This window comes from Parus major, chromosome 1 (genome assembly GCF_001522545.3).
Source record: "Parus major isolate Abel chromosome 1, Parus_major1.1, whole genome shotgun sequence".
Taxonomy (NCBI): domain Eukaryota; kingdom Metazoa; phylum Chordata; class Aves; order Passeriformes; family Paridae; genus Parus; species Parus major.
In genome coordinates, this window is record NC_031768.1 from 90,085,664 (window position 1) to 90,154,977 (window position 69,314).

General features: G+C 44.4%; 3 protein-coding genes across 4 annotated transcripts; 1 reads left to right on the forward strand and 2 right to left on the reverse strand.

The window, feature by feature from the left end:
* Nucleotides 1-359: 359 nt before the first annotated feature.
* Nucleotides 360-25,714, reverse strand: CHD1L (chromodomain helicase DNA binding protein 1 like). Its single transcript, XM_015630414.3, has 23 exons — nucleotides 25,591-25,714; nucleotides 23,865-23,977; nucleotides 22,994-23,100; nucleotides 21,613-21,727; nucleotides 21,233-21,264; nucleotides 19,094-19,175; nucleotides 17,688-17,850; nucleotides 17,186-17,341; nucleotides 16,005-16,097; nucleotides 15,440-15,536; nucleotides 14,132-14,205; nucleotides 12,928-13,038; nucleotides 11,245-11,359; nucleotides 10,678-10,831; nucleotides 9,414-9,579; nucleotides 7,933-8,078; nucleotides 7,401-7,564; nucleotides 6,596-6,801; nucleotides 5,456-5,554; nucleotides 4,227-4,297; nucleotides 3,858-3,972; nucleotides 3,509-3,617; nucleotides 360-2,811 (listed from the first exon to the last, which is right to left on the reverse strand). Exons 1-23 carry the CDS (start codon nucleotides 25,685-25,687, stop codon nucleotides 2,733-2,735), a joined length of 2,664 nt encoding a protein of 887 aa, XP_015485900.1. The 5' UTR covers nucleotides 25,688-25,714; the 3' UTR covers nucleotides 360-2,732.
* Nucleotides 25,715-25,780: 66 nt separating this feature from the next.
* LOC107205706 (fatty acid amide hydrolase-like) lies at nucleotides 25,781-41,594 on the forward strand. The gene is made up of 20 exons (XM_015630447.3): nucleotides 25,781-25,960; nucleotides 26,043-26,099; nucleotides 27,589-27,626; nucleotides 28,891-29,031; nucleotides 29,999-30,061; nucleotides 31,244-31,364; nucleotides 31,768-31,860; nucleotides 32,855-33,015; nucleotides 34,019-34,104; nucleotides 34,317-34,400; nucleotides 35,222-35,284; nucleotides 35,423-35,500; nucleotides 35,594-35,682; nucleotides 36,375-36,411; nucleotides 37,592-37,740; nucleotides 37,962-38,024; nucleotides 38,337-38,412; nucleotides 38,774-38,858; nucleotides 39,021-39,108; nucleotides 39,617-41,594. The coding sequence occupies exons 1-20, from the start codon at nucleotides 25,808-25,810 to the stop codon at nucleotides 39,725-39,727; spliced, it is 1,836 nt and encodes a 611-aa protein (XP_015485933.1). The 5' UTR covers nucleotides 25,781-25,807; the 3' UTR covers nucleotides 39,728-41,594.
* A 162-nt stretch (nucleotides 41,595-41,756) lies between these two features.
* TMEM39A (transmembrane protein 39A) lies at nucleotides 41,757-60,467 on the reverse strand. Of its 2 annotated transcripts, XM_015630479.3 has the most exons (9): nucleotides 60,148-60,467; nucleotides 49,826-50,019; nucleotides 48,149-48,371; nucleotides 46,700-46,783; nucleotides 45,164-45,306; nucleotides 44,360-44,702; nucleotides 43,359-43,546; nucleotides 42,790-42,910; nucleotides 41,757-42,253 (listed from the first exon to the last, which is right to left on the reverse strand). In XM_015630479.3, the coding sequence occupies exons 2-9, from the start codon at nucleotides 49,936-49,938 to the stop codon at nucleotides 42,020-42,022; spliced, it is 1,449 nt and encodes a 482-aa protein (XP_015485965.1). In that variant the 5' UTR covers nucleotides 49,939-50,019; nucleotides 60,148-60,467; the 3' UTR covers nucleotides 41,757-42,019. The 2 variants fall into 2 exon arrangements, with proteins under 2 accessions (XP_015485965.1, XP_033373289.1); XM_033517398.1 differs by lacking the exon at nucleotides 46,700-46,783.
* Nucleotides 60,468-69,314: the final 8,847 nt, after the last annotated feature.

A 69,314-nucleotide genomic window follows, 5' to 3' on the forward strand; every position in this document is an offset into this window, starting at 1 on the left:
ACAGCCTGCTTTTATATAGCATCAGCTGGAGCCTCCAGCACAGGGTGCAAAGTAATTTCCTGAGACTGGATGTCACTTCATAGGTCCTATCTGATGAAACTCCTCATACAGCCAATCTGAGCCGTGCATGATCGTGCTCTCAGCCACTGACCTCACTCCAGCAGCTTACATCGAAAGTTTAAGTAAATGCACAATGACAGAAGAGCACAAGGTGCCACTTTTCAGCTCTTCTGCTGTAAAAAGTCTTATTTAGAAGAAGAGAGAGGGAGAGGCCAGAGGGACATGACTACAAAATAACTCCTTCCTTCCCTTTTGGGTGGTTGCTATTTAGAAAGGGAAAACGCACAGTACTGCGCAGCTGAAGAAACAGCATGATGCATTTATTTTGTATAGCAACTTGTATAAAAGCTGTTTAACCCTTTATGGAATTAATTATCTGAAATACATGATTTCTACCCAAATAAAGAAAAATGGTGGTGGGTAGCAACACTAGAAAAACTTTGCTTGGCTGAGATTCTGCAAAATCCAATTCAGGATTCAGTTGAAATCTCACCTCCATTTCAAAGCAGACAGACGTAGAGCTTTCCTTTGGGTTCAGCAGATTAAAATAATACTAAAGAATATTGTTAAAAAACAAAAGAAAGCAAAAAACCCGTAACAAAGTCCCCACACTCCAGAAGCACTTCCTAAGTATATTTAAAGGGAAAAAAATAAGGTAGATTTCACCTGTACAGTTGAAAAGGATGAGAGAAGAAGAGAACCTGATTTATTTACTTGCCTCAATTAGAGGGCTAGAATCTGTTACATACCATGACCTTTCCTGTGTTACAGGTACCTCTCAGCTCCTGGTAGACCTTAAGGGGTAGGGGACATTAACAGGCAGCCCTTCCCTCCCTTGTAACTCAGGTCAGTCATAGCAGGGTGGGGGGCACAGGACAGAGGCTGAAACAAAGGAAAGCATGAGGCCTCAAAAAGGAATAGCTGGCCATAGTGGGGACAGACACACTACTTCAGTCTGTTCTGGGGGGCCCAGCCACAGGACAAATCCTCTGCTCATGTGCAACTGGTGGCCAGAGAACCTGTAGGTGTGCATGAAGCTGAGGAACGCACTGGAATACTTGGGAACTAAAGCTTTTAACAAAAGGCAACAAACATGAAGAAAAAGAAGAGGTGGAGGAACAGAGCCTTGAGTCTGCAGAGTGAAATTATGTGTTCAGTCAAGCTGCCAAAGAAAAAAGCGTAATTGGTGTTTTAATTCTGGGAAAGAGGGAGCGTTTTTCCAGGCTGGAGGAGCACTGTGAGCTGCTGCAGCTGATTAACAGTGCCACCAGCCGGCCCGCTGGAAGAGGGCCAGTTTGAGAGAGTGAGGAAAACAAGGAAAACATCCACTCCCCACCTCTCACCTCTGCAAGCGCTCACAGTCGGACTCTGATCCTGCAGGCACTTTGCCAGATGCAGAGGGGGCTGTTCCTGGGAATAGCTGCAAGAAAGGTCTTACCCACAGAGGTGCTGTGCAGCACTGGCTGCTCTCAGCTCCAGCAGGGTCAAAGGAGGTAATGGATCCCATGGAGTTGTCTGCTACAACCAAGAGTGAACAACAGAGTACCCAGCTCAGGAGGGCTTCTCCTGGTGTGGAGCACAACAGACAGCATGATGAGCCACGGCAGGCCTGGAATTATTTATTACACTGCCACAGGGGCAGTGTAAATGCAGACAGTGAGATGTATGCTGGCAATGAGATATTTAGGGACATACTTTCCACTGCTTGTGGGGTGACTTCCTATTGGAAGATGAAATTTAAATTGAATTAAGTTTGGCACCTCACAGTCTCCCTGGTCACAGTGCTTATTAGGAGAGAGCTACTATTGCTCGGTTGTACAAAAACACCCAAAAATATGTTGGCTAAAAATAGTGTCAACAATGTCAAAAACAGGAAAGTTCTCTTGCAGCAGAGCAAAGCCAACATCAAAAACTCTGCCCTAAGAAGTGAATCAAAGGGTCATGGAACCTTTCACACAGTTTTTTAGACAGTAGGAAGGAACCGGTTTTGCCCCACAGCTGCAACAAAAAGCTGTGTAATGAAACAAGAGTTGTGGGAGAAAGAAAGGTATCATTTATAGTCAGTGTCAAATTTTGGCAGCCTTGCACACATTTGCCAAGGATATTGGTCAGCATTTTGCTAGTCTATAACCACATGATTAGGTAGGCAAATTTTACATTTGAACAAATGCAAGTCAAATGGATTTCTGAGAAATCAGAAGAGTATAAACAGTTTATCCTGTGTGGTTGTCATACAGTTGAGAGGTTCCTTTCTGCTGTGTTATATGTGGACATGTAGACTGAATGCCAGGTAACCACTAAAATGCTGATTGAAATGAGGTATAGTGAGATGAGGTATGAAATTTGAGAGGGAGGGAGGGGGCAGGGAAATACAGCTAAACAACACTGTATTCCAAGCCCTAACAATAACTTAATGTAAGGCATAACAGTGGACCATCAGTTAAAAGTTTAATTTTCCATCTCTAAAAGAAATCTGGGATTGAGCCAAGATCCTTCCTCTTGGGGCTCTGAAGCCAGAGCCACTGATACCATGCAAATCTTGGGCCCATTCACAGCAGAGAGGTACAGGTGTGAATAATGGCAGTGCAATTCATGCTTCTGACATGAACACACATGGACTGCCTGAGTGATGCTCACTTTTTGTGCATGCTCTTGGTGAAATTACTGCATCTTCATGGCTTTAAGACTGTTGTTGAAGATGAATATGGCTGTGAAGTAGAGGAAGAACCTTTATTCCTAGAGAAGTAATATCTAATAAAAAGTCAAGGAAATGCTGTCAAGTGTCAACAAATACTAGATAACATGTCCACTACCAGATTTACCAAGGAAGAGAGCCAGAATGCTCTGAATACTTTTGTCTTTGTTTCAGGTTTTCGGTTTCACAGAATTGCTGACAGTATAGCAAATGCAAGTCTTCCATGAGGAGGGACAAAACAGAGCCTCCTTGTAAACTGCTTCCTTTCCTGGAAGGTGAAAGCCTTCCTAAGCCTGTCCTAACATAGCAACTTTCATCACGTTCAGTCAAGAAAGCAGGCTATCACCTGTTCGGAACATTGTAATGTTTGTTTAAATTCTCACTTTTGCCGCTTTCTGAGTCACTTCCATTAATCTGAAATTCCAGTCATGTCCCCCACAGATGTGGCATATACAGGTAGTCCATGCTGTCAACAGAGGACTAGCACCTGGTTCTAACAAATTCTGACAGGCACACTGAATCACACTCATCTGTCATTATCACCTAAAATGCTAAGACTTCGGTGTGGAATGAGTACCTGGATGCTGTCAGAAATGCTGGATGCTGACAGCAAAGCGAGAGAAGCCACGTTTTCTAGCTGGACTGTGGCATCTGTGCCTTGCCTTACTTCATTGCTTTGCATTTACCAAGATATTTACAGGATCATTTCAGTACTGGATGGTGAACAGAACGAGACACACTCTGAAAGGATACATAAGAGTGGGCACACCCCGAGTTGCCAGGTGCTTTCGGATGAGCCGCTCGGTGCCGTACCAGTTGAAGCCTTTTGTTGCATACCCGATCCGTGGAAGATGCACTGTTGCTGAGAAGGAGAGAACAGAGAGTGCACACTCTTCAGGAGAAGAAACATGTACAGAAAGCAGTCTAGAAAAAGACTTCAAGCTACCCAACAAAGAACAGAAGATATACTTCTGAGCAAGCTATCTGTTATGGAGATCTCACTTCACTTCAGAAAAAAACAACAGAGAGGTGGAAATTGATCATCATCTTTAGGTGCAACTACGCATGTATGGATTTGCTATTCTACTGCACAAACACTTACCATTCCTTTTCTTGGCTGCTAAATAAATCTTTTTTAGGCCCTTTTCCAAAGCTGGCAGCTTAATGCCAGACAAGTTGTTGGACCGATCCCGGTGCTGAGCTATAATCAAGGCCAGCTAAGGAGAAAACACAAAAATTTGAAATGGATTCTATATACTGTACTAAGAGATACAGTGACAGTGCTGGAAAACTGCATTACTAACTTTTAGCTTTAAGAAATGAAGAAAAGAACTCATTGTCTCTAATATAATATTTAACTGCAACTTAGCCATGTTCAGTAATTCAGTGCCATTATTGTGAAAAGACATAAGGTTAATTTCACACAGCTTCAAAAACATATTGATAGAGCAAAACACCAAATTATTCTCACCAAATCTTGTCCTTTTTTCCTGGATTTTTTATCATCAATAGGGAATAGTAGGGTTCCTCCTAACTCCAGGTCTGTCCAGAAAAAAGAACAGGACAACAATAAAAAAACAGTCCTGAAGAGTAAACAAGCAGCCAATGAATTTCATTGTCACATTCTGTATTATTTTCTGAGACTGTATCTGCTCATGATGGTTTTAGCAGTGAGATCCTTTGCCCAGGGAAGCAAGACAAACATTGTCCTCCCTGAGCCACACAGTCACACACATACACCCAGCTAACAAATGGAAAGAGAGACACTGAAACGAGAAGAGAGCATCTCCCAGGAAATTAGAAAGATAACATGTCCATCTTATTGCAAGGTATTAATTCCTAACCAGCTGCAGGTATCTCAAGAATTGTTAATATAGGCTCAGGATAAGACTAGAGCTTGGAGGGAAGCAAAGGCTCAGCTGAATGGTGCCTGAGGTGGCTTTCATCCTTCTTGAAAGCACTTTGACAGAAGATGCAGTGGTCTGTCCTATTTAGTGAAAAACATTCTGTGAATAATGTACAAGCTTGGAGTTTTTTCCCTATTTTTATGACTTGCAGGATGGTTTGCAGTTTTTTCCCTTTTTTTTAATGACTTGTTATGGATGCCAACTCTGATGCAGGGAGCACAGTGCCTGTAGAAATTACAGGCCACATAACTTTCCCAGTCTTGCCTGAGAAAGTGGCCTTGGAAATCATGGGGAGGAATTAAAACAATCCTCAGAGACAGAAAGCAGCCTTGCAGGTGCTGTTTATCTGTTCCTTGTTTTCTGGCAGGAGAAGGTCGAGGGGTGGTGAACCCCACTGACCAATGATGGTGATGTGTTAGTTTACTAACCAATAAGAGTTTTCTTTTCTGTACTTTTCACGTATTGGTATATAAAAAAGACCTGAAGTAATAAACCAGAGAGAAAATTCTCCTGATCGACTCCCAAGAGAGTCTGTGTCGTTCTTCTCACTGTTCCCAATAGAGCAACAACTTGCAGGATGGATTGGAGTGATCAGCCTCTAGACAGAATTCTCACACTCCAAACAAGCCAAGTCAAAGCACCTGCTGAAGTACTACTTTCAGAGCTAGGGATGCACATATCCAGAGAAAAACATGAGTATTGACATATCCAGGCACTTCACTCCTGTGTCAGTGTCAGTGGGGTTTTACCTCTTCTGAGTATCTTGGCCTCAGGCCGTATTTTAATCTCTTACCTTTCATCTTTCCTGCCATCTCATATATTTTTCTTGGCTGATCAGAACGAGCCTCTAGAGCAGTGAATAAACCACCCCTTCCCCAGCGGCCGGAGTCATCTAGAATGAAACAAGTTAGATTTCTTTTAGAAGTGAAGTTGAGACCACCCCTGCAGGAAAGGCACCTGCTCCATACACAGGCAATGAATGATTATCAAAACCAGATATGGGAACTACATACAAACTTAAGTCAACCACTATTCAAGGGACTACCCTAAAGGATAAACCTCAGCCTTGGAGAAAAACAAACTTATCACAGTTTCCTGAAAAATTCAGCAGAAAAATTCCTTACTGTCCACTGAGAATACTGAAACAAGCACTAGCCCTAAGTACATAAACCAGACAGTATCCTCACATACATACATATAGGTACACAGAGCATGCATGTAGTATGTCCCCAGATTGGTGCCTTGGGCTTCCCACATCAGGTGTTTGGTATTTGCAGTCTTTCACTTCTACTTGGCATTTGCACTTCAAACATGAGTTTTTTTACAGAGTGTAACATAAGCCAAAGCAGATGATGATGTTCTGCTGTAGCCCTGGACAGAAAACAGCTCCAGCACTGCTTCAGGAGGAACTCTGTACTGTGACTTTATCTCCCTCAGCTTTAATGTCTTTAAAGAGGGCCTTAAATTAGGAGACTAGCTTAGAGCCTCTGTACTGTCAGTGCTGAGAGACAACCATCAAGAAACTCTGACCTCAGCCTCTGGAATTGTCTGTCTCTCTCTGCTGACCAGAAAAAGAAGATGAATTTGAGTATCTCAGTTTGATCCCTACAGCTTCCACAGGACAAACAAAAGGCCCTGCTCTCAGGAATTGTCATCATTTAGTCACAGATATAAAATTTCAAGCCCTACAGGCACCTTTGAAGAGGTTTCCCCATAAATCCAGAGTGGGCATACAAAGACCCTTGCACCTTGGTAGTACTTATGTGGGTTATACATGCTGGAGTATGGAGAGGCTGTATTGCCTCTGCACTATTTGAGATTAAACCAGACTCAAGTCCATATTATTTCAGAACTAGAAACTATTGAACCATTCGGGACAATTCAGCTGCCTTGTTCATCCCACCCAACAATACTGTTGTTCACCAAGTCCTACCTAGGCAATGGACAATGATGGCATCTTCCTCTTCTGCTTGGGGGTGGGTTACATCTCCCATGACATACTTGATATAGTTCTGGTCTCCGTCTTTGTAATCTAAATCCACATTCTGTACCAACTCATCCTCAAACTCTTCCTCAGAGCCACTTTCCTCTGAAGGAAGGCAGGTAGATGTGTAATGATTGGCCTCCCACCAGGCCATCCTGAAACCAAGAGAAGAGGATGTTCAATGAAGATCAAAGGTGGGGGCACACAGATTGGTTAAATCATTGCAGCGAAACACAGGAGACCTAGACCTGCATTTCCTCTGCTCTCTCCCCATTTTAGGTGAGAACAACAGTTATCAAAGTTCTTATTTATATTAGGAGCCACACACCAATGTGATATGCCAATTGCAGGCATGGAAAAAGTGAGCACACAACAAAGGACAAGAACTACTTGGGGTGGTGAAAAGGAAGAACACTTGGGAAACAAGAAAGAGAAAGTTAAGATGTGCCAGAGCCACATATGTCAGAGCAATTTATAGGGGCCAACTGTGACATTTCAGAAAGCTTCTCCCAAATGCTCATTGATTGCACAGTCAGACATGGGGCTCTTATTCAGGCCATGCTCTGTGAATTAAAGTCAAGTCAGGCAAGCTATTCAGGAGGAAAGAACCCTTGCTAGGGAGTTAAGCCATTTTCCACCTTCACATCCCCATGTTATGCAGTTTGAACATGTTATTTCCATCAATCACACACATTCCAAGAGTACAGTGCAACCGACATCAGTTTACAAGTAGTAGTTGCAACACAAACCGTACTTTTTCTTGTGCTCTGCCTCTGCTTTTGCTGCCTTCTTTTCCTCCATGAGCCTTGCTCTCTTTGCTGCTGCTTCTTGGCGCTTCTTCCTCCGAGCCTCCAGCTCCTCTTCACTCAGCAAGTGCTTCCTCCTGGCTGACTGCTCCCGGAGGCCTGTAAGAAGGGCCTGGAGAAAGACAGAGGTATCACAGAAACAAACTGCTCATCTTAAAGCCATGCCTGATGCCCAACTTCACCTACATTCCTTTCCCATTTGTTTACTTGTCCACAAGTCCTAATCATCAGATCTCAATTGTCAGATAATAGGTGGTTTTGTGACCTGAGTTTATAGAAGTGCCCTGTACAGAGTAACTCAGGTCTGTTAACAGAACTGCTGAATTGTCAAGCTCTGATTCCAGAGCCACCTTGAGTACACTGACATCCAAATCTTTTAACATGCCTTCTACAAGCTGTAGGTAAAGAGAGAAAACTGCCAAGTTTCATTTTCCACAAGCAAATGAAAGAGTATCATGTTCCTTGTCACATCTGCCTTACGTTTGCTTTGTTCCGGAGAGCTCTCCCTTCCTTACTGGTCTCTTCAATCAATGCTTTCTGAAGATCCAAAAGCTGATCAAATGCTTTTTTGTCTTCTCTGCTGGGCTCTTTTGAATAATCTTTGCCTTCATACACGTACATGTGATCTTTAAAAAATAATTTAAAAGCATGAAAAGGAACTGAAACCTACTAACACCTAAAATGTACAGTGAAATAAAGAAAAAATCTGGCTCTTCTGTTACATTGTTCTACCCTCAGCAGAGAAAGATCTTCACTCTCACAATTTTTTGGTATAGAGTTTGGTATACAGTCAGTATCCTGTAGAAACAAGAGAATCAAGAATTGCTTCCTCTGACAAAAGCTTTTAATTTAAGATAATTTAAGATGTTTAGACTGCAAGGAAGCTTTCTTCCTATTTCAGTTAATTAAATATTTTAAACTGTGGTTCCATTGCTGTTCTCTTTGGTCAGTCCATCTCTGCCAGTGGAGAATTCATTCAGCTCTACTACGTAGTTACAGGCAGCTCTTGAAAAGGGGTAGCAAATTTTTGCTTTTGACTTCCCAAATGAAATGAAAGCACAGAACTCTGGCAGTGCAGGGCTGCTGCTCACCACGTGAGTTATTTTCCCTATACCTATTCCACAGTGTGGTACCACTGCCCCTCTTTTAAGTCACCATCAGAAAATACCACTCTTTGCTAACTCTCAGCAAATAATTACTCATTGCTGGCAACTGCTGCTGGATGGACGATAACTGTCCTGCAGAGCCACATTTCAGCTTCAGTCACAAACCTGTATTTAATTGCTACTGTGTACCCAGAAAAAAAATCAGTCTTTCTCTGGGAAAGAAGACACTGGAAGAGGGAAGTATCCTTAGAATTTCTTTTCATATATTATGGAGCTATGAAAATCTAACCACAATTGGATGACATCTGGGCTGGAAAGCAGCATTTTGAAGACAGAGTAGGTTTCTATTAGTTCTACAGACACCATGACTCTGCATTTCTCATCTCACCTTTTGGATTTCCATAGCCAATAATCTTTTATTTGGAGATAAAAATGAAACACCTGCTACACTTAAGTTTCTATTTTCTTAAGTTTTTCTTAAGTTACTATTATATCTCCAAAACTGTAGATCTAAATAGTTCTCTGTGGCAAAAGCAGTAGCTACAATATGAATTATTTCCCCATTTCTCAGTAATTTCTATCTAAGGTATTTAAACAGGAATTCAACTCTCAGCCAACAAAACTGGGCAAGTATTGTTAACATTATCTTACAAGCAAGCAAATAAGGTCACAAAAAAAGAACAAAAATACCAACAAAGATTCAGGAATAAAGTTTGTGCATAGGCCACAAACAAAATCCAAGTAACTTAATTACAATTCTACTTTTCTTCTTCTCACCTGAAAAATGGCACCCCTGCCTGGGAAGCCTTTTCTACCAGCACTCAAGTGACACAGCTATTTAGAGTCTTAACTTACTCTCTGTATCCTCCTCTTCATTCTCTTCCTTTTGTGGCAGCACAGTGTCCATTATCCACTGCCCTCCTTTTGTCTCTCCAAGGATGTTTTCAAGCTCCACATCCTGTATAGTACTTCCCTCAGAGGAGAGCAATTTATCCAGGCCAAATTTCAAGATTTCACACAGCTTTAACAAAGAGAAGGGGAAGTTTGGTATTATTATCCTTTAATTCCATGTCAATCCCAGTGTCTCAAACTTCTCAGGCTTAAATGCAAAGGATGTATGAGTGGAGGAACCTTAGCTTTAAGGCTGCCTGTCAAAATACTTGTTCTTCAACATGGCCCATTCTCCCAACACCTGACAGGACAAGCCCCAACAACATATCTCCCTCAATCATAACTCATCCAGACTTGAACAGTCGTTTTTCTTCAGGGCTAAATGACAAAATAGCACTGTACTGACTGCATTCAAGCAGCCTTCTTCATAGCCAGAAAGGACAGGCTTGCTTTTGCCCTCAACCCCTTTAAAACAAAAGCCTAAATACCATAAAAATCCAGGGGGAGAAAAATATCAGCATGGAATTTCCTATGGGCTCAGTTCCACTTCTTCCACAGAAACAATAATTGCTGAGATACATACAAATGGGGCAGGGAGGGCAGCCAGAGGGGGAAAGGATACACAAAATCCAAACCTCTCCTAGGTTTAGCTGCACACAGGGGATACATTCCCCTTAAATGTCACTTCACTTGATGTTCTGAAGCCAAGTTCTCAACACAAACCTCAGCTTTTAGGTCAAAATTATAAATCATGCCCTGACTCCTGAGACACTGTATTTGCCAAGAGGCCAAAAGAAGGTTGACCGAGTTTCAGACTAACAACCAAAAGCTGACTGGGTTATCGCCTGACTTCTTATCAGCTCTGTTTGTGAGAGAAAAGCACCAGAGAAAGACCAGTTCAAGAAACAATGAGTCAGCTTCCACTTTTTATAATTTCCACTAATTATAATTAAAAAACAAGTAAGACAAAGAAAGGTCCTGTCTTCCCCTCTTCTCCAAGACAACACACCCTTTTTCCACAATGAACACACTTCAAAATTGCAAAAACTGTCTTCAAACACCAGATGTTGTCTGGACCTGGGATGTCATTTTGGTTCCTACATACAAAAGCTGGCATGTCAATGCACAACTGTTTGCAGAGGTTCAAATGTGATGTAAACACAGAAACATTCTGGGACATTTCTGAGGTGGTTACTGGAGTCAAATTGAGGATATAACCCTGGTTTACCTGTAACTCTGTTGTTCCCTGAGGCTTGGGTGCCCCCAGGGCAAACTGCCCCCCTTCTACGATGGCATTGGTGAGCCGGAGCTTCGAGGATGCCCTTCGGTAAATTATTTCTTCAACTGTATCTCGCCCAATCAAACGGATAATTTTTACAGGCCTTGAAAAGTTTAAGAAAATTCTCCTTACTTACTTTGTTTTGAGGTGCTAAGGTATTTACTATCCCCTCACCCACTCCTTTGGTAGGTAAAGAAGGCAAGAACAAAATGAGCAAAAACAATCTGCAGAAATGTGATGCTGATACAATTCTGCTTGACACAGGAGAAATGCTCACTGCAAAAGTGCAGGCAAACCTCCACCCTCTGTCTCCTACTCCAAATTTACAAAGTTCCCACCCTGGATACATGACAAGGACAAAACTGTATGAGGCTGCAGCTGGAAAATGAAGGCACAAAATCCTCTCTGCCCCCCTTTGATTTTGAATCTATCCTCATACTTTAACCTAATGAAGGGGAAAGTAATACTGAGAGGCCAAGAGTCAGCAACCAAACCACAAGTAGTGACATTTCTCACTTGTGCTGCCCAATCCGGTGAGCTCTTGCTATTGCTTGCAAGTCATTTTGTGGGTTAAAATCACTATCTGTAAAAATAACTGTATCTGCTGCCGTCAGATTCATGCCAACTCCACCTACAAACAAAAGAAAAAGGTCATAAAATATGTTGCCAATAGAAAATAAAGAAGCTGGAGAATTTATGCTGTGTGAAGTTCTGTCAGATCTGATCAATTGTATCTAATCTAATCCAATCCATCTCTCAAACCCAAATCTATGTCTCATAAGGATCTAAACAGATGGGTAAATCTTCCATTTCCAGCTTCCAGCAACAGTCCAAAAAAGAAGCTGAACAATGCAATGTAATCAAAAAACATAGGGTGTGAGTGAACTAATGCAGAAGGGACTGATTGTCAAGACTGATGAACATAGACATAATTCTTCTGCTGGCAGAGAGATTACCCCTGCAAAGACTGGCTTCCCTGAAGCCACAAGGGACTGCCCAAGTCATCACTTGGCTGCAGTACAGAACCAGCTGTAAATGTACCACGGAAACAGTGGAAAACACCAAGCCAAACTATACAATAACCAGAGCCCAGGCATTTATATGACTTAGAGGTTTTGAGGTTAGAACTTGGGCTCTCATGAAATAAAAAAAATTTTTTATTTTTAAATACCTCTACTGTGACCACGTGCTATAGTTAAAGAGGGGACACTCTGCTGCCTTACATTTCCCCCAGCTCATGACCCTCCCTGTAATCAGAATATCCCTGCAAGTGGAGACAGCCATACACGTGAAAATCTCTGTCCATAATAGAAGAGCAATGGCAATCCTGTTAGCACACCTGCTCCCAGCTGAATGCAAGCAGTACTGTATTGGCCAGACATAGCAGTGTGCAGTAAAAAACAGCCCTAAGTCTGGCTGGCATGGGAGGGAGAGCTCAGGCACTGTGGGGAGAGACACACGAACTCCTGACACACATCCAGCTTTAGGGTCTTCACTATCCCTGTGTGCTCCCCTCCATGCACTGTGGTGCAGGCTCATCAAGACAAGTCTAGCCACAAGCCCAAAGGAAGACTTGACTTGGCTCCAGTTTGATGTTTGAGACCAAGCAGTGTGGATTCCTCTTCTGGAGACAAGCAGAAGCCTGGCTCTGTGCTTGCTTGAACAGAGAGACAGGGAAGTTTGAGACTGTGTAGAAGACACAGATCTGCCCAGGGAGTGAAGAGGGGAAGCAGCACAGATGGCAGTCCCATGGAGCTCTCTGCAGCCTCAGGACGGTAGAAGGCTCTTGTTTCAGTCTGTCTGCCAGCTAAAGAGCATGTCCATGTTCAGCAAACTTGAGAAACAATTCCACCAGCTTACTTAAAGGAAGTCTGTTCCTGCCTAAAGTCGGATGCTTGCAGAAATGAAATGGTAGTGAGATTCCTTAAGCTCAAACTGGCACAGAGACAGGCATTATGGAACTTGGAATAAAATAAACTCAAGAGGCTGCAATTCGAAAAGGATCTTGGCATCAGCTGCCAAAAGGAACGCACAGAAACCAGATGTCCTAGATGAGAGACCCAAGTTCAGGATGTGTCCTGTCTCCCTCAAAAATCCCCCACACAAGCAGCCTCTGCAGGATTCAGAATTCCCTGAAACCTTGCCAGAGAGAATAAAATAAGAGTGCAGAAGCAAGATGGGTTGTTTGTCTCTCCTTACCTGCTCTGGTGCTCAACAGGAAGATAAAGATGGGCTGTTGACCAAAGTTCTTGATGGCAAGGTGTCTCTCCTCACCCCTAACAGAGCCGTCCAGCCGCTCGTAGCTGTAGCCTTTCCAAACAAACGTGAATGTTTCTGAATTTTTGCCTTACCCTCTTACCTCATTCTCTGTTGTCTCACTGCTGTTCTGAATGTTTTTGTGCCAAATACTCCTGACTCGGTTCTCATTTTATTGCCTTCAACTCCTTAATTTATTCCCATTTAAACCTCATATAAACTGAGGTAATGACCCTGACTTCCAGATTGACTGTTGGTAAAGAGTAATTTAGCTCAATCTGAAGCAGAGACTCTTAGCATTTAATTTACTGCTTGGAAACACAACAGGAAAATTCAGAGCCCAAGTAAAAGAACATTAGCACACAGTCCCATTTCAGACTATGCTGTACTGGCTGTTGGCCCCACAAAACAGGGTAACAACCATCAGATCCTCCTTATCCAAACTCCCACGACCCTTAGTGTGTGCTTTGCTATGAGCACGTAGTATGGGATATGGCACTACATTTGGTTTTATCCTACATTACTAGTCATCCAAAACCATAAACACCAAACAAAAGCTTCTTTCATGGGAAATCCTCAGCAGGCATGGAGCCACGTGGATGGAAACAAAAGAAAATGTCCCAAGAACACATTGCTAACTTGGCCAAAAATGGTCTGATCCAACCTGCCCTCACAGACATGTTGGGGCCCCACTGTCACCAACAGTTTTAATCAAAAATTAACTTCCTGGTATAACTGTGGCTCAGTTTGTGTTTTGTACTGGACAAAGTGAATCTAGAGCAAGCCTCCTGTCTTTACTGCAATTACTTCAGGGCACAGGTATACAATTGAGCACAGGTATATAATGAAACATTGCTACCCTGCCATTTGTTAGCTCCATTTCATCAAGGCAAAAAAGATGAAGCTAATTTGAAGAACAACACTTAACGGCCAGCTCATTTCAGAAAGCTGGTAACAGCAAAAAGCTGAACTCAAGTCCCTCCAACTCACAGAGCTGCTGCAGGAATATGATCCCAATCTAGTAAGAACCAAAAAAACTTCATAACATTCCTTTTTCCATCCAGGCAGATCAACCAAAATCACAGGAACAATATCTGGCAGAGATCATTAGGATAAGCCCTCTCTTATCAAAGTGTGCAGAACATACCTCTATAGTCCATGTAGTCCTGCAGGATATCGAGCAGTTGAGTCATCTGAGAAAAGAGCAACACACGGTGGCCGCTGCAAGAAGAACGAGAAACCCTGTGATCTCAGCATACTGTGACAGTATTTCACAGTGTGCTGGGGGGGTCACAATAGCTGAACCAGTCATTATTAGTCCCTGCTACACAGCAAGGCCTCCCAGAATCATGGCCCATTCCCCCAGCACATTTTCAGCTCCACATCTGAATGTAATTTAGATTAAATAAATGTAATTTATTTGCCATCATCATTTGACCTGTCCAGAGTGTGGAGTCACAGAGAAGTAACAGGGCTCTGGCACAGCTCTGCTGCTGGCTGGATACAGGCTGGTGAGGAGCCTGTCTAAAGGGACCCCCAGCTTCAGCCTAGCATGATGAGGTCTTCTTCACCACTGCTCTCAAATCACACACTACAATGCACCTGAAATACTGGGAAAATGTAGTATCAGCATCTCTGTGACACAAGAACATTTCCTTCTCCAGCAAATGATCCTCAAAGATCAAGCTCTACCTACAAAGGTGTGTTAGAAATCAACTCTCCTCCCTCACAGCCCTAGGCCTTAGACAGTTCTCTGTTAAAATGAGACTTCACCCTAGAGCAGAACACAGACATTTTCATGTCTAGAATTTTAACAGGGATGGTCCTGCAGCAAAGACATTCAGTGGAGAGGCAGCCACTCACAAAGTGCTACACAACAGGGCAAAGATAACAAAATCACACCAGAACTTCACAAGGGCTGTTAAAGCTTTGTTCTTTGGTCTTTGGATTCCAGGTTCTGAACTCACCAGAGCACAACACAAAGGGTTCTGAACATAAATTCCAAAACTTCTGAAGTTTCAGCTTATTCTTGGGTTTCTCTTTTTCACATTTGCCATGGATTGTGCCTCCCAGGCTAACACAGGCATGCTAGCACAAAGGAACTCAACTGAGGCATTAGAAACCACTCTCAGGAAACTCACAATCAAAGCAGATCCGCTGAATACCAAGTCACATGGTTATTGTCCCAGGTTTTCAAATATGGCAAATATGAGAGCATGTGAGAGAGTTAGTTAAATGCTTTGAGAAATGCTTAAAGGGAAGCTACAAAAATCTTTAAGGTTCCTCTACCATTTCAAATACAGTTTTTACTTCTTTCAAGTAGTGAGTAATGTGCAATAAATAGGTCAGTGTTTGTGTTGTGATGAATAACTGCCCAATCTATGGCTAAATAAAGTAGTTTTCTTTCCCAGTTTACTTTTTCTCCCTATGTCAACCCCATCCCAACATGACATACCCAGTGTACAAGAATGAAAGGAGTTTATCCAACAAACACATCTTGCCACTGGCTTCAACAATATGGTCTCCAATCTCAAAGGGTTCTGGCTCAACACCTGGAACAGAAAGGCATTTCAAAAGCAGAGTCAATACCACAGAAATAAAAATGATGTGGTCAACCTCAGTGTGTCAGCACTGTCACGTTTGCTGAGCAGAGCCATACAGTGCTTGCTTGAGAAGTGATGGTCCTTCTCTATCTCTAGATGACACCCTCAGTAGTTCACAAAGCATTTCTGCTTTGTGAAAGTGAAATCACAAAGTGATTTCTTTGTTTAGATGAGAGAAGACATAGAAATAGAAAGCTGCAGTCAGAAACTCAGACTTCACACAGTCTCCTACTTTTTTTGTCATTACTGATGAACTGTCATGTGCTGGAACTGATCACAAACTCACAGCTGTTACTGATTCAAGTACAAGAGTGTTTATTTCCTGCTTCTTTTAAGCATTACACTAATAGTAGGAAACCACTGTGTAAATCAAGAAAGGTGTTTTTCCCGTTTCAAAAGAGAACAGTGCTTTCCTACCGTTGAAGAGGTATGGGTGGGCAACACACTTCCGAAGCTGAATTAGGACATTCTGGAGTGTAACCTTCCTTCCCATTTCATTTTCAAATGCATCTGGAACAAACAGCAGAGAAAAGAACAAAGCAGGGAAGCCCATGCTCCATTAATGGCTGTGACTGGGAATGTCTTGATACTAAGCACTGCTCTGAAGTGCTTCAGAACTGGAGTATTTCTCTCTGTGTATCACATCTGGATTTGAATTTCCCATCTCAAGACTAATACATCTGTTTTCATGGACCAAAAAAAAATTTCCCTCACACTTTTTGGACAAGCTTTTAGAAATAAGACTGTGATAAGCACTACCTTGCCTTTTCAGACTCACTGAACTTTCTGGACTCCCTGGAAAAGGTCACTGTAATTTTTCTGAGAGTGAAACATCAAAATAAGTGAAAGAAATTTGGTGAAGTTCATTTGCATTTAAAAAAAATAATGAAAATATACAGTACAATCAAGATCTCCTGGGCAACCAGGACATTAAGAAGAATTGCATTTTTGTGAGGAACAAAAAGAACTGCATACACATATGCTGACTACAGTACAAGATGAAGTTTCAGATTTCCAAGTGAAGTTTATGCAAAGTTCTAGAAAGCCCTAGAAGAACAAAGGCTCTCTAACTCCCCAGTTTTAATTTCCCTACGACAAATAAGTAGTCACGAACCACACAATGGTAGTGGTTGCATTGTCTACATAACCCTGCAGCTGCCCAAAAAACACCTGTCTGCATCCAGTAGGTTGAAGTTTGCTTTATGGCATCTGTGCTACTATTACAAAATTTTTAGAGAACCACAGATCCAAAATTTCTTGTAGCACCCTTTTGTCTGAATACAAAGACGTGCAGTAGGAGCAGGCTTACCTTGTGGTAAGTATTTTAAATTACTTTAATTACTTTGAGACTGGCTCAAAGCAGATCCTCAAACCGACCCTTCCTAGCTCACAATACCTGAGCAACAGACCAATATATATGTCTCTTATTTTGCCAGAAGTTGAAATCAAAAATTAAGCAGCCCAAATTTGGCATATTTATTCTGTACATATTATGCAGACCAAAGTAACTTCTGCTTGTTTACAACAGAGCATGCATGTACAATAGGAATTAGTTTTGTTTTTAAAAATAATTTATAGACTTCAAACTGCCCAGTTACCTAGATCTTTTTTCAAAATGGCCTTGTAGTACTTCTTCTGCAGAGCTGACATTCCATGGTACAGAACCACTTCCACCTTCTTTGGCAGCTCTGCAGCCACCTCAGATTTGACTCTCCGAAGCAGAAATGGCTGCAAAAGACTGTGCAATTCTTTGGCTATGCAGAGGCAGGGAGAAATAAAATTAAAAAGGAGAATACTGTGTTAAAGGTAAGGAGTTTCTACTTCTTCAGAAGTACACTTTCAAAATAAATGTAAAAGGAATATCACATCTCTTAGTGAAATCATTCCAGGCACATTTTACAAACAGAGAAACCAAAACATAGCTGCAACATTTAGAAGCTACATTAAAATAGCTCTTGCCTTAAAAGTAATTATTAGGTTTTGTGGCTTTGTTTTAAAGCTTGCAACCGTTAGAATAAAGCAAATAAAGAGGACACAACATGTTTCCTAGTCAAGATAAAAGCTGGTTCTGACTGAAGTACAATGCTGCTTATTACTGACCAGGCTCAGTCTCCTTTTCAATAACTTGGTAATACTCAACAAACTCTTTCACTTGTTCCTGGGGAAAGATGTCAGGCTCAATAAGGCTGAGTAAGGAGTACAGTTCCTGAAGGCTGTTCTGGACTGGAGTACCTGTGAGCAGTAGGCTGAAGCCTACTGAGAACTGAAAAAAAACAGCAATAAAACATAATTATTAGGAAAATGTATCTGTACTGAAAAGTTAGTTGGTACACAAGTCCACCCACACCATTCTTAAGCTTAACTTAAAAGATGAGAGGCAGCACAGAACTGCTCGCAGAACGCTGCAGATTTGCCAAAACCATCCCAACACTAGGTATGGTGTGACAGTCAAACAGCTCCAAACTGACTAGGCTGGCACCAGTGCAAGGAATTCAGTGTAAGCAAAATAAGAACAAAGTACAAAGCTGTATTAAAATGCTGAGGTCCATGCAGTCTACAGTCTAATACTGCATACTAGATGTTAAATAGGGAGGGATAACTGGAAAATGCAGTTGGAATAGGACAGTGAAATGAAACTGTGTCAGACTAAGTTCCATTTCTGTTTCCTGGGTAACTCTGACAAATGCAGCAACATTATCTGGTCCACGTTGCTTAGAGTAATCCCCATAAAGAGACTTGGGAAATATGTTTACCTTTGGAAAAACACAAACTTCTCTCAAGTTTGGTAACAGAAAATAGGTTAGATGGGGAGATGTGGTGAATCACATCTATTTTTTTGTGATTATAACCAAAGCTCCTGAATTACAGGCATCATGGACAATATGCTCAGAATATGTAAGAGTTTCAGGAATTCAATAAAAACCCCCTACTTTCCAAGGTGTATTGTAGTACATTGTTGCTGATGCCAGCACACACCAAACGCCGGTGTTTCACTGCCATGACAAGAAGTGCAGCCTTCACTCAGGCATTTGTGCTACTCTGGCAGGGTCCTTTGGAAACTGGAGCAATTCTCCTAATTTCTGTAAACAAATTAAATGGGACAGTGGAACTCAGTAGTTCTAGACTTGAGGTCTCATGAGCTAGGCAAGGGTTCCTTTACCCTGCCAGAGCTGGAGATGGCCTCTTGTTGCTTAGGTCAGCCAGACTTCTGCAGTAGCACAGCTGTGGTTCAGCACCATGTCTGGCTTTTTCACTGCTTCAAGTCTTTCAAATTGCTCCAACATGGCAAGCCCAAACATGAAGCAGAATGAGAGGGAAGCTCTAAATATTGCCCACTGCCATGCAAAGCCAACAAGGCCTTTATCTCTCTGCCACTAAATATGGTAATCTGCTCACAAGCTCTGATGGAAATGAGTGATTGTTCAGGGCTTAATGCTTTGGGAACAAACAGAGAATCTGAAAAGGGAAAAGTCTTAAGACCCTAGAAGATAAAAGAATTACTTTACCTCAGAAAGTGTCTTGTAAAGCAGAGAATTTTGATTTTTCAGTCTGTGTGCTTCATCTACAACCAAGGCAGCCCAGTTAAAGCTGAACAAGCCAAAAAGAGCAACTTCAGTTAGGAGCTGACAATTCATCCTTTTAAGTACAAAAAGACTGAAGTAAGTGGTCGCTCTGCTTGGCTCAACTTGAGGTGGGGTCCCACCCCATGAACAACAAGCAAACACCAAAAGTGGGGTGGAATTCACAGGTGCTGTTTTTGAAGGGCCAACACAGGATTTTTTCTGAAATCAAGACTAACAAAATTCACTTGAATTTCTTGCTTTTCTCTCCACCCCCATTTCTATCAGGAAAATGACATAAACACGAGTTACTTGAACATTCAAGGAGGTTTCTGATTTGGAAAAAGGGACATGAAACTAGGCCCTAGCACCCATGCAAAAACCCAGCAACTATCATGAGTCAGTGACAGAAGAGTGATCCCAAGGCTTTTGCAAATCACCAGACAGGAGCTTCAACTTATTCTGTGTTCTGTGTTCATGCTCTATGCAGAGTGTCCTCAAGCAGGCTGCAGAATCACTGGTGATCCCATAGATCCACTAGGCTTAAACTCCACATCTTCTCAACCCTCAGTGTTTGTGCTTCCTTATCACTCAGGTTTTAACTTCCACATCAGAGTCCTTTCCAGGGAAGGAAAAGCATGAACCTCCTCTTTTCTCATCCACACACTTCTCTCCTTTTGCAGTGGAATACAACATCTGAAATCACAGTGACCTACATTCTTCCCAAAAAGCCTTTCTGTCTGCCTCAATTTCCCTCTCTGCTGTATCAGAGAGGTTCGCCACTGCCAGAACAATCAAACGTCATTACTCTTATTCTACAAGCTCAGGAGCGGAATTGCAGAAGGACTCTGCACTGTGAGGCACTGCAGAAGCTCATGTGCAGAGCAGAGTCTGATTCCTCATCTATTCCATCAGAGCATGGCTCTTGCTCAACTCATTTGTGCTGTTACACTGCTTGTAAGGAGTAGTAGTGGGCAGACATCTGATAACTCTGACCCACCCTTACAAAGTGCTCCAAATGCTCTCACACAGGACAAGGTACAAATGATTAGCAACCACTTTTTTTTCAGAAGGAAGACTAAAGGGCAAAAACTGAAATTTGAGTGACATGGCTTTGAGGTTATTTGTTAGCTTTAGAAGCAGGACATTACTCTGGAGGTGATGTTTCTGTGATACTAGGGCTGGCTACTTGCTCTCCCTGGGTGCTACATAACCTGGGCTACACTTTTAAATGAACAGAATATGTAGCAACACAGAACATGCTATGAAACTGTAAGGACAATATAATCATGGCTACCTTTCCTTAGATCTGGTTTCTACCATGGTGTGCAGCACAGTCTGCTACTTCCAGCAGTGACCAAAGACAGGTACTTTGCTGAAAGACAGGAGGGTGCCCATTGTGGGCCCAACTAGTCCTGACAGACACAAAATTGTACCAGTGGGAGCCACTGGATTTCTGCTTCTCCAAAGATACTGAGCCATTCATTACATATAGCTGCCCCCAGCATCTGTCACAACACCACTGCAAGGCACTGGCACTGCTGCTAAGAAAAAAGGAAAATTCCTCCCCATATCAAGTGCAGACTCCTGTGGAATTCTGTGTGACCATGACAGTACCTCGTACAGGCTGAATTACAGCTGAATAATCAGTCTTTGTAGAATGTATACCTGCTTCATGGGTCCTCCACAGTTCTGACTGGAGGCAATAAACTTCAGGACATGGTATTAGCACTTTATCACTGTTATATTATACAGGTCAGTTTCAGTGAATTTTGCAACTAATACCTTTACAACCTGAAATTTTTGAGGACGTCCTCTGCTGGACTGATACTTAATGTACTGCTGTAAGTCGCTATGTGTCATATTGCTTTGAGTTAACTGGCTTGAAAACTGTCCTTGGGGGAATTTCACATATATTTTAGCTGACATTAAAGACTGAAAATTGGAAAAGGCAAAGTTCTAATCACAAGCCAAGAACACCCCTGTCTCTTGTGAAACTACACAGAATCTTGCACATACAAACATCCACTTCAGAGATCGTTGACAGATATGCAGACCTAAATTTGAAGAAATTAAAAGACTTACGACTTTAGAAATGCTGCATCTTTCAGGCAAATCTGCAATGAAAGAAAATGAACTGTGATTTATGATTTAAGTAAATACATCTATTAAAAAACCAAGCATTTTTCTTTCTGCTTGCAAACTACGGTGAAATAGAGCAGAGTGGAATGAAGGCACTTACTACTTGAGGGAAAAAACATGACAACTACATAACACCTTCAGCATCTCATGGTTTAACTCCACACACCCTCTCACTCACACTCCACCCAGGGAGAGGGAGGAAGAAAATTGGAAGAGTAAAACTGAGAAAACTGGTGGACTGACAAGGCATGGGGTGGTACAGATGAATCAAAAAGACGAGGAAAACTTGAGCCCACCTTTCAAATGACAAAGACATCATGTACCTCATATGTTGTCAGGAGAGCATGGTAGTGAGAGTTCTCCTTCAGATTCTCCTGCAGTTTGGGTCGCTCTTCCTTGCTGCCTACATATGTTATGAAGGAAAGACTTGGAGCAAACCTGTTGTTAAGAGAAAGAGCAAAAACAGTGAGCCAAGCTAAGTCTTTTCATGTGTTTATGACCTTGGACCCTATTATCAAACACAGCACAGATAATGAGGATTCCTATCCAAACACCCTACAGCCCTGTGAGATGTGTCTGGATGTCAATTTTTGAATCTCACTCCCTCATGATCTTCACTTCAGGTTGGCACTTCAGCTGCTGGCTCTGGTTTGGACAAGTCCTAAATAAATCTGCATTCTTCTAGGTGTAAGAGTCCAAGGCAGGTTGAAAACTGATTGAAAATCAGTCTCATGACCTAACTGCTATTTTGAACGAAAAAAAAGTTCATAAGAAGCAGGTGAATAAATACAGTTGGCCCAGATGAGGCCAAAGAATTGGCCTGAACCACACTAAAATAAAAACAAAAAATGTCGGCAGCAAAGAAATCCAAGTCAGGGCTTCAAAAATATATTCTCTCAGTCAAAAAGCAGGTAAAACCTGTTCCAGTTGTTGGGACCATAAAATTCTTCCTCATTTAATTCCACCACTGTTATTTACCTAACATTCCTTCTGGAAAGCTGCAGTGCTGATCTATGAAGGAATGCACTTTCTCACAACTATACCAACCCAAAGTCTATCCAAATCAGGCCAGCTCACTTCAGAATGTAACCTGGGTGACTTCATCAGATGCTGAGAGACAGAATCAGCCGACAGCCACACAGACAGACTTCTGTTCTAACCTTTAACTTCTAGCCCTTTCTCTTAAAATGAATCCCTGGGCTGCTGACCACAAATGTATGTATTTCAGGCACAGCAGATACACCATTAGCACAGTCACCCCAGTGAGGATGGGCTACATGCACAGGTGTGATGTATTTTGTGTGCATATGTGAGCATGCCCCCCAACTTGGGTCTTACCTTTCATTGTGAGGATTCCTGGCTGTCTTCAGCAGATATTGCCTAAGAGAGGCTGAGCAGGGAGGGTTACAAATCAATAAAAAGCAAGGAGCTAGTGGATGCATTTGGACTGAAAGACAGCCATAAAGACATATAGGATGGATGGACTCACAAATGCCATAGCATTGTAAAAACTATGCATTAACTGCATAGTCTGCTTTGATTTGTTGCTTTAGTATCAGCTTCCCTTTTTACTTTTTATCCCCTTGAAAGGACAAAAGTAAAGTGTTGGAGTGAGCACATTTGAAAACAATCTTGCAACTTACAAACTTTGCAATTGCAAGTCTGAGTTATAATGTAGTAAGACAGGCAACTGTTGAAACTTACCTCTCCAGTTCTTCCTTCCAGTTGCTCAGAACTGACAGAGGACAAAGTATCAGAAATCTCTCTTTGTTGGATAATTTTTTTGTCAAATAAAGAAGTAGAGAAATGGTCTAAAAGGCAAGGAAAATACTTTTTTAATAATAAGGGAAGGGTTCAACCCAGTAGCCTGATCCTACATAAGCTGTCTCCTTGTTGAGCTTTGCAGCCAGTTTCCATAGGTTCATTATCACAAATCAGAGTTAACAGAGAATCAAATGGGATACAGACAAAAAGGCTTAGATCCTAAAACATGACCTCAATATATGAAGCCCCTTTCCAAAGGCCTTTCTTGCACAGTCACAAACCAGGTCTACCACGCATCATTTTCTAAAACTATTTGTAATTTAAGACCTATTGAATAAAATCAGCTGATCCAAAGTACAGTCATTTTCCAACAAAACTTAAACACACTGAAAAACTTTTAAAAAAATCCAACAAACCTCTGAAAAAAATAGATCTATAAATTTTAATCCATGTGTTGACAAACACAAAAGGCCCTTTGGTGCAGGTGCATCACAAGGACATTATTTTCCCTGTACTGGCTGTGTACTGTGTCTTCAACTCTGCACACCATGAATTATGCATAAGGTGTTTGGATAAAATGGCCACTCATCTTTTTACAAAATCCTGAAACCTATTTTGAGCTACTCAGGACTTAACTCAGGACTTGTTTTAAGTGGTTAAGGACTGAAAGAAACAATGAGCTCTCACTTGAGTATGGAATTCTGAAGAGGTGGGGGTGGAATCATTAGGGTGCTTTTTCATTCTGCGGAAACACTGGGCTAAAACCGTAAGAATTTAAGCAAAGATAATTTTCCAGAAGAAGAAGACACACCTGACAAGTCTTCCCAAGGCCCATCTCATCACCCAGGATACAGCCATGCTGGATTTCATAGCACTGAACCAGCCAGTTTACACCTTCTAGTTGATAGGGACGAAGTTTAATGCCTGGGAATAAAAGTGATTTGTTACACTTACAGTCACTCAATGCACTGCATACATGCTTACACTAAAAACAGGTCCTGCCCAGAACAAGCCTTCCCAAACATCTGCCTCACAGGAAAAACACAGCAGCCTTCAATAGAAGCTGGTTTACCTTCCTCAACAGCAAAGACCCCAATGTTATAGCAATTCCATTAAATTAAAGCCTACTCAGAAACTTACCCAAAAATGCCCTGAGCCATTGCAACAGACTGTAGAGGGAACCTGATCTAACAATTAGGCTGGTACTCTGTATTCCTAAGAGACAGCTTGATTTTCAGCTTGAGTCACTTTTTTAAATATACAAGTACTAGAGCCAGAGACACACTTTAGGATACCAGAAACATTTGTCACCATCTATTATTGTATAATAATATTTTCTCAACAAGATGTTTTCCAGCTTTTCTGTACTTAAAGCTAAGGCAGACTTCCACTATAGGCCACTGTGACTACTACCACCATTGCAATCATTATGGGGCACAATATCTCAAAATGAATATAAAACAAGTCACATAGGAGTTGGCAAGACCTTTCCCTGTACTTACACTCAAGTGCTTTGTACAGTGCCATTGCTGCCCTCTCCTCCCTGGGAAAATGAGTACACTGAGTGCATGAAGTAACTCACCAGCCCGCAGGATACACAAACCCAGACCAGCCTGTGAATTGAGGTGAGGACATCCTGCAGCTAAGGAAAATGGGCGGGCAGGATGGATTGCCTAGGCCTTCCCCTTTAATATACCACACTCCAGGCAGAGGGAAGCACTTTAATTCACACTTAACATCAGCTCATTTCAAGGCCAGTGAGCAGGCCAACCCGTGTTCATGCTGCCCCAAAGCACAGAGCTGAGGCTGTGCTGAGGCACTAGGGGGGGTTAAAGCCGAGCTCAGCCCTGGCCCAAACACCCACCTAACCACAAAGCCAAGGACAGGGACTACAGCAGCTGGGGAAGGCTCGCACAGAGCTTGGCAGCAGTGACATCTCTGCAGCAGCTGCAACTCACTTTGACAGGCCCGGGAGCCACTTTATTTGCATCTCTATTTATTTCTGGCCTCGGGGCTGTTAGTACAGAGCCCAAACAACCACAGCTGAGAGAACTGGGGTTGTCCAAGCTGGCAAAGAGAAGGCTTCCAGGTTACCCAACTGAGGCCTTTCAGTACCTGAAGGGAACTTACAGGAAAGATGGGCCCAGACCATTTACAGGAGTCTGCAGTGACAGGACAAGATGTGTTCAAATTAAGAGCATAATTAGATTAGATATTTGGAAAAAAATCTTTACTGTGAGGAAGGTGAGTCACTGGAACAGGCTGCCCAGGGAAGTTGTGGATTTCCTATCCCTGAAGGTGTTTAAGGCCAAGTCAGACGGGGCATTGGGCAACCCGGTCTAGAGGGAGGCGTCCCTGTCCATGGCAGGAGGGCTGGAACTGGATAATCTTCAAGACCCCCTTCCAAACCAAGCCATTCTACGAGCTGGGCAGCACCAGGCAACGCGGGACCCCTCCGCCGCCGCCTCCCGCCGTCTCTGACAGCACCCACACCCCTAGGGCTCCCTGCCGGCCCTTCCCCCGGGCTCCCCGCTGACCTGTCAGCCCCCACCGCTGCACATCCGCCTCCTGCACGTCCGGAGCCCCGGCCCGGGCGCCGCCGGCGCGGCGGAGCGCCTGGAAAAAGCGGGACATGGCGAGACGTCAGCCACCCGCACCTCCGCTCGGTTCCCGCCGCCTGAGGCCGGCTGCGGGCGGGGCCAGCCCCAGCACCGCCCCGGCAGCGGGAGGGCTCGCTGGGAAGGCAGCACCGCGATGGCGCCGCTGCTGCTGCTGCTCCTGTCGCTGCTGCCCGCGGCCGCCGCCGCCTACCTGTGCTGCGGGCGGCGGCACACGGGCAGCGCGGCGGCCGTGCTGCACCGCCGGGGGCCGCGCCAGGCCGGGCCGCCGGGCCCGCCCCGGGACATCGTGAGCGCCGGGCCGGGCGGGGGGCGGCGGGCTCGGGGCGGCGCGGCCGGCGCTCACCTCGCTTCTCGCCTTCTCTCCGCAGTGGGCTCCGAGGCTGTGCGGCGCCGGGCTGCGCCTCTTCGTCCATGTGGCCAACACGGTGAGTGCGGGCCGGCAGACGGGGCAGTGAAACCCGGGGCTGCGTGGGGAAAACAGGGCGAGGGGTCCGGAGGGAGCGGGGCTCAGCGGGGAGGTTGTGGCTCTCTGCGTGCTCTCGGGTTCATCGGGACCCCAGGTGTGATGCTGCGGGCACTGAGAGCTCCGGCCTCTGGCTGAGTGAGGGCTGTGTGTCTTGGGGTGTGGGAGCCCAAAGCTGTCATCAAACTCGAAATTCAGCTGCCAGCAGCTTTCCTTGGACATCAAAGGTCTTGTGTCCCTCAGTTCTGTGATGGGGGTTCCAGCAGGGTGCTCCCCCGGGTTCTGGCGTGTTTGGGAGCCTGCGGGCTGACCCCGCGGTGGCGGTGGGACCGCTCGGTGTCAGGGTGCAGGGGGGACAAAAACCTGCATCCCCTGGGCACTGCCCACCAAGCACCAGCTTCTGCTGGAGGCCGCTGGGTTCGATTGCTGCTGCTGTTGCTCGGCCTTTCCTTTTGAGCGAGCTAGGCACAAAACTTTCTTTTCAGCCGTGTCACCTGTTAGAAAGCTTGGTGTCCGGCTGGGCCTGGAGTGAAACAACTTGATGGGCCGTGTTTATTTGTGAGAATACCTTAGAAGTGGCTTTCTGTCAAGATCTAATAACCAGAATACTTTGTAATCTTTTGCTTTGTGGCTGCTTCTGGTGCATGGTGAAGGGCTTCTTACCTTTCCCAATATCTCTCTTTGAAGGGGGGTGTGAGATTCTCAATCTCCTACAGGATTGCACTGTGTTAGATTAGATGTAGATTAGAAGCCATATGTTTTCAAAAAGGTGCTGTAATTCTTATGCAATGTGTGAGGTAACGTGCAGCTTTGTGGGGCTAGCAGTGTGAGCCTTGCCTCAGACTTGTACTGTATTTGTACATCTCACAATGTGTTTCTGAACTCCATTGTTAGGGAATTAAGACAGGCCAGAACAAGGCTGGTCTCTTTGGGACTGCTGATGCTGCTACACTGGGAGCCAGGGTATTGAAATAGTATTTTCAGCTGTCTGCTACCACGGTGTCTGTAAATTTCTCACACTTTGCTAAGTTGATTCATTTTATTCTGGGAGCTAGTTGAGAGATAGGAAAGATCCTAATAGTAAATAATAAGCTCCTCATCGAGTGTTTGCATAATCTGTGGAACATGAAGAAAATAATGGATGGGAGCTATATAGAAGCTTCTGAACAGCGTTGCAGATACAGGCTTTCTCTGTGAGTCAGGGAAAGACAAAGGAGAATCAGAAGAATACTCTTTTTATAATGATATAAATATGAGAGGTGGGGGGAAGCATTTCAGGCCATGTTTGTGGTGTAAAATACAAGTGTTTTTGCTGTTTCTTTACTGCATAGGATTGCATGCTCTCTAGGGTGCTCTGAGCCTGCAGCAACTGTGAGCATATTCCTTGTCTAGTGAAAGAGGGTGTTCAGGTTAAAGTTGCTGCAAACCAACATTTTTGCTTTTTTTCCTAGGCTTTTGGGCAGATCTGCTTACTGCCATTCTTAATGAGGTAAGCATGGAGAGTTCTCACCCACTCCGAGTTTCTTTTATTTCTTTATTAGGTTTAAGGTACTTGCATTGCACACTTCTTGTAGGTTATCTGAAATTGCGGTTTTTGAAGAGATAAGCTGCATAATTTGATTAGAGAGTGAGTAGGATTATTTCACAGATGTTTGCTAGATTATTTTTTTAACTGCTGTCATTTAAGCGGGTCTCTATGAGAAGAAATTAACCTTTTTTCACACTGAGGCAGGTGCATAGAAGCTGTATTCACCAGCTTTTCTTTTTGCCTTTTGTTTGCCTTTATGTCTCCTTGGCTTTGCTCTTTTGTTAAAGGACAATCTTTTTTTCAAAGCTGGTGGATGTGTAAATATGCTGTGCTTATCAGTAATGGGGTTAAAAGAGTAATAGTAATGGTGGGGAAGTGAGACCTGACATATAGGTCAGAGGCTTTGGTAAGTTCTTTTTAATGACGTTTTCTATTTTAGGTCAGCCTTTCTTCTTTATCTCACATGTGTTTCTGTTCAAAAACTGATATCAAGTATACATTGCACTAGGAGATGCTTGGGTAAGAGTTTGGGAACCTCTTCATGCTTTTTTCAGTTTGCCCATCATTTGAAGGGTCATCTGTGCAGATCCCAGGACACCGAGAACTGTGTAACCCCTGAATTTGACTTGGGATGTGGGTTTTTTGAGCAAATCAAAAGTTTTTTGAGCAAATCAGGCAAGTGTCACTGCTGTTATACTGCAGATAATTCCTGGGTATCTGTGACAGGGTTTTGATTTCCTTGCTTTAAGTGGTCCAAGCTATGGATTTATGCCGCAGTCCCCATTGTATTTGGTTGCAAACAAACTATGTTGAAGCAGGTCCTGGAAAAGTCTGAAGAGGTGCTTGTTTTAACAGGATTAGTGGTTGAATGTATGGCTTACACTACATTCTCCTTTTATTTTCCTCTCCATTCCTGTCTTGTTTGGTCTGTGTATGAGAGGTCTAATTGAAGTGTATCAAAAACTTCCACCATTTCTTTCCCAGCTTGGGTTTACAGAGGCTGGCCTTATGTCAAGCGGTAGGAGGCTTTGTTAAGCAGGCAGAATAGATTTGATGCTGCCTTTAGGAAATGCGTGAGAGAGATTAGCTTGTAACTGTTGCAACTCCCTGCTGTGAAAGCAGACTGCTAAAACAAAATGTTCTTGGGTAAGGTCCCTTCTGAAGAGTCTGAAAAATTAGTCATAGTTGAGGTTGAAAACTCCAGCAGTGACTCTCTCTTATTCAGAATGAACAACTTCTCGCTTATGCGTTCCCTTGACATTCATGAAGATCCCACGTTTATCCCGGAGGTTGCTGCGGGGGTTACAGAAGACAAGTCTGAGGCTAAAAACCCTTCAGATGTTATCAAGCAGCTGACAGATGCAAGGTCAGTATGTGATGTGTAAGAGAGAAGTGGAAGAACACACGTGCTGGCACTGTTATGTTAGTGGGAAGCTGTCATTGTCAGCAATTTAGATTGAATTCTTGTTTCCATGCCCATCCACTTCACAAAACAAATAGTGCTGTCCGTCATCTTGCCTTTTGTAACTGATAAATCACCAGTAATTACAAGCAGTGTGAAAGGGAAAAGCCTGAAGGGGTTTGCCTATTGGGGAGAGACCAAATCCTGCCCTTACCAGGCCTCTGGTTGCACGATTAGAGCAGGTACTTAGTGTTTGGCTAGTGTGTAAACAGAATCCTCTAAGTGACTTTACAGGAGTGCAGTTTCTAGCCTGCAGGGAATCTCAAAGAGAACACCAGGCTTGCTTGGAGGGGAGAAGGAACACAGGTTTACAAGAAAATGATGCACAGGAAATTATCTTAGTTAGTGATGAGAAAAATGGTCTACTGCTTATGTGCTAGATCCATTGACTTGGTGTTGAAGCGGTTTGCTTGTGTGTATCCTTGTGTGTGCTGCATTGTGCTTTTTCCCACTCCTGCACTACACACCCAGATGTGCTGCTGGCTGCCTCTGGACTGAATTTTTGACAGAGGACCTGGGAAAAGGTTCACAAGTATATTCCAGCTAGGCTATAGTGTTGCAGTGGTGAGTAGCAAATGTAAATCTGGAATACATTTGAACAGTTTAATGACTGCTGTATTTCAGTAGGAATAGGAAGAAGCTAAAACATTCAGGCAAAAGTGATCCCTTATTTCTGTGGCATCCGTAGTTGCCTGGCTTGTGTGTGAGGAATCAGACTGAGTGCGACCTGCAATGCAGGGGCTGGCAATCCACATGGTTTGCTGTGTGTGATGCCCAAATCTGCATTGGACAGTGATGCTGAAGTCTACAGGTCTAAACAAACCTGGCTTTGGTGGCTCACAGTTGCTGCTTTTAATCCTTTCTTTTGCAGGTCTGATTCTGCTAGGAATGGGTTTAGCTTCAAAGGGATCAAAGACTATCTGGAATGTTACCGGTAGGTGAAATTATGGTCTGGAAACAATCTGTCCCTCATGGTCCTCTGCTGTGGGCTGCCCCTGTTCCACAAGCTCTCAGACATCTCTTTGTTAACATTGTCCTTGAGGTGCTATTGTTTATCATCACTTCCTGCTGTTCTTTCCCTTTAGTAGAATAACAAAGGAAAGTCATTGGGGAGAGCTGGCACAACTTTACAAGCCCTGCAAGGATATTAAAATGCCGTTTTCTTTGGCTTATTGTCTGTCTTGTCTGAAAGAGATTTCTACATATCTTGTTAGCTCAAACACGGGTGAGAAGTAGGTGAAGGTTGATCTGGATTATGCAAATTGTGCATACTGTGGGTCTCTGATGAATCCCTTGGTTCCCTGCTCCTTGTGCTTCTCTGAGCATGACACCTGCTTTCACCCAGTAAACGTGTCCAGCTTGGAAAGAGCTGAAAACACCCCCCTTGACTCTGGGGTACTGTGAGCTGTTGGCTGCCTGGTAATCCTGGTTTCTTCTGGGACATGTGCCAGATGTGGAGCCCTTGGATAAATATTCTTGCACTCCTAGAACTTGTTCCTCAAGGGCCACCCCTGCCTGCAGACTGTGGCATTGGAGCAAAGGGCTGACACTGCAGTCTGGTGTTACAGGTGTATCCTGGCTGCAAGGCTTTTGTGTTAGCCAGAGACGGTGTGTTTGTGGTGTAACACAGCCTTTGCCAGGAAGGAGGGAAGGTTTGTTAAAGGTGGGTTATGACAATACTGCTGGGAACCCCTCCTCTGTAATGGGAGGCCTATAACAGGGTCTGACCTCTTTGTCTTAGCTCATTATACTGGGAGTTTCATAGCTTCCAAGCTCTCAGGAGCTTGAGGACTCATAGTATAGCTGTCAGCTGTTTGTCCCTGTTTATCTGTCTGGTGGTTCAGGAATATTTGGGTAACTCTCCTAGCTTTTGCCCCTCCTCTAAGGAGCATTGTGTATAATTGTATTATTGTGCATAATGTGTAGGCAGATTCTCCCCTTAAGGAAAATAATCTCCTGTCTTGATGGTCTCAACAGTGTTCAGGTCATTACCACACAAACAATTCTTGATTAAAGCTGTAACAGCTGCCATCTTGCTGCATGGGAGACAAGCCCTGTGAGTGGATGTGGTGTGGGGAGGTCTTGTAACAAACCCCCAATTTCTCCTGTCCTGTAGCAGTGGGAAGCTGACGCCATCCCAGGTAGCCAAGAACATCATTGCCATGTTGGAAGAGTGTGACAAATCCAGGCCACCACTCAGAGCCATAGTGCAATGGGACCAGGAGCAAATAATGCAGGTAATGTCTGCATCTGGTATGAAAGAGGCCTCTGCCACCCCAGGGGCAGTAGCATTCATTAGAAGGGCAAATAAGTACAGAAAAATAAGTACATTTTTCCCTCCTCTGTGTTTAGAGGACTACAAAAAAGTTTGCTTTCCTTCCTGCAAAGAGAGGTAGCATTAAAGCAATCTGTTTCCTGCTGGATGACATGTCTCTAATAGGACTTCTGTGCTTATGTGGCATCCATTAGTGTAGATGGTTCCAAGTTGTAGTTTCCCACCAGCATATGGTGGAAGAAGGAAACTTTGATAGACTGGCCAAGAAAGCCATTTTTTATATCCATTCCAATACTGGTGATGACCTTCAGCTCAGCTAAATATATATAACATATGCTTTATGCTTTTTCTTTTTCTCTGTGCAGATGGCTGAGGCCTCCACTGCTCGTTACAGGAATAAGTGTACCCTGTCTTGTCTGGATGGCATCCCAGTGTGCCTGAAAGAAGAGTTCAAAGTGGTGAGTTTCCTTGTCTAGCTGCCAGTTCCTGCTGCAGGTGGTTAACCTGGACAACTCACTGTGACATGGTTTTAAGACCAACTTCTCAGCAAAAGGCTGAGAATATGTTTGTAATGAGGGGTTGTACGTGGGTTTGTAGTGAGTAGGATTAACAAGTTTTGCAAGATGAAGACAGATATTGCACACAGCAGACGTGTTCCGTATCTTGTACTGATCTCTTTAATCCACAGGGAACAGAGGGTGGGTGTGGGAAACAGTCTCTTATGATGAAATGAGAAGGTATAAAAGCATCTGTACAGTGGGTGTAACTGTCTGTATTTCTTAGGCACGGACTCTGCTCCACCGGCAAAGCATCCCTCTCTCCTTACCTTAAAATACACAAGTTACTTTGAAAATCCCCACTGACGAAGATTTTTACCTGTAGCCTAACAACAGCTAACAGTAAAGGCTTGTGGCAGTGTCATCAGGCTGTTGTAGGCTCTGAAGAGACCTACCTCTATGGTGGGAGTCCTCTTTATGTACAGATTCTTCTGTTGCTGCCTCGAAAAAAAGAGTTCTTGACATACCCTGAAAATAAGTCCATCTGTTATTTTGGCATTTGACTAATCTTGGTGCCAGGCTTCAAAGCATGCAGATCTGAAATGCTCTGTCCATAGAAAGATGGAACACAGAGCTGTGTGCTAGGGGGCCAGGGTAATGTTCAGCCTCTGGGTATAGCAATTGCATTGCTGCAGGGAGGCAGGCTTTGACCATCTACATGTTTCTGCTGTATCATGGTGCAAATTGGGTTCTCTGCACGGGAGAAGGACCAAATACTGAAGGGTTGAGTGTCCCTCCTGACAGAGACCAACACAGGACAAGTCAAAGAGTGATGCTCCCTAGCCCTTGCTTGCCTCCATGGTTCCTATTTTCTGGGATCTGTTGTGATGTTGAAGTGTGCATGTACTCCTTTGCCAGGGTTTTAGAAGGAATAATTGGGTGTCGTCTTGCTAAGGTACCTTACCGTCACCGAGTGGGAACAGTGTATCTTGGGACACAGCCAGAAACAGAAGATGCTACTGTGGCCAAGAAGCTGCGAGAGGCTGGGGCTATCATTATTGGGGTCTCAAACATGCATGAACTAGGGACTGGAACAACTGGATGCAACCCTAATAGGTAAAAATCCCTTTTCTCTCTCTTCTCCCAGTCTAAAAATGCCTATGACTGTCCAAAACTCACAGGGAAGGCTACAAAAATAAGGGGAAGCATGACAGAACCTTGGGGGTATGAAAACCCAGTACTATAGACTTGAGGGTTAGAGTAGCTGTGGAAGCCTCAAGGCTCCTGACACCAGAGGAAGGAGAGGCTCCAAGTGTTATCTGCTGAGTAAGGAACTTGGTTTGTCAGGCCTTACAGGCCTGGAGGTGTGAATGTTTATAGGATGAGTGGTAGACAAAAGCTGTGACAGAAAACAAATAAATGGTTATATAATGCTCAGCCTCCGTGATAGCTGAAGGCCTAGAACATTGAGAAAACAGGTTCACTGAATTTGCTTTACTATGGTGAATTCTCCAGCTGTAGCCAAGCTGAGAACTCAGTTGCAGAGCAGTGGTGCTCATGGCCTTGATAAGCCTTGTATAGAGCCACACTTGGTGGATGTGCAGCTGTGTGGAACTAGGGCTCCCCCTTGGCTGCAGCAGCGTGCCAGCATTTCCTCACCGTGGGAGGGCAGCTGGATACCCAGTGGCTTGGCAGGGCTCTGCTGGCTGGGGCTGTGGTCAGGCTGGAGACATGGGGAGCTGCTGCTTGGGGATAAAGGGCAGAGCTGACTTGCTTGTCTCTAAGGATTGCTGGCCACCAACTGCTCCACCTTTTGGAATTGCATCATGCACTGTGGTAGTAATGGCATGGTGCCATTGCCAACAGAAGAGCTGAAGTGGCCTCTTTGCTCTTGTTTTGGGCCTCTTTTGGATGGGTTGCTTATGCTCACAGGAGATTGGACTCTGAGGCAGAAGTCTTTTTTGCATCCTGTTTTCTAGGGACATGGCACTTTCTGAGATTAAATGTCATCTCCTTACAAAGAGATCAGAATCCCTGAGCTATGTTTCTGGATCTTTTCCTGCCCTGTAATGCACACAGTTCTCTTCAGGAAAGGTTAAACAGTCTTTGTCTGCTTCAGGTACCACAAGATCCCTAGGAATCCCTACAATGCTAACCACTTCACAGGTGGGAGCTCCAGTGGGTCAGCAGCAGCTGTAGCAGCAGGTAGGTGGTCCCAAATGGGGTTGGTGGGGGGAAGGTCCTGAGCCAGAGTACCTCAGGCATTTAGTTTTTATGGGGGTTTGGGTTTAGTAGCTGGAGGAAGCTTTTAGCTAAACAGAGAGCTCTGTGTGCTGTCTTGGATACAGCTGCTGGTAGAATGGACAGGGCAACATGATGTGTCTCTGATCACAGGCCAACGTGTGGGTTTTTTGTAGGTCTCTGCCCCGTGGCTATTGGCACAGATGGAGGAGGCTCTGTGAGGATTCCTGCTTCGTTCTGTGGTGTGGTGGGGCTGAAAGGTAGAGCCCTTTAATCATGGAGGGGTGTGTGTTTGTCTTGTTTGCTGTTCCAGGTAGAATGCCACAAACAAGCCAGATATTTATTAATTCCTGTGAAGTAAAATTTGACCAGAGAAACTCTGAAGTATAATACCCTGAGAGTCATGAGGCTTAGACTGGCAGCATGGAAGTATTCTCTACTCTCTGCTGAACAGATGTTCAAAAAACCTAACTTACGTCAAATACTAAACAAAATACACGTGCTGCTTTTCCATTCTACCCTTTCCTTTCTGCCTTTCATCTGAGACCAGATACTCAGCCGCTACTTTCTTTCCATCCTTCACATGTGGTCAACTCGACAAATCTTCATTCCTCTGAGGAGGATGATGATGATGACAAAATGCAACTGGTCAGAAAGGTGATATGAGTACTTGCAGAAGACAGCTGGTGTTAGGCATGAAGTCTCACTAGTGAAGTGGTGAGACCTCCCATGGGTCTCACTCAGATTATCCTGTTGGTAATCCTGCTCCTGCCTCTCCATCCTCCACAGCACAAATGCTGCTCCTGCATATTTAAATACCAAAATGTTCCTGCACATATTTCCCCTCAAATAAATAATTTCTATGGGGGGAAACCAATTTTACTATTCACATGTTTCACTGATGGGGCAGATCGGGGTCAGCAGAACAGGGTACTGAAGGATGAGAGACTGGGCACTGAAACAGCAGACATAAAAGTGACTGGCATGGGTTTGTTGTTTACCCTGGGTGCACCAGACCCATCTAGGTGGCTCTTTCCAGTGACTGCTCATACCCAGCTAAGTCCCATTTCTTGTTCTTCAGGTACATTTGGGCGCATCAGTTGTCATGGCAGTTTGCCACTCTCCTACTCCACAGTCAGCGTAGGTAAGAGGACTTGTGCTCTGCTTCAGGGACCTTGCTGTGTGCTGCTCTCACAGGGGAGGCAATCTCTGCTTCAAAAAGACCTGGGGAGGAAGGTGCTATTTACCTCTTGTCACTTTTTTATAATTGTCTCTTTTACAGGCCCTATCTGTACATCGGTGACAGATGCAGCCATTGTTTACAGTATCCTTGCTGAGCCAGATCTGCTCTATCCATATGGTAGGTGAGCCCCCTCCCTCCCTGAGCCCAGATGCTCACCCTTCCTAGAGGCATCCTAAAATAAAAGGAGGAACTCTTCTTTGTTCCCTGCAGGACTAAAACAGCCCAAAGCAACCCTATCTGATATGTGTGCTCCTGACCTGAAAGGCTTAAAACTCGGAGTGGACTGGACATTTTTTAAGGTGCCTGGTTTATCTCTATCTTTCTGCTGCTTTGCAAAATAAACCAAATGCATTCATTGTTCTCTTGCCTGCCATCATTAGAGCTTCTCACATTTAGTCCTGTAGTTGGAAGATAATACAGCATGTGTGAAAACATCAACATGGAATTATTCTTTCCTAAGGCAGCCTTTTGAGTAGGAATCTGTTGGAGGATTATGAGGAAAGGTAATGACTACTGCTGATTCTATGGAAGCAGTGTTTCTGAACTGATAAAAAAAGGCAGTTATTTTAAAATCAAATGAGGAAAAGGAGTGTATCCACTTGGTGACAGTGCTGTAGCTGCTAAATGTTGTTTCATTATTGCAATGTAGAAATTGGGCTTGCAAGCTAGTAGTGCTTGAAAATTGTAATGCAGCCCCATAAATAAATGTGCTTAGAATTTCTTCCTGGAGGTACAAAAAAGACTCTTACTGGCTCTGGCACAGTGCAGACAAGGCATATTCTGTGCTCTGGAAAAGGTGACCTTTCCTTTTCATTAGGGTTGTGACCTGCAAGCTGTTCTCTTGCAGCATGTGACCTAAGTCCTACAGGACTGTGTTTCACTGCTGTTAGGGACAGGAACAAAGAAAGGACCATAGGGACTGAAGTCCTGGTGAGTGTGCTCACCTAGTGGAGGAGAGCAGTTACTAAAATTCTTTCCTCTTATTTTTTAGGCATGTGATGCTGAAATCCTGTCTGCCTGTGAGAAAGGTAAAGAGGGAAAGTCTGTAAATCTCTGTGCCTGATGTTATGGTGTCGTATTTATGCATTAAATAGCTCTTGCCTGATGTCCTTAAAGGCAGTTGCTTAAAGTTGTCAGGCTGGATAAACAGCAGTAACTTTGTATTAGGGAAGCCCTCCTGACTGCTGAGGGTTAAAAAGCTCAGCAGTTGTAGGCTTGTCAGATTACAATGGAAGAATGCAGTCCAGTGTGCTCAGCCTCTGTGTGTATAAAGACAGATCTGTGCTTGGTAGGACTCACTCTGCAAGCTTTAATGGTAAACGACTTTTATGGGAAGGCCTTGTTTCACAACATAATGCTCAGTAGTAATACAGTGCTATGTCTTTGTGATATATCCAGTCCTCTGGTGTTTCCTTGAAATAAGCCAAGTGGTGCCCTTAGGGTGCCTTTGTCAGAGTTTAGACCAAGAAAAATTGACCCTGGTGAGCACTTGGGGCAGGGGAGAAAGTCTCCACAATGCCTGGTATGGTAGTTGCATTGGAGCTGAGATAGTTCACAGAATTCAGGCCTTGCCTGGATTTTCTTCACCTTCCTTACTTCCATACTTCTACATTTAGAGTTTTCTTAGGAGAGCTGCATCATAGGCAAGCTTGGGTGTTTATGAAGAAGCTGGGGTCACAGAAAGAATTCTTTTCAGACTGCAAAAGATTCACTTTTCCCAAAGTCTTGGTGTTCAGCCTTGTTAAAGTGCATCAGGATTTAGTGGCTCTGTATTGTTTACCTGGTCTCTTGAGTATTCCCTGATTCCTTTACCATTATGGTTCAGAAGAGGCTTTGACTAGGAATCTCTTGATGCTAAATAATCAATTCATGATAGAACACTGGTCATGTAAAGTGCTCAGGGAAACATTGTCAGTCCTTTTACTCTTTGGCTTAATTTGGAAGTTAGAGGGTGAAGTGAATTTGCCTGAAATACAGCAGGTTAGTTAGGAACCTGTTTCCAAGCTCCTGCTCTGTTGGAATACTGAGATGTAGTTAGGTTGAAGGCATTTCCCTAGGAGAAGCAGCTGCAGCCATGCATGCTACATGGTGCACAATGCCTGCCCTGCAATGGCATATGGAGTCTCTCACCCTGCAGGGGTTGGGGATTTTCTGTGAAGTCTGGTGAACTCAGGGATGCTGTCTGTGTTTTACCTGACCTGTACACAGCCGTGAAGCACCTGCAGAGTTTGGGAGCCAGTGTGGTTGAAGTCTCTCTTCCAGAGATGGAGGAAGCACGAGTGGCACATGTGATCTGCATTCTCAGTGAGATGAGGGACTTCCTGCAACCTGACTTCAATAAACATTTCCATGAAATGGTAAGTAGTAGCAGCTTGGAGGGGTGTCAGTAGTTGTTCTGACTGATACAGAACAAATGTCATGTCAGTCAGAAACCTGAGGTCCTCCTGCTTCTTCTATGACAAACTACCTGTTGGATGACTACAGGTACAGAAGAACAGACCTGGAAGACCTGAACAGCTCTCACAGTTCAATTTCCTGCAAGCAGAACCTCAATCAGTTTTGGTTTTTTTTATTTCAGAATTTGGAAACTCGGGCTAGCCTGGCTTTAGCTTCCCAGTTCACAGCTTTGGATTATATTAAGGTAAGGAACATAGTGGGGTGAAGGCTGAAGGGAGGCATTTAGTGAAACTGTAAAGGTGGGGTAGGGGCTTCTCTTAGCTTCCCAATACCCATGGGAAGATGTCACCCAGCTTTAGCTGTCCTCTGCTGTGAAAGCATGCTGGATGGTAGGGCACCACGGAGGACATGCCACCTGGCCTGTACCCTCATTCCAAATTGCAGGAATGGTGTCTTCTTTTGCAAAGGCAGAGATGCTGATAAACAGTCTGCCAGCATCAAACATGAATTTTGTGAGTTAAAAGGGCCCATCAGACAATATTCTCTCTGCTTTCAGGCAAATCGACAGAGAACTCGGTCCATGAGATTTTTGCAAGAGATTTTCAGCACTGTGAACTGTATCCTTACACCAGGTATTGGCACACTTAAAAGCCAGTCCTCAACAGCTGTGAGGTGCCTTTTAAGAACAGTCACTTCATTAACTTTCCCTCCTCAGTTCTGAGAGTATGACTTTTGTGCACTTTGCTGTGCCTTGCACCCTTAGAAGATAATACAGCCTGTGCTGTGTATTTCTAGAGTTACTGGTTATATCCGTGGCACTGCATCAGGTTGCCCAGAGAGCCTGTGGGATCTTCATCCCTGGGAATATTCAAAAGCTATATGGACATGGGCATGGGCACCCTGCACTAGCTGACCATTCCTGAGCCAGAAGGTTAGACAAGATGACTTCCTGAAGTCCCTTTCAAGTTCAGCCATGTTGTGATTCCTCCACAGCTGTTCCTTGCACTGCCCCAAGAATTTATGAATCTGACCTCGTGACTGGGAGCAGCGATATGTCCTTCACAGTCCGGTCCATGAGGTAAGGAAAGTGCTACTTACGCCACAGAAACAGAAGTTTGGGAACAGCTGGAGAAGAACCTCTGACTGTAAGGCGGGAGAGATTAATCATAGCTGCCTCCACCAAAAAGGGATGAATTTGCTGCTGTCCCTAGGAATACTGATGACAGCTTTTTCCCCCTAGGTTCATGCAGCTTGGTAACCTCACAGGTATTCCAGGCCTTGTGGTCCCCATTGGATATTCTACTGCTGGGCTTCCGATTAGCCTCCAGGTGAGTATTTGCTCATTGTGAATGTTGGGACACAAAATCCCCAGCTGGCTTTGTCCTGAAGCATCACAACCAGGTCCCTGCTGTTCCACACAGCTCACTTGAGGAGCTAGCAGGTACTGGAGATAAAAGCTTTAATTTGGGGGCAATTTGCCTCACTCCTAAATGACAGAGGTCTCTTTGGGTATCTTTGAGAAAGATTTCTCTGTCTCCCTGTCTACTTGCATCAACACCAAGTATAGGTCGCTACCCTTTCCTCTCTTATTTCTGTAACTTTAAATACTTTCCTCTTAAAAGAGGTCTCATGTAAAGGAGATCTATGTCTTGCAATTGAAAGTCACACAGCTGCCTTTATCCCAAATACAGTGATGCCATTCTTACTGGGGCACAAGGACAAAACATCTTTTGAGGATGTTGAGGGGGGGAAAAATTGTTTCCAAGGCTTTCAAGAGCTATATGACGCTACTTTTTTTCATTCATCCTTCTCCTTCTGCCTCTTATCTTCTCCCAGGTCATGGCAAAATGGTGGGATGAAGCTGTTCTTCTGAGGATTGGCCTAAAGCTAGAGCAGTTCCGTGACCAGACCAAAAAACCATCCATTTATTATGACATCCTCGCATGATGGAGCAACCAAGATGGGGACAAGAACAAGTCTGGGTTTTTTTCCTAGTCTGACCTGACCAAGTATTAGAGTGAACTTGTTTTCAGTGATCATCAGAATAAGGCTTAATAGCAGACCCATGTGAGCAATGAGGACAAACTGCTGATCCAGTCAGGCACTGAGGCTGAGCAGACACTTCTGCTCCGTGCCTGGTGGATGGATATACTAGGGAGATTAACTGTGCTAGCTAGTTGGGCTTTTGCCAACAGGGGAAACTGCAACTATCTTCTACAATTTCTTCCCATGTAGGGGTCCTGTGCACAGGTGGAAGTTGCATCTGCAGGACTGCATGAAGGCCATTCATACTACTGTACATGGCAAGGTACAACAACCTTCTCATGGAACTCCTCCAGGACAGAACAAAGGTCCTGTTTCTGAAGGGGAAAGGCAGCAAACACTGCCTAGCACCCTTGGAATGAGGAGGATCTTAAACCACCTGCATTTAGGCAGCATTTGTTTTGGCCCTGTACTCAGGCATTGGGAGCAAACCATAAAGCATGTAGCTAAGGAGGTGTTGCTGTGCCTCTGTCCCTTGCGCTGCCAACAGTTCAAGGTCAGCCCAGCAGCTGCACGTTCAGGTGTGTCCCAAAGTCCTGCCTCCCTTGAGCCTGGCACACAAGGGGAGGAAAAGCCACACCATGAAGCGTCTTTGCACCCCAAAGCCCTGGTACAGTGGTCTGGCTTTCTTTTGCACTTCTCCATTTCCCAAGCTAAGCCTTGGAGAGCCTCTTTTCTCCTGCTGGTTGATTATATATAAGCCTAGGTGTCCAAGTGGAAGAAGACACTGGATAATGCTATGAAATACTGTTCAAGGGGTGCTGAGCCAGCTATTTGGAACAGGTGGAATTTGTAGGAAGCACTACTGAGCTACTGCAAAAATTGAAGCTGGATGCAAGAAGGGTGTTGCACAAAGCCACATGCAGCAAAGAGCGTGCTCTAGATAAGAAACCAACCTTCTCTTATCTTTAAATTACTTCCTAAAGCAATCAAGGTAGACACAGATTATTGCATAAAGCATGACACGGCTGTAAGCCATCGTGTTGTTTTCTTGAAAGGCTCCAGACTGTAAATTCTCTAGTACTTTTGTCCTGCCAGCAACATTAGGAAAGCCTTTAGGAGCAACTAAACCTAAGCATTTATGTTTATTTTGGAGTGAATGCTCAGAGGCACTTCCTGTTGCCTACCTTATTAGGCGTCCTGGACTTGTGATCAGGCTGCTGGAGCAGCTGTCCTACCGACAGCAGAGATCACTGTATTCTTATGTAGCTTGGAAGGAAAGAAGAAACAGAAAGAAATTGCAGTTTCTCCCAAAATCAGTACAATTTTGGGATTTTTCTTCCCCATACCTAAATCCTCTTTAACCAGAGCTAGCACTTTACTAATGGCTGAAACTGTCAGATGGCATCTGCATGCAAGAAGATTGCATTGCTGTCCCCTGCCTAATTACCTGAGTTAAAACATCAGCTCCTACCGTCATGCTGTCACCAGCATGCACAGTTAATTGTACGGTTGATAATGCTTTTTATCTTGTATTCCTCTATGGGAAACTGCCACAACTGTTTTTTTCACTGGAGTCTAGTAGAGTGAGGGAGGAGGTTGCTAGGAGGAGAGAGGCTAAAGTAAACAGTTATTTTTTAAAGATTCCTGCATCTTCCTAACAGTGGGAAGAAGAAAGAACTGAGTTTTTACTGACTGACAGTAACTCAGCCTCTCTTTTCACAAACTGCTTCCTTACTTCACCTAAACGTATCTCATCAATGCACATTTCCAGTGCAAGACATCCCTAGTACTGAGGTCACTAAAATAAACTTTACTCATCCTGGTGAAAGGCCCCTGTGTTTCCTTTTTTCCCCTGGCTCTTAGCTTATCCAAATTCTACAGCAGGCCAGTTCCTAATTACCAGTAGTTCTGTGAGCAAAGCAGACACAGTGACCACACACACAATCCTGTTGCTTCACATAGATATATGTATGGGTATAGATATACGGTATATACACATGGATTTTTTTTTTTATATATATGTATATATATATATATATATAAAATAACACCTTGTTTATAAAGCGACATTTAATTGCCACTGGTTCCCTTCCCGCCCCACAAAAACAATAGTATACAAAATATAAAATATTTTAAATATTTATAAACGTCGCAAGAAAAAAATAGAACTGTACGAAAATATTTTTTTTTTCTTCTGAGGTTCCCTCCCTGCCCTGTGGGATGAGGAAGAGAAGGGGTACACATCTGGCCGGCCTAGTGTGCCTTGAGTCCATAGTTGTTAAGTGGGTAGGAGTATGCCCTGCCTAATACTATCCGGTCCCGGAGGAGCTTAAATAAAACATAATAATTGCAGAAAAGGATGAGGGCCATGGAGAGGGTGTGGTTCCACTTCTCTGAGCGCAGCAGGGAGTAGAGCTGGTAGCAGACCACACTGCCTTCGATGAGAATCAGCAGGTTGAGCAGCCGTAAGGGACGGTGAAAGAGGAACTGCAGGGAAAGAGTTAAGAAGGAGAGATTTCTATCATTTCTTGCTGGGTTGAAGTGAGGAGGAATGAGGACATAACGCTGTCAGGGACCACTGTGGGCAGAAGTAGTGCTTGTACTCCAGCCACCGCTAGCTGCTCCTTAGGGAAAACAGTAAGAAACAAGGCATGTAGGAGGAGCATTTTGCTCAAGAAGGGGAAGAGGGTGAAAGAAACTATTGGCCTGCTGACACACCTTCCCATTTCCCTGAAAGGTGTTAACTAGAACCCTCTCAGGGGAATACCACTGCCTGATGGGAGAGCTGTGTCACCTTGATAACAAAGCACTGACAAGGCAGCCGTGGTTCCCATCTTGCCCAGAGGTCACTGTAAGACAGAATGGGAAAGCCCCAATGCTGCCAGCATGTATTTTGCTCAGCAGCACCAGCCTGTCATGTAACACTGAGCTCTGTCCTGCACAGTCTGCTCTGCTGCAGCTGGGTTTGAGCCTCTCCTCCCTCCCACCGTCATAAGGCACCAAGCAAGAGATGAGATACTTGCATAAAAGCGGGCATGGGACACGTCTGAAGGCACTGCTACGTTGTAAGGCCCAACTGCTTTATACAGGCACCGGCTCCGTCGCACCAGAACTCCCTGTGGCCATATTGTGTTTTCTGACCAGCTGTGGGGAAACAATGGCAGAGCATTACCATCTGTGCTCCCTACCCCCTGAAAGAGGGTTCACGGGAACGGACTGCATCTTGAAAAATACCAAAGCCTCTGCCACAATCATGTGTCCTAGCTCCCCTGGAAAAGCACAGAGGGGTGACTGCAAGACCGTTCAATGGACTCCCAATATGAACAAATGGTTCCCAGTGCAAGAACCTTGTCCACTGCAGTGGACGGGGCCACACGCTGCCTCTGCTCAAGATACTCTCTAGTGGCCAAGAAGAACCTCAGCATTTCTTTCTGGGAAGGTACCAGCAATGACTGGAGAAGCTCAGACATCTCTCTAGAGCAGCCATTTCTGTTTTCAGTGAACAAGGCCAGTAGATTTGGTATTTGCTCATCCACTAGAATTTCTCAGCCCCTTGCTAGGCATGCCAAGCTCTGCCCATCCCCAGACTCACATGTGCTGTGGAGCATTGCTGTAGGAGCCATGTTCTAGCTTCTGCCACTTGCCGAGGTGGGCGGCAGACCTGTGGAGCAGGTCACAGTACTTGGGAGGCAGCAGCTGCGTGGTGAGCATGACAAAGGCATTGATCCACACCATGATGAGGTGCTCGCAGGACCAGCGCATGTCATAGTACTGGGTGCTCTGCGAAGAGACCAGACAAGAACTTGGCACCATTGTCACAAAACAGAAGGGGGAATATCAAGGGACATACTGCATGTGCATCCAGCAGACCCACACCACACGTTACAGGCATGCGCTTTTGGACCGGTGATTTCAGAGGGTGACAGCTTAGGAGACACTCAAGGCTCCCTTCTCCTCGAGCTGAAGGAGAAAGGGCAGGGAATGATGCTGCAGCTGGTGCATCTCCTCCTCCAGCAGCGGGTAACAAGGCAGTTTGCTTGCCACAGAACTGCCCCAGGAGCACCAATTGCACCAAGACTGCTACATGGATTGTGGAGCCCTGCCCATTTCTCTGCACCAACTGGAGCTTGTTCAAGTTAAGAGAAATGACAGATGAAAAAATACAACCCCCACACTGACAAGAGGCTCTTGGATTTAGTTTGTCAAGCATCCTAATTGGCTTTAACAGGCTGACCACCAAAGCCTCTGATCCAATCACTCAAAAGCCACAATGCTGGATCTGAGACGGGTAACAACAGGTTCTCTTTTCTAGGAAGAACACAGCTATCCATCTGCCTAGGACAGAGGGTGGGAGAAGGGGAGTTAGTAAGTGGGGTGATGGGACTAGAGGTGCATCACATTTATGGCAATACCTATCTGCCAACCAGGAGCAGTACTAGTGCACTCCGGATGCAGCCATGCTCCGCTATCCGGGCTGCCAAAGGGGAGACAGAGAAAAGGGGAATTAACCAGGAATCTGGCCTGGCAGCAGTTCACACAGCATTCAGAAGGAGACGGCGGGCAGGGGCACAGAGAGAGCCAGACAACAGCTACCTTCACAAAGCACAGTGGCAGGAATGCCACATAGTAGGCACTGAAGAGGGAGTTGAAGAGAACTTCCTTGATCCTGCGATTGAAGTCTGCTTTTAGGCACTCCACCTCATTGCGGATAAGATCTGGGGAAAGGGGGCAGCTGTGGGTGGGGATAGACGTAGGATTATTGAACTGTTCTCTCAGGGATTCCCACAGAAGCGAGAAGAAGTCTTTGACCAGGCTGCTGACAGCCGAAGCCCCATCATCCGCCACCTGGTCCTGTACCAAGTAACCACAGTCTGCAGGTAGAGGCTGTGCCCTGCTGTCCTGGTGGAAGCAGCACAGAGGGACGTAGACACCAAACCTGCCATGAAAGAAAGAAAACAATGGATGAAATGGCAGCCATCCCAACAGGGAGCAGGGGGCACCTCCTCAACAGGTACTGTCCCTGACAAGAGTGACAGTGCATAGGAACCCTCAACCCAAAAGCTAACAGCCAACTCTTCTCCCCGCTAAAAGGCCAGAGGCTACAACTTCAAGACCTGTGCAGAGAAGCTTTTTTAAATCCCATTTGTAGAACCAACAATCCCAAAGGCTCAGTTTTCAAGTGGCAGTAAAGGCACCTCACACAAACTGCAGCTGAGGTAATTGACTTCATCAGCTCGGTGCCACCTCCTCGAACCATCCCCCAGCCACTCCCGCTTCCTTTTTAATCCTAAATCGAGGAGACATTACAGCCAACAGCTCTGCTTCCCACGGTGGCTCATGGTACCCCCAAGCAGCTGTGCCCCCCCTGCCCAGAAGGCTCAAAGTGCTTTCACTCACGGGTAGCCCAGGAAGAGGAGGTTGAGAACAGAATGGCTGCGGAAGAGGTTGACCAGAGTCCAGCAGAGCACCCATCCACAGAGGGTGAGCAGCACCAGGCGCACCATGTAGCGAATCAGTGATGTTGCACCCACCTGAGAGGCCTGCAAATGGAGAGGAAACACTCAGCAGTCCTGTAACAACCAGTGCTAGAAGATGAGCACAAGGGATGCCTGTGGAGGAGGAGCAGGGAGAGGGGTGCCAGGAGGCACCCTCTTCCTCTCAGAAGCAGGAAACTGATTCTCTTACAAACGTAAATGCCTTTGATTTTATTAATGATTGACAGGATACAAAAGATTCAAAAATCACAAGTTGTGGGGCATGACTAAAATAGAGCCTTTAAAGAAAAATTCAGAGCTGCAAAGTAGAAAAATATTTTTGCTGAAGTCTTTATTGCTCTGATGATAGTCCAGGATGGCCTGAAACCCATTTCCTCTCTCTCTTTTCTTTAGAAGGATCAGGTCTCAGCCTTGTGAAAGGTCACAGTTTGCAGCTGAGGGAAGAGAAGATGTGCACCTTGTCAATCCCAAACCCATATTTCCATAATTTAGCTCTATTGGATGTGTAGGCTGCAGTGTAGTGAGGAGGCACCACAGCAAGAAAGCCTGATCCAATCTCCAGAGGAGAGAAGGAAACTGAACTATGGTAAGATTCCTAAGGGTTAGAGCAAATACATAGGATGCACAAGAACCTGCATGGAAGATTTCAATGCAGAAATTTCATTCTATGGGAAATTTTATGGAGTATGTGAATATAAATGAAATGGAAGGAATCAGATGTAGAGACCTTCAGAGTTCCCACCTCCTCCATTCATCTATTCAACAGGACACAACTGTTCCTTTATTTATTTAATTTATTTTTAAACACTGCTTAGTTGCTTGGCCTAAACTTGTATTAACCATGCCAGTGGACAAAGCTTCTATTTTCCCGAAAGTGACCTTTTACAAAGACCTAATTTGGCTTGGTTCTGCTCCCACAAACAAAGAACAGGTCTCAAAATCTGTGGTGACATGATCAGAGTCTGAGTTACTGAGTAACCAGGACTGGAAAAGCAGTTCTACCAGTATTCCTATTTCACTTCAGTGTAGTTAAGACATCCTCCTTCCTCACCTTTCCCCCTCTGATCTCTTGTTCATTCTTCTTGTCTTGGCCAACCTCCCTATTTGCCTTTTTGCTACCTGACTTGAAATTCCCATGGCCACTTCTCTAGCACGAGATAGTGGGATACAGTGTTGTACCTGCAGAGATAAATAAGCAAGTGGGACCATTTAATCTCCACCTAGATGCAAAGCCAACAGAGCTAGCCAATACTACAGGACGTGACTGGTGTCAGGGAGAAAACTCCAAGGTGGAAGGGCATCCTCAGAATCTTAGTCCTTCACACCCAGACTCTTCTGAGGGAAGAAACCCTCCAACCTGCAGAATTTTCTTAGGCCATGGATGACCATGTTCTGCAGCAAGTTCTACAGGCAGGAGAGGGAAGAGTGGGAATGTTACCTCAGAGATAATGGCCCACACCAGCCTCCGTGCCAGCATCACTGTGATGAACGCCGCCAGGTGGTAGTCAATGAGGTGAAAATTCTGAAGGAGGAAAGAAAAAAGGTCTTCACCAGAAAAAGGGACTCTGAAACCACCCAGATGGGGTGGGACTAGCAAGCTGGCTGCTGGAGAGTACATTAGGACTGTTAGGACCTCAGGTAAGCAATCCCCAAATCTCTCTATTAGGGATGAGGGAAAAGCAATAAACATTAGTAACACAGCAATGTCTCCAGAAGCAAGATCTCCTCCACGGGAACACTCCTTCCCGTGGAGAGGTTTCCATAGAAAACAAAACAAACCCACCCTTCAGGCAGGTTATTTTTGGGGTCAAAGGGACATCTAGAACCAGAATCCTACCATGGAGAACAGGTTCTCCACAGAAAAGCCCAAACAACTAGATGAAAGGCAGCCAAACCAGAGACCAGAGCGAGCTCATCAGCTCACCTTCCTTCTTGGTCTCAAAAATGGTCTGTGGAAATCAGTGCTTCTGATGAAATCAAGTTGATCTGAGAAACTTCATCTTCATTGGTCATGAAGAAGCTCTCTAGCTGCATCAAGTTACACACAGCTCTTACAGCTTTTCAGTGAAGCCATCCAATATATTCTGGCCAGAAGAATTAGTAGACTCTGAATACTGCTGCTGTTTGGTACTTCAAGGACATTTTGGGTAAAAAAGAATGCTTGAGTTGTGATGGGAATAAACAAATGACTGTTAAATCCTGCTGGGTAGGGAGGCCCAAGCAGAATGCTTTTACTTCTAAGCCAGCTGTGTCCAGCACAGCAGAGCTGAGCAGGAGGCTGGTGACTGGAACACCAGCACCACCTGTCGGTACAGGTAACGGAGGGACCACCTCGTGCTTCCAAGCAGCCTTTAGGACATGGTTCCAGCTGCACAGGCTGGCTTTGCTCACTTGAGGCTCGCTGGCCCACAGGCAGCTTATTAGGACAGCAATAAAGAACACTGAAACCGAGGAGGTTGAGAGCTTTACCTAAGCTGAGGATCTGACCCCCTCCCCAGTTGTGCTGCTGGCCTGCTGTGGGATCCTAACAAAAATCTGCACATCTTCCTTCTCTCAGGCTCTGTTGTTTCAATTGGCAAGGGGCACTCACAGCAGGAGACAGCTCCTGGAGTCTCCACTCTGTTTCAAACCCTAGGGGCTAGCTAGACCATGCAAAAGTATGCAAGAAATTTCCCCTGAAGGAGTCCTGCTGACTCCTCTCTCTCACCTGCCATGTATTTTCTCCCCTGTAAAATGGGGGATGACATGGCCCTGAATGATGGGGGTGCATGTGAACTCTCATTCACTCCTTTAATGTCAAATGCTTGGTGATTCCTGGACTGAAGAAGCATGAAAAAAAGCTGTGTAATGAAAAAGCCCAAGTGATGGCACTTGCTGGGGAACTCACCAGTGAGGTGCAGGAAGCAGGGTGATTGTATGGGTACCACCAGACAGTCTTGTAGATGTTGATGTACTGAATGAAGAGGGCTACCAGAAGGTAGATGAAGAACAGGAATTCAAAGAGAAGGCTCCCATCCAACGGCAGTTCAGGGATCCGGCAGTGACGCACAGGCTCTGGAGTAATCAGTGCTGTGATCGGAGGTGCTGAGAGGCTGATGGCACTACCATTCCTGAAGCAGATGGACATCACTTACTTGGGAAACATTCTAACAGCAGCCTTGCATTCATATTTCTGACATGAGGCTGGTGGTGAGCTCCATCATGTTAGCTCAGACAAAACCCTTATCCAGAATTTTCTCTGGAAGACAGCTTCATCTATCAGAAGTGCTGTGACATGCCCAGCAATATTTCAGTAAACTTGCAGATTGAGGAGCAGAGATACAGAGCAAAAATCATTAAGGACTCTGTGCTACACTCAGCACTTAATATTGGCTCTTTCCACTCATCATCAGGATATTACAGTAGCACCCAGCCTCCTTCTCCAGCACTGCAAAGTGCCTATTGTCTTTCTGTTCATAGTTCCTCTTTTAAAAGAGTAACTAAAAATGGAATGGAGTAGTTCAGCCACTTCCTAGAGGCCAACCTCTCAAGTGTTCTCACACTTCCTTTTCTAGCTTTCAGAGGAGGCTAGGACAACTAAAATCTCTGGCATACTGAACTGGTGGAGAACTATGCTGTGCCTGACTGAAACCAGATAAGCAACACTCTCCCAGGACCCGGGGTCCTGGCTCCACAGTCTTGACAGTCACTTGCTTCTCAAGAACCTCAAACTGTGCTATCTGTTCCTCTGCCCCAGACAGAGAAGTCTGTGAAGGCCAAAGCTAAATGGCTTGGATTGCTCTACTCTGTAAGAATGAACCTACACCAGGGCCCCAGTACGCAGCAAACAGCTTCTCTGGTCTGCCAACTTTTCTATGGAAAGAAGTAATGCTGGGTTTCAGTTTTTATACCAAATGTGGTAATCTCAATGTCACTGTGTGTGTGTTCCTGTTTCAGCCCCCAGCTTCCCCAGAAAATGCAGGTCATCTTTACCAACTGTGAGAATTAGTTTCATCTGCAACCAGCAGGTCTAAAACAGAATATGGGCATTGTCCTCCCCTGCCTTTCTATTATGTAGGAGGAGGAGTCAGAGCTGTGCTCTGACCTGTCACACTAATTCCCCAAGGCAATGAAGGCAAGTGAGCAAGACAAGAACTCATCATTTGCTAGGACTCACTGCTCTGAGAACTGCTGCAGAAAAGACAAATGGAGCATTGTGTGATTTCCACCCCTGGCTGTTGTGACCACAGTGAGTGGTGAAGGGCGGCTGAGACCACTTCCACAATCCCCTCCATGGGGCTGGTTTTAATGCATCAAGTCAAAAGAGGGGCTGCAGAGGGAAACATGTACCACAGCAGAGCTGAGAAGAGAAGCTGAAAGAGATTTGTCACGCAGGACTTATTCCCTCTTGGATGAGCCATCTCATAATGCCACAGTGGAGGGTTCAAGGTTCTCCTTTCCCAATCCCCCACTTTCACCACAAAGCCATGGTCTTGCACAGGGTTTAGGGTAGATCAAGACTCCTTGCTTTGAGTGCTGTCCCAGCCACAGATGTCTCTACAACCAACCCCACCTTTGTCCTCACCTGTTTCTCAAACCAGTACCGTTTCCACAGCTCCCGCCAACCAGAGTCTGCAGAGAAGGCAAAGCTGAACGGCTTAGCTGCTGCCGGCTGGGTCCCCTCCTTCCACCGGGCATGACCAGGAACCAGTCCACTTCCAGTGCCTCCAGCAGGCTGTGCCCTGACACCCAGACAACGATCCAAAAGCCTTCCCAAATCTGCAAAGGAGGCAGAAACAGCACTTTAGCTTTAAATGGTCACACTCACCCAGTTCACACTTCAGCCAAGCAAATTCATGCAAAAGGAATAAACTTTCATACACTCAGAATCCTGCGGAACAGCCATCACCACTCTAGAACACTGTGACACTTCAATGGCAGCAGGTCAGTGTCTGCTTGCACACCCAGAATGAACACCACTGACACTGATTCTAAAAAGGGGCTGCTTACATTAGCCATCAACGACTGACAGCACTTACTGTTGGCTGGAAAGCACCTCTGGAGACAACACAAAAGTGTGCTTTATTTCAAAAGCAAGCTGGGAAGAGCCCTCTCCATGTCGTGGTTGAGCTACCAGAGCTTCACAGCTTGTTTTAGGCACCCTGCATGCTACTTGCCAGGCTCTGATGCTGGTAGGTAATTTGGACACCCTCTGGCAGAGCTCTGAACAGACAGACTGGTGTCCTTGAAGGAAACTGCATAGCTCAGCTCCCTTCTGTGCTAAGAACGTCCAGATGACAACAAGGTAATACAGCCATTTAAAAGTGGGTTTAGTTAGCAGAGAAGTGCAGCACAACACACATGTATGCATGTACTTCAAATGCACATATGGGCAATCACATAAACATGAAAAGAAAAATAATTCAGAAGTAAACTTGTACATATTTATTTATTTTTAATGACACACTTAAATCTATGGATTCCTAAAAATGAACCAGTGTGAGAGAGGCTGGGCAACTCAGACTATCAGAAACTGGTGTAGTTTCTGGCACAGACTTTATTACTTCCCATACAATTTTTCTTCTATTTCACTGCTCTCCCATGTGATACTGCAAGGATTTTGGCAGTCAGGAAAGTTTCCAATGGAAACACAGAGCAGACATAAGGGAGCAAAGTGGCACTGGAGTACTGTACAGGAGCAAGACACCAAGTGAGCATCTCACTACAAGGAATTTGGTGTGTCTATGTGCCTGGTGTCTAAATCAGCTGCCCTTTTGGAAAAGTATCATAGCCAGAACCAACCCAGGGGCCAAAAAAGCACACCCACCTTCTGGAAAACTCAAGATGTAGCTTTGAAATGTACAGATTGAACCTATGGTCTATTTATAATTCAGTCATCACCTCCTTTAAAATCCTGAGAAATCACAGCTGGCAGAAGTGCCAGAAGTTTTCTCAGTGAGTCACAGGACTGTCACCATGAACACAGTGTGGAGTACTTCTCTAAAAAATTCCCTCAAAGAATTACCCTTTGTTTTAGAATTTCCCATCCTTCATCTCTACTCCAATAAACAATTGTCAGATCGAAATGAATTCTCAAACTTTCAACAAAAATCAAGATGTTTCAAAGGATGAATGCTTTCTGCATATCCACACAAAAGTCACTTAGAAAAATCAAACCAAACCCAAAAAAACCACACCAAAAAGCAGAGATACAGGGGAGAGAGAGAAGAGAGGGGAAAAAAAAAAAAGGAATGTGAAAATGCCTGAAAGGTGAGCAAACACTGAAGAATTTTGGTTTTGAGGTAAACAGTGTGTTTTGGCAGATTTAAAACTCTCATATCTCCAATAACAACAGAGATTGAAACCTTCCTTACCTTTCTAGTCAAGCAAGACTTTAAAGCTTTTAGACAATTTTCTCTAGGATGTTCTAGAGTTTTATTTGGGTATATTTATATTTCAGGAATGAAATATAAACACAAAAATTCTCCTGCATGTGTAAGATGAGCAGGAGCAGCAACAAACATTGCAGAATTCACTTAGGGCATTCAGACATTTTTGATAAGCAACTGAAGTGAAGGAAAAAAATGAGGAAAAGACGCCAAAAGAGAACAAGCTTGAAAGCCATTTTAAGCCAAATTTAGCTACCACTAGGGCCTGTGGTAGCTGAAACAACTGGTATGATTCGACCTACAGGATATTTATGATAATGGATGCAATATGTTGGTGGTCTAATTAGTGCTATTAACAATGGAAGGTATTTTATACCACATTCAATAATTCATGTAAATAATTTAACAGGTTTCATTAATATCACCCCATTAGTATGCCTCACATGCTCGCCAATACAGACACTTGGACACAAAGTAATCACAATTCCAGCCCCTGGCTTTGCAAACCAGTAAAATGCAGGTTTCTACCAGTAAAAACAACTGCCCATGGAAAGAAGCCATCCTTAACGTCAGTGCACATATTTTAAATGCACTTGAATAAGCCCTTTCACAGTGATTCATGAACATATAGACTGGGCAGTTCCTCAAGCCAAGCTTTTAATAACTTTACTTTACTGGAGTTAGATCAAATTAGCTGGGCATTTGTTGGAGCAAAATCTGCCTAAGAACAATTCCTTTTATGTTTGCTTTTATTTTGTAAAACTAGCCACACAAAATTGAAGCTCTGCAGATAAAGCTAAACAAAGCAGTGAGATTACAGATCAGATTGAGTCTAAGTCTGCTTTTTTTGGCCTTGACCCAATCAACAGCCCTCCTTTTTGAGGAGAAAGACATGGGGAAAAGCCTTCTTATAGCTTTCAATTAATAAACAAAGGCATGATTCTACTTTGAAAAACATGTGAACAAGAAAAAAAGGTGTCCATAAACCCCTTACTCCAAGAGATAATATCACAAGTCATATTAAGTATTAATGAAGAGTCCACCCTCCTCCCTTCTCTGTTTGAATTCCCTACCCCATCACTGATCTTATTTTAGACTAATGCAAAAAAGTGAGTAATGAAAGATAAAAGCCTTTCCTGACAAGACTCTTCAGTCCATTAATGTGATTCCACACCGTTATTTCCAGTTCACCTACAATTTCCCTTCAAAAAATAAGTCACATGCTTGCAGTCCCTTCCTCCTCCAAATCGTCAAAACCAATACTACCTAGCCTCCAAGACCTCCTCTCTGAGGCAAAGGTGGGCATCATAAAAACACACAGGCAGGATCTAGAGAGCAGCTACAGAATAGCAGATGTTCCTGACCACGCACAGGGAATGGACGTAGGTATGGACAGCTCTTGGGTCCTAGGGCAGACCATGCTTCAGGACAGAGACAAAACCTTCATTTGTGACACAAGTTACAAGAAAATCCAGAAACAGAAGACATCAGATCCTCTCATTTCCAGTTCCTACTTTTAGGACTACAGAAAGCACTTGGTCTTTTGTTTTTTTTCTGTGCCAAGATACCCTTCCTGCCCATCACCTCCCCAGCTGTCCTGATGAGGCAGGATCAAGGGAGGCAAGAACCACAGCTGTGCGCAAGACTTTACTGATAACAAGCTAAGCAAACGAATTATTCACCAATTCAGAAGTGAAGCAGTGTGCAGCCCTGTCCTGCTCCCCAAGGACCATCACTCAGAATCGTGTTCCTGTATCAGCAGCTGCCCAAACAGCTCTTTCAAGAGGCAAATCAGGAGAGAGTCAGTGACTCATCAGAATGGAAAGTGTGCCTGGTTCCCCATCTCTTTGCTGGAAACGCTACAAAGCTCAGTCAGTTATTTTGATGGCGTTAACATTTTTTAATTGGAGAAAACTCCAGGCCTCTCCAGTCCTCTCAGGAGAGGCTGCACTGAGACATGAGAATTCTCAGAGGCTGGAAAACATTCAAGTGGCTCTCCTTGGCTCCATAAGTCCTACAACCAGTTATTCGCAAGAGCAGAAAGGGAAATGTGACCATCTTCACCTGGTGCAATGTGGCTCAAGAAGACCACAGGTCTCCCACTGCAATTCACCATCTCAATTAAAGCAACCTCCTTCCTGCTGAGGAAGCGTGTGACAGCTGAGGGTGAAGCAACACATGGCTTCTGTGGTGAGGGACTCTGTCTGCCTCCTCCACAGCAACACAGACACTCCCAGGAAGACCTTCCATTCAGGGTATCCATGCTTTATGGAAACACACCTGCCACGTGTGCAGTGCTTCCTCGCAGGGAAGTGCAACCAGCCCCGCCACGACACGGCTGCAGAGCACTGACATAAAGCACGACTCACTTCTGAAACTAAAATTGCTCTCTTGGTTGCTAATGTCCTCAATTCAACTCACTGCAGCTGGTCAGCCTAACCTTAAACTTGCAGTTGTCCAGCAATCCTAATACCTTTGCAAATTATCACACAAGTTTTCCTTTGAACTTAGAGGGTCCTAGTTACTCTTAGAGGGTCTAGTTACTAATTTTTACTTCCCTTTAGTGTGAACCTCTTATTTATTTAAATTTAAATAAAAAAACACCAAAACAAAAACAAAACCCCATTTTGACAGCTGGGAAAACAGACAAAAAGCTAGTAATCAATTCACCCAACAGAACAACAACAAAAAAAAAATCACCAGAGAGCCGAGGAACAGTGATGGCTGTACCCAAGCCTTGGTCACAAGGCCACCTTGTCAGCACCCTCACATCTGCCACACCGGAAGCCAAAAAGACACAAAACTTCTGCAAAAGCCCCAGCTGGTCTGGGAATAAAATGAGCGTTTGGTTGCTGCGAGGGAGGAAACAACCGACAGGTTATCAGATGGAAAGCTAAATATTTGGCTTGCACAGGGCTGCCCCAATGCTAAGTCAACACAACCTTTCAACTCCGGCTGGATCCAAAGGCACACACCCGCCACCTGGCCCAGAGCTGGGAGGCAAAACCGGTTAGGAGGGAGGTCTCAAAGTCAGCACATTTTCCAAGTCTTCATGCCATACAGAGCGATGGATTAAGATGGGGATTTGGCACAGAGAGAGACAGAAACCCCCATGAAGGGCAGCCTGAACACAATCAAACAGGAGACCTGGGTGGGGAATCACCACTGTCAGGTGGTGCACCAGCAAGACTAATTTTTGCTCAGTGACTAATAACCTCCTCCATAAAAACAAAACCAACCCATCAAGACCATGTCAGTGTAGGCTTTTCTAATACAGCACAACTCTGGCTGAAGAGGCTCCATCTATCAGTCTTCTACACAGATGCCAAAACCAAAGGGTCAAAGTAGCAAGATTAAGGCAAGAATTAACAAATGGCATATATACTGTATAATTTATTTCAAGTGTTTTCAGCAAGGAAGACTAGAGCTAAGCAGAAAGGCAAGTAGGAAAAATAAAAGTTTATGCTAAAAGACATGGGGAAGGTAGTGCCTGCCATTTGTAGCTGCCACAGTACTTCAAATACCCACATACAAAAACGGGAATGGGAAAGAAAAGTTTTTTAGGAAAAGCTGCTCAAAGTGCAGTAAGCTCAGTCAGCTCATTTTGCAGACATGCTTAAGCATAGGACATAGATTTAAGTTCTTAGTAGTCCAGGTAAACAAAATTACCCAAGATACTGAAAAAGCCATTTTTAAAAACAGAGAAACCCTATACATTCCCTAAAAATCCCCTCAAAGACCTTACTTTAGGAGGTGCAAGGAAGACACTTCCAGAGGTACACAGGCAACAGTGTCCTCTTCAGAATATAGGTGAGTTCAGGTTTTTGTGAATTGGAGGAAAGTTGCTACACATACTAAGTGCTCTAAACAAACCTCTGGTGAGTACAAGAACAAAGCCACAATTCCTGGTGTAATAAAACAGTATTACCTTATATTACCATATAATTACCTTGTGCAACTAACTGCTGCAGCAGGTCAAAGCAAACAGCTTAGGAAGACTTTAATGAATGATTGTAATAATTTTATGAATGAAGACAAGAGAATTTATATTCCAAAAGGAAGTGAAAAAAAACCAAGACAAACCCACAACACAAGATGCTCAAAGTTCAACAGCTCCAAGTGGCCAATAACACTCCTCTCCAAGCCAACAAGTATTACACAGATAACAAGACACGAACATTTTCTTTGGCTTCTTCTAATATATACAGCAACATTGACAAATCCAAATACTGGATGTGGGAATAAATAAAGCATTGGCTTATTCTTGTGTGAGAACAAGACAGAATTGCAAAGCTGAGCTTTTCTAGCAGCAGAGGGAAATGCAGGCCTGACCATTTGGGTCACAGTCTGCTTTGGTCGCAGAGTTCCCATGCTTCTGAATTGTGTGGGGAAAGGGACAGCAAGTCCAGCCTCATCCAAACTAAAGGCCCAAACTGAAGAGCTGGAGGGAGTTATTGAGTCAGGCAGTTCTCAGAGTATGTAACAACACAGAAGTTTTAACTCCAAATCCACATTACTGATAGAAATTGAAGTTCTGTTTAGAAGGCGACACTAGTTGGGAAGTGAATCACAAGGGCAGTGTTTCAGCAGACACAACACAGGCAAAGCTATCAAAGCTGGCCGTTAATACAATTTATCAAGAAGCACTCACTCCTAAGTACATCTTGCACCAGAGCTCTTCAGTAAACATTACACACAGCCACAGCTCTGTTAAAACACAGCTACAGATCACTCTCCATTATACCCTGCTATGTCCCGTAATTGGGAAAGGCAGGGAATTTTAGGTATGGCCACTGAAGTATTTTTTTTTTTTCCAAGGTATCAAGGCAAATGCACAACAAAACAGATCACTATTGAGGGGGAAAAAGAAGGGGAAAAAAACAGAAGATGCTCATGCTTTTAAGAGCCCATCTTAAAATATTCCATCAAGCAAGACATCAAAACAAGCATTCTCCTCCCAACCCTCAACACAAATCCACAGTCCAATGGCCTGAGCACAGGCTGGGATATCTTTTGCTTTTTAATCTTTCCTCTTCAACTGACTTTCAGGGAATTTGTTTTACCAATACAGACCTCAGTTCCCTTACCCAAAACAGGATAAACTGTTCAGCAAGTACTTATCCTCCCAAGGGTCTCTGTACGTAGTAGTGGATATTTTTTACAGTATTATTTTAGCGCTTTAGACATGTTTTTTTAAAAACAAACAGAAGCAGCTTTCCTGCTGATTTTGTTCCTCTGCCAATCCCTATGTTTAATTTAATGGAGATCAGCCATGATGACAAATCATGGGGAGTCACTAGGATTTTTCTATTTTGTCCTCAAATAGCTAAAAATAAGGCAGGCATCTGCCATCTGTAGCAATGAGCTTGAAGGCATGAAGAAGAACAAAAGTTAAAAACCACTTCCTTACACCAAGTCACCACACTGGGGATCCACAGCAGAAAGTATCAGTAAGACAACACTTTGCACATCCCTGACACTGCAGAAAAGTAGTAATATTGCAGGGAATTTTAAGCAAATTGTAATTTGTATAAATCATAAATTTGCATTAAAATATAAAGCACATATGAGAATGCATCAATTCTTCTCTATCTGCCTCTTAAACAACAGGTTCAGCTGACATAAATATTCCCCACAAAGCAGTAAGTCTTCAATTCAACCTCCATGACTTTGGTAGGTAGGACTCAGAACTTCATATGAGTGTTTACAGAGCAACTAATCCAGCAGATTGAGAAAATGCAATAGGATACATTAATCCCTTGTATAATTAATTATACTGAGACTAATCCAGCTGTCTGAATCTGCATCCATGCTCTCTTATATGTATTTCTGGGCCCCAGATGTCTACTGATATTTTTGATTTAAACCAACAATTCCAAACCCCCAGTGCACATGGATGACACTGTACCCTGTCTCCCAGGACAGCTCTCCTGACCAGGTTGTATAATAGCCACTTCTCACCAGAAGACTCATCTTCACTTGCAATACCCAGAAAAGTCAAGAAAAGGTTGTAAATAACTTACCAATGACAACAGCCCCCAAAGAACGGCATGAAATCTTCCAGGATAGTTTGTGAAAGCTAATGAGCTATTTTCCCAAGTCACACAGCTACTACAGATTTACCTCTGATTTCAAAAATCCACCTGCTAACAGCTACGCCACTTACCCAACTGTGGTAGGGTTAGAAATAAATGGACTAAAGTTCCAATTTTAACCTCCAGAGGAAAAATTCTTCCAGGATTTCATTATTCTGAGGCACAGGGAAAGGACCTGTGCAGGTCAGACTCAGAATCACTACCACCTTGTTGCTTTCCACCACATCCATCTATAGGAACTGTAACTCTACTGGGGAATACTGAGTGGCCCAACTGGTTTCTGAACTCAATGCTCATGGAAACTGGAAGCCACCTTAACAAATATTGCTAGCATATTTTCTCTTGGCCATACTCTCAAACATCCAGATTTGGTGCCTACAGAAAGAAAGAAAGTGTTAAGTTTTATGACAACCAGGTTTGAATCAAATCTGCATTACGTATCCTTTCAGAGAAAGACTTGTGTTCAGTGCTACTCAGTTTTAAAACCAGCAGAAAGGTGTGGGGCTTCCCCTTCAAACACTACATACATAAGTTAATTTTTTAATATAAAATTTCGTAACAAAGAGGAATGTCTGAAGAATGCATAGACAAAGAAAGTGATTAGGCCTGTCTGCTTTTGAGTACTACGTAACAGTACACCTACACTAGCAATGTTACGTCAGCACAAATGTTGCTAACATTGGCAGGCCAGTAAGATGAGAATTGTTTTATTTCCTTAGCTACCACAGAATTTACTGTGGTAAATGCCACCAGTGTCTCTGAAAGACAAATAATTCAGCAAGGTGCTAATTTGTATAATGCAAAAAAGTTTTTATAGGAATTTATCATCTTACAAGCAGAATAAAAACATGCTCTGCAAAGTAGGAAGCAAAATGTTTTATCCCCATTTTACAATCAGAAAGACTAAATATAAAACTAAGAAATAAAAGGCCTGCATTTTCAAAATTATTAATGATTTTGAATGCTCTGGTTGAGGCAGTATAGACACCTCTATTAGTAGGAACGTGGACATCCAGAGCTTCTGAAAGTCAAGTCTCAAATGCCTGCAAGCCTTCAAAGAGACAGCCAGGAATGAGCTGTACAGGAGGCACACAGTTGTTCTATGGTCTTGAAATCAGGAGTACACACTGTGTCAGTGATATCACCTGATGTTCTATGCTGTTCCAGATAAATCAAACCTGGAAAACATTACCACCCGATGTGCTGGTTTGTACAGCAAAACCTGAGGCAAAGAAGCTCAAGAACAGAAACAAGGAGTAGCTGCATCGACACCTGAAGAACTTCCAGTCAGATAAGGGACAACAAGGAGAAGGTGAAGTTTCAGCCCAACCCTCAGAGGGGTCAGCATTGACTGCCTACCAGTGAGCCCAGATTTTACCAGCAGAGTATCGTTCAAGCACCTTGGCTGAAGGAGTCTGAGAGGTGCAGCTGGAAGGAGAAATGAGTGTCAGAAACAGTCCAACAGCAGGAGTGCCAGGAGGTGAGCCATGAAGCAGACGGTGGGTTAAAAAGGGCTGATGTCATCTGCCTTCAGCATCCTGTGAAACTGAGCCGAGCCATCCCAGTTCCATCTCTGTACTACTGTATTCCTCTCCCAGAAAACCTCTTCTGGTTACAGTGGGTTAACAGACAGAAGGGATGGTTACAGAAGGGATGCCTTGTCTCCAAAGATTTTGTAACTCACCCCTTTGTAACAGAGACATCTCATTTCTTCACTTACAGTTGTAGGGGCCCCTTACTCACAATGGAAAGCACGCATGAGAGCAATCAGAGATGGCAAACAAAGCTGCCTCTGTTTCTGCTGTACGTTCACATGTTAAAATGATGCTGGAGTAGCGAAGGAGCTGCCTCACGTAACAGGGAAAATCATGTGCCCAACTGCTACCCTAAATAAGGGAGGATGATCGATACACTGTTTTCTCGGCGGTACAAAAAAGAACAGCGACAGAAATCTGCACCCACATCCATTTTGGAAACGGTACCTTATGGCGGGTTGGATTTGCCTGGACTTACAGATGATTGCCTCAGCTCTTCATCTTCCACAGGACAGTGCCCTTGCAGGACTGGTTACGCAGGGGCAGCGCTTTAAAAGCCCACAGCACACCTTCCCGTGACCCCAGCCCAACTTCCTCGCGTTTAACCCTCAACCCTCCTACCACAGAGCACCTCGCCCCCAGCAGCGTGCGCGGACCTCCTGCTTTAACCCAAACGCAGCAGGAAAGGTCTCAAAGGAGCAGCCCGGGACCAAACGCCGTAGCTTACCAGCAGGACGGAACAAACGCGGCAGAAGCCTCCCCAGCACTCACTCCCACACAGACACACACCAGGTTTCGGAGGGGGGCTCCGGCGGCCGCAGCCCGCCTGGCTCGCCGTGGCTTTCCCGGCGCGGCGGTGCCCGCGGGAGCGGCGGGGCCGATACTCACACATCCAAGCGCGGGAGGCGGCGCGGCCAGGACATCAGCCGGCAGCGGGGTCCCCTCCGGCGGCAGCGGCCCGGCGGCGAGCCCCGGCCCCCGCGACCCCCGGACCGCCCGGGGGAAACGAGGCTGCGGCAGCGGCGGCGGGAGCCCCGCGGAGCGTCCCTCTTCCCGCCGGGCAGACCCACCTCGCCGCTGCCCCGCGACGGGGCAGGAGCAGGGGAAGGGAAAGGAGGGGAAGAGGAGGCAGGCGGGCGGGTCCGGCCTCGGCACCCCGGCGCGGCCCTGCACAGCGCCGGCTGCCCGGGAGACGTGGCAGTGAGGGCTGATGCTCTCATCACACGGCGACAGCGGCGGCGGCCCCCGGCGGCCGCGGCCGGCCCAGGGAGGGCAGGAGCCGCGGGGCGGGGCGGCGGCCGCGCCGCGCCGCCATCTTGGTGGTGGCAGCCAGAGCTGCGGGCCGGCCGTGCCCCTGCTTGCTCCGGAATCGCAGGGTAAAATAGATACGGAAAGCTCCACACCGAATCACACAATCAGTCAGACCATGTCCATCAGACCCTGGCACTGAGTAGTGCCACGTCCAGTCTTTTCCTTAAACACATCCTGGGACCGTGACTCCACCACCTCCCTGGACAGCCCATTCCAATGTCTAATCATCCTTTTAGTTGAAGAAATTCCTGCCAAAGTCTAATCCAAACCTCCTCTAGCACAGCTTAAGACTGGGTCCTCTTGTCCTATCCCAGGCTTTTTGCCTGGGAGAAGAAACTAAGAGAGTGATATAAGGTTCCCTGAGCTTTTTCTTCTCCAGGCTAAATAAACCCCAGCTCCCTTGGCTGCTCCTCATCAGGCTTGTGCTCCAGACCCTTCACCAGCTCTGTTGCCCTTCACTGGACTCACTCCAGCCTCTCAAAGCCTTTCTCGTGGTGAGGGGCCCAGAACTGGACACAGGACTCAATGTGTAGCCATGTTTTACATCATGAGATGCCATTTAGCACAAAATCATAAAATCATAATATCATAATTAACTGCTTCATTACAGCCAGCACATCCATTTATCCCAAGGCTGAACATCAGCACCTCAAAAGCCCTGCTGCCATTGCCACCCTCAGCCGAGGTGGAGGAGGCCCGTGTTCCCATTTGAAACCAGTACAGTATCCACCCCTTATTCTACACCATTTACATCATGCCAGCTCCCACACTTTCAAATATCCCATCATCCTTCCTGCCCTTTGGTGTATACACACAGATATCATTCCCTAATAGTCCAACTCTATAAAATGTCAGTTGAGTTTGTTTTGTCCGTAACCTTGAGCTTCCTTTGCCTCTACAGTCTTTCAGGGCAGAGAAGACAGTGTGTGTTGTTGGATTGCTGCACAGTGAAGCCAGTTCTGATTACACCACCATTACACTTGTCCATATTTATCAAAGTTCATTCTCTATTAATGTGGTAATCAAAAGGGAGTTGGGTTCAGATCCCCATCTCCAGAGTTAGTGGAGATGGGTGCTGCAAAGTGCCCAATGCACTGATGAGTGTATCACCACCATGTAAGTGATAACACACAGTCTCAAATAGCAATCACATCAAACAGTTTAATGAACTGCAATTCCCACCCAAAATAAAATCCTCTTGAGGCACACACCAGACTTCCCCATCCTTCCGCATTACCCATCAAGTGCACCCCAAGTCCTTGAACAAAAGCAATCCCATGGATTGCTTTTCCCTTTGCCTGTGGCAGGAATAACCCAGATATTTTTCTCCAGCATGTTTTTTATGTGCACTGCTGGAAATTTACCCCATTCTCCAGCATGTAAAATTTTCATTGAGTAGAGCCAGCCTGACCGATATATTTCCTAGTGCTGACTAACCAAATGGCTTTTGCTAAATGTTTGAAGATTCCACCACCCATTGCTCTCAGTGCAGTCTTGAGTTGTTCATTGCACTGCTGAATTTTTCCTGGAGGCTGGTGTGCAATAGGGTGTGTTACATCCACTCAGTACTATGTTTTTGGCCCAGTTGTCTACAAGGTTGTTTTGGAAAAGAGTCACATTGTGTGACTCAATTGTTTCTGGCCTACCAGGGCCCCATGAGACTTGCTTTTCAAGGCCCAGGGTAGTTTTCCGGGTGATTGTGTGGGGCCCAGAATATGTTTCTAGCTCTCCAATAAGCCCATGGTGGATTTATAGGAGTGTGATACATTCACTCTGCCAGGCCTCCTTGTATTTATATTTCAACCACTGTCCTTCATACTAGAGGGTCTTTAACTACTTGACTTGCTTAATTGCAGCATGCTTCCCATTCATGGATAACCTGTGTGACAGTGTCCATGGTTAAATCTACCCCTTAATCATGATCCTGTCTGTAGTTGCATCGCTTTCTTGATGGCCTGAGGTGTCATGGGCCCACTGAGCTATAAATAATTCACCTTTATGTTGCCAATCCAGATCCACCTGAGCCACCTATTGGTTGTTTTGATGTTCTGCAGTGGCCCAACTTGGCACATGAGCATTTATGTGACGTTCCTTCCCAGTCAAGTTCTCCACCCAGGCAGCAATATCCTGCCACAATGCAGCAGCCCAGGTGGGTTTACCTCTGCACTGCCAGTTACTCTGCTCCCATCACTGCAAACACCTCCATAGGGTGTTTGTCATCATTCCTGAGACAGTAGAGAGATGAAATGTTGGCCATTTTTCCCATTCAACAATGTCTAAAGCCAGCTGGATGGCTTTCACCTCTGCAAACTGACTGGGCTCACCTTCTCCTTTAGCAGTTTATACAACTTATAATAGGGGATGCCATACAGCTGCCTTCCACCTCCAATGCTTTCCTACAACACGGCAGGACCCATCAATAAGCAGAGCATATTGCTTCTCACTTTCTGGTAATTTATCACACAGTGCATCCTCTTCGGCACATGTCACCTCCTCCTCTGACCATATTCTGAAATCTTCACCTTCTGGACAGTTCTTTATCACTTTCAATAGTCCTGGATGCCTGGGTTTTCCTATTCAAGCTCATTGTGCAATCAGTGGTATCCCATTTATTCCACGTAGCATCAGTTGTCTGAAGTGCAGAGGAGACCCTCCCCTTGAACATCCAGCCCAGCAGAGCTAGCTGGGGTGCCAGGACCAGTTCTGCTTCAGTACCAATCACTTCCAAAGCAGCTCAAACCCCTCCATAAAGTGCAATTATCTTCTTCTCAGCTGCAGTGTAGCAGGCCTTAGATCCTCAATATCCCTGGCTCCAAAAGCCATGGGGTTGACCTTGAGTGTCCCATGACACTTTCTGCCAGAGGTTCCACACTGGGTCTATCTCCCTGGCTGCAGCATAGAGCACATTTCTAACATCTTTCCTTGTCCAGACTGGCCCAAGGCATTTTTATATTGCTATTTTTATATTTTATATTCCATATTGCGTGGACTATTTCCTGCTTAATTTGTTCAAGGATTTGTTGCTGCTTCAGGTCCCATTTGGTACCACTCTTCTGCTGTGTCAGTTGATAGAAAGGACTGTAATTTGGAATGTGCATTCTCCAAAAACCCACAGCACCTAAGAAATCTTGTCTTTCTTTCTTGCTAGATGCTGGACATGTGGCTGTTGTTTTGCTGATCACACCTACTGGGATCTAATGATGTCCATGTTGCCTGGATGACGTATAGCATCTTCCTTTGAAGGGATACTTTTCCTTCATGCTTGACAGGAGTCGCCTCCAAAGCCTGAGGACTTGTATCCCTTTTCCAATAAACAATGCCCCTTTCCCTAGAGAGTGACCCCAAATGCTTGGCTTCCCTACCTTCTAATTCCAGACTGCTAGTCACATTATCACAGCATTTTAGCAGGTAGGTGATAATGTATTCAACCGGACAACAGATGAAATCTCTTCCCATAATCCTTAACTCAGTGATAGGGATTGAATGGCGGTAACCCTTTTTTTCTGCTCCTTCCTCCTTTTCTTGTGAGGGTCCCACTTTGTCCCCCTTTACTAAATGAGAGGACTTTTGTGTCCATTTCCTCCTGTCTACAGAGTGACTGACATGGCATGGGTTGGGTCTCTGGTTCAGCTGCAGTCCCTGTTGCTGGGGTTGGAGTAGCTGCAGTGCCTAATGCTTTGCCATCAGATCCAGAGTCTCGTCCCCTTGAGGTACAGAAGGATGTTGAAGAGGGATCAGTAGGCATAGGCTAGGCCCCAGAACATCTCAGTGACCTATGACTGACTGGAATTTACAGGGTAACAGCATACTTTTCCCAAATATTTAGTCTGTGCTTGTTCAGGGAGGAGGTTCCAAAACACTGGAGGTGCCCACTGTCCTTGGTATTTGCCACATGCTATCCCACATGTTCTGCTACTTGTAACTATCCAAACTTGGAATTCTCTTGGTCTTATTCTTAAATAGTTGTTTAACCATAAACAAGACCTGGAACACATTCAACATTCCTGGAAATAGGTCCATGCTGGTTTCAACATCCCAAGGACATTCACAATTTTCAAAATCCTCAAACACTACTGTAATTAGCCTGGCAGGAAAGGGGCAGGTGCGGAAGAATGTCTCCTCCATAGGTTGTCTCTTGGAGGAGGAAAGACAAAAGGTGTGATTATTGGTAGCTCCCAACAGATGGCTCTCGAAGAACAGAGGTGAGCAATGCTGAGTACACACACCAGATTAGTCTTGCAACCAGTAATTCTATGGTATCATAAGCCAGCTTTACAAAGTACAACAAAATGATAACCTTAGGCCAGACCTCAAAGGAGATAAAGTCAGGACAGGGAACAAATGCTGCAAGTAAAGTGCTGCATAATACCGCCCTGAGAACAAGTGCAATGACTCTGAGAGCAAATAAATCAATGTTGTGACCAGCGATTGTTAAAACAATGCAACAAATGCTTATAACAAATTGGTTTTAACGTGGTCTGGTCAGATCTGTCCTTATCTCAACCCTCAGTGCTTCACGTTGGGCGCCAAAAAGGATATTGACACAGCGTAACACCAGCTGGCAACTAAGTACCACCCAGACCCACTGCCCCACCCACCCCGCGGAGGGATGGGGAGGAGAACTGGAAAAAAGGTAAAATCTGTGGGTTGAGATAAGAACAATTCAATAATTGACATAAAGTAAAATATAATATTAATGCAACTAGTAATAATTGCAATGAAAACAGAGATAATGGAAAGAGATAAATAAAAGTCAATATAAGAAAAATCAACAAGCCTACAGTCATGCACAATACATTTGCTCACCACCCACGGACCAGCCTATCCCCTAGAAGCCAGCAGTGACTCCTGGCCAGCTTCTTCCAGTTTGTATACTGAGCATGACATTCTGTTGTATGGAATGTCCCTCTGGCCAGCCTGGGACAGCTGTCCTGGCCATGGTCCCTCCCAGTCTCTTGTGCACCTGCTCCTGGCAGAGCATGGGAAGCTGAAAAATTCTTCACTTAAGGTAAGCAGTACTTAGCAACAACGACAACGTCACTGTATAATCAACAGTATTCTCATACTAAATTCAAAACACAGCACCGTACCAGCTACTAGGAAGAAAATTAACTCTATCCTGGCCAAAACCAGGACAGCTGCTCTGTTTTACTTTTAAAACAAATGTCTGGAAGGGGCTCTGGTAAAGTCTTATTGTCTTATCAGTGTGTTTTGGCTTGCTTCTGGCAGAGAATTCTCCCTCTTCACTCCCTGCCAGCAGATCAGGGTCTGTACCTCATGCATTCACTTTCCTTCCTTCTGCCTCAGCAGCATCCTCACATAATTTCCATGTCTACAAACTGGATCACAGCTGCTGCTCAGTGAACAGACTGATTGTGTCTGCCTCACTGCCCTCACACCTCAGCTTTGCTGATCCTTCCCCTTCAGCCACAGAAATGACCAGTGACAGCCCAGCTGTACCTGAAGACTGTGGCTGTATTTCTGTGTCTGAACCTCCGTAACACATGCCTTGTACTAGGAAACCTGCCAAAGCATTCTATTGTTCCAGATCAGCTGCAAAAAATACCCAAACAAAACAGTGAAATATTTAAGAACACAAATTGTTCTTATCCTCAGTCCAGATGTCTCTAAGGCCTGAGATGCCTGCTCCAAGAGAAACCTGCTCTTTGTATGAAATATGCCCAGGAGATCTTAGCTGATGGAACTGTGCAACAAGCCACAGGTAGGTGACAGATCTGTGCTAGTTCAACAGGGGTGAAATTCCTTCTCAGTCACAAATCTGAATAGCAGTTCAAGTCTGGATAAATGCAGATGAACCTTACATCTGCTGTGCATTTTGACTCAAAGAAGTAACTTTGTGCTATTTATAAAAGTTAGGCTAATGATTTGAGAACAACTTTGGTTGGGTGTTTTACAGGTTTAAACATCCTCCTCCCTAGCATATCAAGTACTAATTGTTATGTCTACAGAATTCAATAACAGTATGATGACTTAGGTATCTCATCTTTTCCTTTCTCATTTTCATATGGAAATGTTATTATGGCCAGAGCAATCAGGGAGTGATAGTTTATATGCATCTACCCTTGACAATGATATTTCAGAAATAACTCGCATTTTTCTGCCAGGGTCCTTGTGTGCAATCCATGGCACGTTGTATTTTTATCACTGAATTCATCAGAGAGCTGCATGAATGTTTGGATCCTTGCTTTCCTCATATTTGCAAGGAAACTGTAATCCAGATTGAGCTAAGGAATCTAGTAATGAGGAATAAGCATCAGATGAGGAAGAATGGGAAAGATGAGACCTTCCTTGCTAGCTTTTGTGACATTCCCCTTAGTTATCAGTCTTCTAATTTATCCTTGCTTGAGACTTTGTCATAAATCACTGGAATAGATATGTGAGAAGATCACCAAAGTACAGAGGCTCAGGCTCAAAAAGACCCTTCTTTGATTGAATGTGGAACTGCTGCAGGATCTTAGATAAAACACTCCTACTGAGTCAGGTAACACCAGTTTATCTGCAGCAAACACTAACAGTATAAAACTGTCTACGCTCTATATTTGATTTTCCTATCTGTTCCTTCCAACTCTCATTTCCTTTCTATTATTTAGGTTAATGCCCTTTTCACCTACTTCTTGCTTCTGCTATGCTTTGTGTTTGTTTTCTACTGTCCATGAGAAAACATAGACCCTTTTTGCCACTCTCCCTCCTGTTTCAAACCCTTTTCCTGTCTTACTGGCTCCTCAGTTTTTCATTTTATCAAACACCCCCTCTATCCTTCCACTCCAAGGCTATAGTTCCACAAACTCTGGGACATAAACAGGTGTGATCTTGAACAGGAACAATCCTTTAAATTTACCTTGGGATACAGCTGTTGCTTATCTCAAAGCATTACCTTGATAAAGCAAAGACATAATTTCAGTTTTGTGTACACATACTCAGAAGAGGTTGTGTATCACTAGCAGTGTAATAGTAGTGACATGAAATTCAGCATGAACTAATTGCCGTAATGTCCAACAATTGTTGAGATGACTTTTGAAGATCTATCTGTACTATTTCTACATGCAAAAAAGGGTCACCTTTGGTATTCACTTTTCAGGGCCACCTGGCATCAGCTTTCATCCAAACAATTTATTAGATAAAAAAAATCCCTGTGTTTAAACTGTGAGACTGAAGAATAGAGATGAAAAGAAAAACTGGTTTCAAATGCTGCAGGGAAGAGCGCCCAATGTGGACTTGGTATTTGTGTCCAAGAAAACAGGACTTCTAAGCATCTTCTAAAAATATGTGTTATAAACAAATTTATTTCAAGTCATTGATGTCTATGTGAGTAAGAAACTAACCTGCAGGGCTTCAAAATCTACTGCAGCTCTACAAATAGCAACATTAACACAATCAAACCTAAATGACCCATGATCCAGTTCTGTTTGCTCAGAAATTCTGCCATTTCTATGGGCAGTATTGAGATAAACTAGTGGAATTAACAACCTGCTGAGAAGGATTTGATTTCTTACGGAAAACTTTTATGTTGTGCTAAGCAAGTTGATGAGGTATCAGGTTTGATGTTAATATCATTGCTGCATCTGGACTGAAAAAAATTTCTTTTCATCACCTCAATGTAATAATGTTGCTCAGCATGCCATGTACTGCGTGTCCTTCTCCAAACTGGAGAGGTAGCATTCCACTGAAATACCTACTGTTAAATTTACAGATAATTATTTATTGGATGGTATTATTTCCACAACTAATGATCTTTGCTCCTTTTCAGCAATTTCAAAAATACCATTTTACACCTTGAAAACCTTGAGTCACTGGAACATTTGAGGAAAACCCATCTTGTACTACATTGGCATGTGGTGTGAAGCTTGACAATGGTTGATAATCTGGGTAGGTTCACTCCTTGTCATAGTTTGCAAGTGAGATTAAAATTAGCAGCTAAAGAGCACACCTAAGACAACCTGAATATTTGAGGTAGGGGAAAATGTAAGGTTTGCTTAATAAAAGAATAAAGGTAAATCACTGAAGGAGACCCCAGACTTGAGGCCTTTTTCAAGACTGTTCCCATGAGATCCGCAAGGTTTTATTTTATGTAACAAGCATTCAATTCAGTCCAGGGAAAAGAAACCTGGTTAAACAAAGTTAGACAAATGTTAAATTTGGAAGATAAGAATGTTTGTGGAGGAAAACACACAGAGAGACTTTTATAGAAATGCAGTGTTCCATGAGCCATAAACAGAATTGATTGCTGTTCTCAGAATGTTTCCCTTACTCCCTGCAATCCCTGCCATAGCCCAAGTTTCCCATACATCCTTTAGACCCCTGCAGCACAGTATTCCTGATGATTGCAAGTCTACACAACGCTTTCAGATCCTCTGCATAATGCAATTCATTTCTAGCATCTTCACACATACCTTTTGCCATTTCATCTCTCCCTTCCCTATCCTATGAGACTACCACCACAGTAATTTCAGGTCTCATTGTTTGCTTCCTTCTCTTTGTTGGTCTGTGGGACAAGTGATCTGCTGCGTGTCCTGGGATTTAAGATACAAGCTGGTTAAATCTGTGGTATGAGGATGGACTGACAAGCTGATAATGCCAATGCACTCTCAATGGATCAAATAATGACTAACACTGGGGGCCACTCAGCAGAGTGTCTCCTGTATCTACAGTTCTGACGCACACAGCAGTAATAGAAACAGACTATATTTGAGACTGATGTACTCTGGCAGATTTGTTTACAATCA

Excerpts from the sequence above, each read along its gene's own strand:
- CHD1L (XM_015630414.3), bottom strand. The coding sequence starts at position 25,687 with ATGTCCCGCTTTTTCCAGGCGCTCCGCCGCGCCGGCGGCGCCCGGGCC. Across the intron at positions 21,265-21,612 it reads CTCTCCTGACAACATATGAG|ATTTGCCTGAAAGATGCAGC; the intron begins GTACATGATGTC and ends CTTTCATTGCAG. Across the intron at positions 2,812-3,508 it reads CGGGGTGTGCCCACTCTTAT|ATATTACTTCTCTAGGAATA; the intron begins GTATCCTTTCAG and ends ACTTTTTATTAG.
- TMEM39A (XM_015630479.3), bottom strand. The coding sequence starts at position 49,938 with ATGCCCGGTGGAAGGAGGGGACCCAGCCGGCAGCAGCTAAGCCGTTCA. Across the intron at positions 46,784-48,148 it reads CTGCTTCCTGCACCTCACTG|AATTTTCACCTCATTGACTA; the intron begins GTGAGTTCCCCA and ends TTCCTCCTTCAG. Across the intron at positions 44,703-45,163 it reads CTCCTCTTCCTGGGCTACCC|GTTTGGTGTCTACGTCCCTC; the intron begins GTGAGTGAAAGC and ends CTTTCATGGCAG.
- LOC107205706 (XM_015630447.3), top strand. The coding sequence starts at position 25,808 with ATGGCGCCGCTGCTGCTGCTGCTCCTGTCGCTGCTGCCCGCGGCCGCC. Across the intron at positions 29,032-29,998 it reads AAGCAGCTGACAGATGCAAG|GTCTGATTCTGCTAGGAATG; the intron begins GTCAGTATGTGA and ends TTTCTTTTGCAG. Across the intron at positions 35,285-35,422 it reads CTACTCCACAGTCAGCGTAG|GCCCTATCTGTACATCGGTG; the intron begins GTAAGAGGACTT and ends TCTCTTTTACAG.